The sequence below is a fragment of the Papaver somniferum genome, chromosome 8, assembly GCF_003573695.1.
Source record: "Papaver somniferum cultivar HN1 chromosome 8, ASM357369v1, whole genome shotgun sequence".
Lineage (NCBI taxonomy): Eukaryota > Viridiplantae > Streptophyta > Magnoliopsida > Ranunculales > Papaveraceae > Papaver > Papaver somniferum.
Window position 1 is genome coordinate 174156968 of NC_039365.1, and position 72089 is coordinate 174229056.

General features: G+C 35.6%; 2 protein-coding genes across 6 annotated transcripts; one reads left to right on the forward strand and one right to left on the reverse strand.

Annotated features, from left to right (window-relative positions):
* Nucleotides 1-33393: 33393 nt before the first annotated feature.
* On the reverse strand, nucleotides 33394-37083 carry LOC113305770. Of its 5 annotated transcripts, none has more exons than XM_026554773.1 (7): nucleotides 36748-37083; nucleotides 36459-36560; nucleotides 36249-36346; nucleotides 35877-35971; nucleotides 35641-35781; nucleotides 34484-34756; nucleotides 33394-34302 (listed from the first exon to the last, which is right to left on the reverse strand). In XM_026554773.1, exons 4-7 carry the CDS (start codon nucleotides 35964-35966, stop codon nucleotides 34036-34038), a joined length of 771 nt encoding a protein of 256 aa, XP_026410558.1. In that variant the 5' UTR covers nucleotides 35967-35971; nucleotides 36249-36346; nucleotides 36459-36560; nucleotides 36748-37083; the 3' UTR covers nucleotides 33394-34035. The 5 variants fall into 5 exon arrangements, with proteins under 5 accessions (XP_026410558.1, XP_026410561.1, XP_026410559.1 ...); XM_026554776.1 differs by having other exon boundaries at nucleotides 35877-35949; nucleotides 36249-36337; nucleotides 36459-36564; XM_026554774.1 differs by having other exon boundaries at nucleotides 36249-36337; nucleotides 36459-36564.
* A 4769-nt stretch (nucleotides 37084-41852) lies between these two features.
* LOC113304799 (ethylene-responsive transcription factor TINY-like) lies at nucleotides 41853-43183 on the forward strand. The gene has a single exon (XM_026553939.1). The coding sequence runs from the start codon at nucleotides 42077-42079 to the stop codon at nucleotides 42926-42928; it is 852 nt and encodes a 283-aa protein (XP_026409724.1). The 5' UTR covers nucleotides 41853-42076; the 3' UTR covers nucleotides 42929-43183.
* Nucleotides 43184-72089: the final 28906 nt, after the last annotated feature.

Sequence of the window (72089 nt, forward strand, 5' to 3'; positions counted from 1 at the left end):
TTATTTAACACTAAAAGTCATGATTTGTCTGATCGGGTATTATTTAGGTGATCCAGCGGTATATGATGATATTGCCTTATAAGATCTGGTATCATCCACGAAATATTTGGTTTTTTCCCTTACCAATCGTGCGAAAAAATAGCTAACTGTATCTTTCACAATATAATGTTTTGCGTTTGTAAGGACACAAAAATATTATTTTTCACTATTATTCATCAACACCCACAACCATTAAAAACAGCCATCGACACTATTTCTTCCACCACCAGGGACAGACCAACACCCACCATAATATTTTTGTGTCTTTAATATATCTACCACCCACTTCTTCATCCAATACCACCATTAATATTTATTAATATAATTTTTAATAAAATTATTATTTATTAATAAAAACATGTATTTATTAGATCAATTAAGGGGAGATTTATGATGAAAAATTACTTAATAATTTATTATGAAAAACTAATGAGATACTATTTAATAAAACATTTATAATAGTTTGGTTGAGCAAACCAAGACCGTGAATTTATCTTACAAATTTTGGCCACTACTTACATAACTTTTAGTTTTGCGTAGATTTATCTAGCGCTTAACCCGTGCTGAAACGGCATGGGTATAATTTTTATCTGGATATTAAATTTAATATTTTTTAATTATCGAGTTTACTCTCCTTATCATTACAAAAATGAAGACAAAACCAATATATATTTTTACTCTCTAGTCCACAAATCTTTTATCATGTACTCATATATGATTCCTTTCCAGTATGTTTGATATTTTGACATTCTCCCAAATAATGTTTATTCTTGCCCTCTTTCACAACAAAACCAACGATATTTGATATGTTTTATAGTTTGTAAAGACAAAAACATATTATCGATCATTTGAAATGGTATTTCCCTTCAACATCTCCCTTATTTTAGTGACGGCGCAAAACCAAAACATCGAACTATGTAGAATAAATCAAAATTACATCACTCAAACTCATTCTTCCTATAAATAATTGTGTCCCATAAGCTCAAAATCCTTGTTTATTTTTTCCCATTCTAAAATGGTCCAAAAAGATTAAAACTCTGTATGGACTCTACAGTACATATAACATCGTATATTCTTATATTTGAATAACACAAATAAATACTAATTCATTTATCTAAGCCACTATATCATAAAACGTTGAGACATTTCAGATGGAAACGCATTCGACCCAGAAAAGATATATCTCCAACTCTTGAAAATTCTCAGACAGTCTACGACATTGATTTTCTAAATGTGAGCCATTTCAGATGGCAACCCACCACCAAAACCACTAATTACCACTACCTTTTCCACCACCATGACTATCGTCACCGGCTCCATGCATCTCCAATCTCAAACACCACCTTGGGCATCCCTAATTTCTATGTATGTGATTATTAATAAATCAAGGTTATTACATACATGAAAATTATAAACATACCAACCAAAAGTATGTAATTTTCTTCTATGAATCAAGGTTATTATAATTTTTAATAAAAATATATTTAGAAAAATTTAATGGGTTGAAAAGAATTTTAACAGTTATTATGATTCTTTATTAAAAAAATTATTATTTATCTAATTAAAGTATATTTATTAAGATAATTATAAGACTATTTAATAAAAATATATTTAGAAAAACGTAATGGGTTGAAATTTTTTTTAAAAGTTATTATGATTCTTTATTAACAAATTTATTACTTATCTAATGAAAGTATATTTATTAAGATAATTATAAGACATTTATGATAAGAGATTAATAAAGTATTTGTTATAAGAAATTAATGATTCAATAGTGATGTGAACAACCAGAGCCATGGATTTAGCTTTGCCAAGAATGAAACTTGGCCGCTCTTTATCTTGCCTAAGTTTTCCAAACTATGCTTTATAAGGGAGATTGTTTATGGTATTGACGTTGTGCTATTACTTGTAGGTTCCATGTGATCCAATTGAACCAATGGAAAACCAACCTTCCCTAGTTGGTATTTTGTACGATGACACATCCCATCACTACATGAATGACTTGGTATTCACAAATCCGGAAGATGCAAAGAGTTGGGCTAGACAACATGCACAAAAAGACATGTGTGTATTAGTATTGAATGGGAGAGAAAGCAAAACTCGCTTTGAAACGGTTTGTGAGAGAAGCGGTGATCCCGAGAAAAGCCACAAGATGAAGGGTTATGTTTATAAAGGAAAGAAAAATAGGAAGAACAAAACTTTTTCAAAGAAGATTAATTGCCCATTCAAGCTTGCATTTAATTTAAACGAAGATAAGGGTGGATGGGTTCTCTACAGGGTTATGCAAGATTGTTATAATCATCCTCGTCCGGAGCATCTTGAAGGACATTTCATGGCGGCAAAGCTAACTCCTAAAGAGATGGACAAGGTAGCTAAAATGAGGAAAATGGGTATTTCACCGGTTCAAATGATCCAAATACTAAAGGAGGATAACAAGGATAACCACTAATCTTTGTCCACAATTTACAATGCAATTGAGACAATTAGAAGGAAGGAATGGAGAGATAGACAAGTAATGCAACAATTGTTTTTTTTTTGGCCCAAGATAAAAACTACGCGGTTCAAAAGGATGTGGATTCATAAGGAGAGATAACACAACTCTTTATTGCACATCCGACGAGTGTTCAATTGGCTCAATGTTTTCATAAAGTTCTAATAATGGATTGCACTTATAAGACGAACAAGTACGAGATGCCATTAATGAATATTGTTGGGCGTAATTCGACGAAGTCACCGTTTATCGTGGCGTTTTGTTTCTTAATAGATGAGCAAGAACCTAATTACATTTGGGCACTAAAACAAGTTACGAAAATCTTTTGAGGTGATGATATTTCCGAGGTTATAGTGACGGATAATGATGTCGCATTGATTAATGCAATAGAGGAAGTGTTACCACTAGCACATAATATGCTTTGTACGTTCAATATATGGTGTAATTTGAAGAATAGGTGCAAGACACTAATTTTTCCACCCAAGAAAATAGAATATGAAGAAATTAAGATGCTACCGGAAAAAGAAACGAGCGGATGCAAAAGAGAAAGTTGAAAAACAATACGATATAAATTACGCAAAATGGGTTGCATTCAACGGTGAATGTGAATCATTGTGTTGGTCCCTTACCGAGGAAAAGTATTATCTAAATCTTGCGGAGTTTATCGCCCATTGGGATACTCCCGATTACCCCGATGTTGTATCATATGTTCTTCGCCAATGGTTGGAACCACAAAGAGAGGTTTTTTTATGCCTGTACCAACCAATATAAACACTTGGGAAATCAAGAAACAAGTTTAGTAGAGTCGGCTCACCACCGGTTGAAGAAGAATCTCTTTGGATGTGTTGATAAAATCGTAACCGTGTGGAATGCTATGGAAAATTATTTCAAGCGTGACATTGATAGAATTAAAGAGAAGTTCCAAAAAAGCCGTATATTCAAAATAAACGGAAAATATGCCGACCACCCATTGTGCAAGGGGATCCATTAAAACGTATCTCGGCAATGTATGAAGTTGTTGATTATAGAAGTCGGGTTGATTGATAAGTGGGAAACCAAGGCGGATGAGGTGTGCGTATGTAACATGAAGAAGTGTATGGGACTCCCTTGTCGCCATATGATAATCAACTACGATCATGGCGTAATCCCTTTAAGCGACATTGATCCATTTTGGAAGAATCTAAGTTTCATCCCTCCTCCAAAGGGAGAAGAATCCGAAGAAGAGTTTAGTGATAATGAGATCGGTAGAACCGTACTAGAGATGTATCGTGGCATGAAAAATCTCAAAAAAAAAATCTTTTGGGATGACATGAGGAAAATTATATATCCAGAAACACAAGAGAATGTCTATGGACCGGCAAAAGGAAAACCGAAAGGTAGACCAAGCAAAAAAAAAATTAAAAAGCAACTACGAGAATATGCAAAGGTGTTAGTAAGAAGAAAAGTGAGCAAAACGCATATACTAGAGATCCTTGTGGCCATGAATATACCGCGGAAATGTACTTGGAGGAATCCAAGAAACGGGGTAGGAGTATTGAGGAGAAAGGAGAAACAAGCGAGCGAGATTTGAAGAAAAATGGTCCGATAAGTCCATCACAACCAAGCCAACCATCTTCTGGCGACGTGAAGCTTAAGTCTCCAATGTGCCCCATCCAACCATCTTCCATAGACGTCAAGCTTGAGGCTTCAAATAAAGACTATTTGAATGAGCTACCTTTATACATTAGAGAATACGTTATATCCACCGACGACGTTCCTCCGGATGGTAATTGTGGTTTTCATGTTGTCAATCAACAACTTGTGCCTTTCATCGAAGGTTCCAAGCGATATAATGGGTGTGCAATCACTCATATAAGGGAAAGTTTGTTGTCCAAACAACAGGAGAATCCGTCCTTTTACAATACAATGTTGTGCGATGGGGAGGGTAGTATCAATGAGCAATTTGTTAGGTATCAACTTCGACTTCATGGGGGCCATCCGATCACAATGGATTATTGGATGAGCATGCCGATATGTGGACACTTAATCGCCGAGGCATTCAATTGTGTGGTTCATTATTTCTCAAAATATGCTAGTTTCACCTTTACCCCGAAAACAACCATATGTGTCGAGCAACTTAAACGAAGGAGATGTGTGATGGAATTGATCAACACCAACCACTTTATAGGCCTCCGGTTAAAACCCGATTGTCCATTGCCTCCAATATGTGGAACCTCTTATTGGCCTGCATTTAATCCGGATAGAATGTTGGGTTGGTGTATCATGTATGAGCCTAACATGGAGATGTGTAATGCTTTGAAGAATTCAGAAGAAATTGTACATGAAGGTCAAATTTCACTTGCGGATGATTAAATGACACATGTAATGGAACTAAGTATGCTTATCAATGGAATACTATGTTTTTTGAAAAGTGGTATTAATTTTTGAGTAAATGTTAGTATTTTATGTAGTTGTCGGATAATAGTTCGGTTGGAAGATTTAAATAAAGAGATTGCAGAACTTCTTGTTCGGTTAGCTGCCCAAATATTGCAGATAGCCGAACTGTAGTTCAGAAGCCTAACATTTTAACTGCTGAATTTGACATTGAAGTTCGGTTAGGAATTGAAATTACAGGACAATACCGAACTGTACGAGACAGAAGTTCGGTTAGGAAATAAAATTACAGGACAATGCCGAACTCTACGAGACAGAAGTTCGGTTAGGATATGAAATTACAAGACAATGCCGAACTTTTATAGGACTTTCCAAAATAAAATTACGTACCATCTAATATCCGAAACGCGTTATGAAAAAGTCTTTAAGGATGCGGAAATGATATTCATATTTGAAATCTTTTCTCTTCCATCTTCGCCATTCGTTTTTTGATGTTAAAATGATTTCGTCGAATCCTTCACCCCTAAGTCGATACCGCCTTACAATACGAAATAAAGCCATAAATTCCACAACTCTATCTCTAATCTTTCCAAATCGAATGAACAAAGCTATATGATCACGGTTATAAGGGTTTGTTGTATCGGAGATGAATTTCTCATGAATTTTCCCCCGATAACTTTGACTCATAATATCATTCGTTCTTCGTTCTTCACCCCTTTTTGGATAGTATAATATGTAGTTTCTGCAGAGAGAAAGATCTTCTTCTAGAGTAAATTTAGGAGTAGTAGACGCCATTTTTAGGAAATTTTGTAACAAAATGTTAACTATGAAACACCATATATATACCACTTGGGTGTATAACGGCTATAAAATTAGCCGTTACTTGATATTACATTCTAATTTTAAAATTATGTACTATATTTGTGTAAGCTAAAGGAAATTTAAATTTCAAAGTTACAAGTTCGGTTAGGAGATAAAAATTTGCGATCCAACCGAACGCCAAGTTCGGTTATATGATAAATACAAGAGATAACCGAACCTTTAGTTTAAGGCTCACAGCCAAACTGAACACATATATGATACAAAAAACACTCGAAAACAAACCTAAGAGCTATTTTATGTGATTTCTACTTCAAGAGAATGCCTTTTCCAACATGTGCAATACCAAAAATTTGAGTCTCCAGAGAAGATTTCGGTGACCTAAGGAATAATTTTCTGCTAACCGAACTTTAAATTCGGTTGCATGATAAATGCATGAGCTTACCGAACTTTCTGTTGAAGGCTCACAACCAAATTGAATACATATATGATACAAAAAACACTCCAAAACAAACCTAAGAGCTGTTTTCTGTGATTTCTACTTCAAGAGAATGCCTTTTCCAACATGTGCAATACCAAAAATTTGAGTCTCCAGAGAAGATTTCGGTGACCTAAGGAATAATTTTATGCTAACCGAACTTTAAGTTCGGTTACATGATAAATGCGTGGGCTTACCGAACTTTCTGTTGAAGACTCACAGCAAAACTGAACACATATATGATACAAAAAACACTCCAAAACAAACCTAAGAGCTGGTTTCTGTGATTTCTGCTTCAACATAATGCCTTTTCCAACATGTGCAATACCAAAAATTTGAGTCTCCAGAGAAGATTTCGGTGACCTAAGAAATAATGATCTTCTAACCGAACTAATATCTTATGGATGAAAGCTTACTGCTTCAGTCTACAGACAAGTTCGGTAACCAGTAAAAATGTTGCGAGGTAACCGAACTAGGACTCCATCAACCTGGTAGACTTTTACCAGGTCACCGAACTTGTAGTTCGGTGAACAAGAATTTATTACAGGTTACCGAACTACAAGTTCAGTTACAAGTTTAAAAATTGTTGGTCACCGAAAACCATACTGTATTTCAACATTTAAGTCTTATAACATTGAAAACACAAACCCAATAAAAATTGAAAACACAAATAAGGTTCTAAAAAAAATATAAAAGTGTTATACATACCAAACTACGAAATCCTTAAGTAATTGTTTAAAAAACACAAACACACCAAATTAAACCATACGAAATCCATAACTAAGATGTTTTTTGAAACTAAAATCATACGAAATCACTAACGATCAATTTTACGACCCCTCTTGCCACCTCCTTGTTTACCACGAGTTTTAGGACGAACTTACTCATCACTTGTGGTATCGTCTCCTCGACCGGTTTCCTCCACAACGCGACTTGAACCTTCTCCTTGTTTTCGATCCCTCTTACCACCTCCTTGTATACCACGAGTTTTAGATTGAACTTCCTCATCACTTGGGATTTCGTCTCCTCCACCGGTTTCGTCCACAACGCGACTTGAACCTTGTCCTTGTTGTCGACCCCTCTTACCACCTCCTTGTTTACCACGAATTTTAGGACGAAGTTCCTCATCACTCGGGGTTTCATATCCTCCGTCGGTTTCATCCATAATGCGACTTGAACCTTCACCTTGTTGTCGACCCCTCTTTAATTGCTTAGACCTACTTGGATCCACCATTCTTTTAGTTTTGAGACCCTCCCACTACTTGTAGTAGTCGGTTTGTTCCTTGGTCAACATCGGCTCTCCACTTTTGATTTTAGCCATCCATTTCTTCAACAATTTCGTACCCTTCGACACCTAATTCCAATTTTAAGCACAAGTAAATATATTTTCAATACTTTGAAGCAATCGAAAAGTATAAGAGAAAGAAATTTTCTTACCACATTATCCCATAACCTTTTAGTTTCTTCTCCACAAATAAACATCTCCTTCTGAGCTCTCTTAGCCTCCCTCTCCTTTGCCTTCGCCTTCGCCGCATCACTCTTAGCTTGTTGTTCTTTATTTATCACAAAAGGATGACTAATTTCTTCATAAAACTCTATATAATCTTCCTCACATGCATTTACGTCTCCCTCACAAGGTACAAGATCACCTCTTGATATTTGGTAGGTAGTAAGTGCATTCCAATGTGCTACCGCAGGAGTTAGTTCAGGTTTTGGATCAAAATACTTCTCGGTGTTCTTTGTTCCTTCAACCAGCAAAGTGAAATTTTCATTCTCCACATCGGGATCCATTTGGACGCAACAAAGTTGTCTTAGTACTCTCCTTGGATTATATATTGCGTAGCCGTTAGGATACCAAACTGGTCCATAGTAAGGCGAGACGGTAGAAAAACCATTCAAGTCGTCTTCATCTACATGGACATCATCTGGTGCGGCGTATGGGTGAAATACCACATCGTTGACCGTAAGTGCATCCAATTTCTCCCTCAACGAAGTCAACTGCTATTCTTTAGACTTCTTTTATGCATCCAAAAACAACCATTTTCCTGCTGTAGGTTGGTCATAGGGATAAGGGTCTTTTTCCCTAGCCAATCCCAATTTAGGGAAATGGTCGTAAATCCAAACCTATGCGAAAATATGAAAATATCCACGTACATGAAAATTGAATTGGAAGCAAAAAAAATTAGCGAATAATTTGTTAATTAACAATGTAGAAAAACTCACCTTAACAAGAGTTAAGTAATCTCAAATTTGATTACACTTAATACTCGACCCTTTGCTCATCTCTTTTAAAACAAAATCAAGCACACCAGTGCCCCAGAGTATTTGTTCATCTCATCGAGATTCTCCAAAAGATGTAGATAATGTGCATCCACCCTATTTCCAGAAGCGTCAGGGAAAATGACAGTTCCTAGCATATATAACCATTAAGCGATGACATGATGCCTAAGGGTCTCCCCGTCCATCGCCAACTTTCCTTTCTCCACTTTCTTTTTTGTCTCTCCAAATGCTGCCTTCAACTTTACCAACTTGAATTTCTTCAGCTTCTTCTTCAATGCTCCATTTGCCTCTCTTGGATTATACTCATCGCCACGTTTAGGGGATCTCACAGAACGTCTAAACTCACATTGAGACTTTCTTGCATCCCATCCTAGACATTTTAGAGCCAATTCTTCAAGAGCTTCATAACTCATCGAGGGGTTGTAGCCTTCTCGAAGACATTTACCTTTCACTTGTAAGCCGGTGATATTATGGCAATCATGGGGAGTAATTCCCATCTCGCCAATTGGAAGATGCATAATATATGTCTCGGGATAATGCCTCTCGAGAAATGCGGATACGACAACAGCGTCAAATTCCACATGTGCTAACTCAATAACTCTCCATAATACACATTCTTTAACCTTCGCTACAAACTCGTCACACTCCAAAGAAAGATCCCATGTGGACGCGTTTTGACGTTTAATAAGAGAACTGCATCCTTATGATCCTACGAAAAAAACATAACACTATTAATACTTGAGAAAAAACTATTAATACGAAAAGTTCATAACACTATGCACTTAAAGAATACCTTTGTCGCATAGATCTTCGCAGCCCATGAGTGTTTGTAGACGAACAATGTTGCCCCTCCATCATTTGGAGTACCATAAGTTGGGTTCACTGGTGACAATCACAAATTAGCAGAGGGAATGTGTGAGTATCTTTTGCTAGGCGGCTTCGGCTTCTTTTTCTCTTTAGCAGGAACAATTCTTGCGCTTCTTCATCATCATTCTCTTCCTCCTATTCTTCCTCCTCTTCATTCTCTTCATCCTCTTCATCCTCTTCATCCTCTCCATCCTCTTCCTCCTCTTCATCGTCTCCCTCCTCTTCCTCCTCTTGTCCTTCTCCTTCTTTTTCGGGTCCTAGTTCTTCTTCTTCTACATTTTCAACATGTTTTCTTTGTTGCTCAGCCTCTTCATTTCCTTGGTCTTCATTTCCTTGCTCTTCTTCATTATCATTCTCTTCTTCAATAACATTATCAATTATATTCTCCATCATCGCTTCATTGACATCTTGGATTACATCACGAACATTCTCTTGGTTGACTTCCGGTAACGAGCCCCCTCCATGTTTAGCATTTGTGGCACCACGTTTTCGCAAATCTAAATGTTTTGCTCCAGAGGGGTGGGAGTTTTCAAATCCTCATCTAGTTGTAGTCTCAATCTTTTTCCTTTGTTCCTAATGAACAAGAACCAAAGTATTAGCTAAACATAAGAGAATATTGTATGATCAAATAAATAAGAGAATTAAAGAACAACATCTGGAGTTAACAGACTATAGTTTGGTTACCTGATAAAAGTTGCGAGGTAACCGAACTACATATTTCACAAAATGGGTGACCTGATAAAATTAGAGAGGTAACCGAACTACATATTTCAAAAGTTCGGGTAGCCAAAAAATTTATCGACAAAACGGAACCCATTCTTTCAAAGGAAAAATGGAGTTCGGTTGCAAAAGGTTTTTTTGCGAGCACACCGAACTACTTAACCGAAATGTTCTTATTTTTGGAAGTTCGCTTAAAAAATCTAGGGTTTGACAAAAAATCTCCTAACCTAAATCTACACTGTAACTACCATTTTCAATGAAGTTTCACGATTTCTAATCGATTTCTTCAACAAATAACGAATTAAAAAGAATGGGTATGAAGGAAATTACCCACGGATTTGCATTTCGCTTGAATCAGACTTCTTGGTTGCTGGTGGATGATTGATTTTTCCTCTGAACGGTGGTTCAAGTTGTTTTTGAATTAGCAATTGTTTTGGGAGATTCATTATATGTGGGAGTCCCGGACTCAATCCTGGAAGTCTGGGTGTCTGCTTGGCACGCGTGCTTATAAAGATTAATTAATTGACGATGAATTTTTTTCGAATCGACGATTAACGTCGATGTCTACGAAGAAGAAGAGGAGGAAGAAGAAGAAGAAGAAAAGAAAAGAATCAGTTTTGAAACTGATTTTAGGTTTTAAATTAGGTTTTAATTAGTGGGTAGTGGGTTATATTAGTGAGTTATTAGGATTAGTTATAACTAGAATAAGGGCAGATTAGTCTTCCCTAATCTTTTAGGACACCCCTTATAAAGTAGGGTGGACATTTCTATCACAAAGTAGTCCCCCTCCTTTTTTGAGTAGTCCCCAAAAAATCGTTCATATATACTGCACCTAGTTACCATTTAAGTGACTATTTTTTGGTGTTTTCACATGAACACCCACCACTTTGTATAACTACAGATAAGAAGGATGTTTTTAGGCATACACAAGAATTTTTGGGCATACAAAATTATTTTCCCATCTAGGATGACCTTATAAGAGGTAACCAATGGTAGTGCAATTACTTATATACCCTCAAATAATTTAAATTACTAATATATATTTACCCTTAAAAAAAAAACTAAAATCAAAATCAATAAAATCAAATTCAGTTTCCTATCGTATACATCTCTTCTTCTTCCTTATTCCTTTTGCTCAACCCTCGTGAACCCTTGATAAAAAAAAATTCCATCGCTACAATTAATCGTCGATTGGTATAAATTGATCATGGATTAAATTCAACTATATAATGACTTGCACAATGCAAAAGGTTGGAAGTCGGCATTCTGAATCCTTTTCTAATCCATCAACCGAAGAACAAATAAAAGTTGAATGTGCAGAATCTGAAATTGAACCAAAAATTCAACTGATTGAAAAACAACTCCTAAAATGGAATTAGAAGGTATTTATCACAAACCCATCTCTTGTTTTATTGTTTATGATTGATTGAATAGGTTTAATTCGGAAGAAAATTAATTTTTAACGATCACAGATTGATGTTCGACTGATAATTTGTCTCCGATATCAGCCGAACTGTTCATTATTTTCACCCTAAAAGTGTTTATGAGCAGTTCGGCTTATAAATCAATATCAATTATCTGCCGAAAACGGTTACATTTATAGCGAAGTAAAAGTTCAGCTTATTGGATTGTATGAAATTTCAGCCGAATATTACTTGTGTATTTGAAGTTACGAAGTTCGGCTTATATTAATTTTTCACCTATCAGCCGAACTATTCCCTGTTTCATCAACACAATGAAAGTTATCTTAGTTCGGCACATATTTTATATTTCGGGACAGCCGAACATTTTTATATTTGGTTTGTGTACTGTTGACGTGTGTATCTATGTTGCACCTTGCTTCAATTAATTAATTTGAGATGGTTATGATGTTTGTACGTGGAAGATGGAACATAAAAACGTCTTATTAAAGTCAACATGAGCACTTGGACTTGCATACTATAAGTGGCTTTTTCCCTACACCATAATGCTTAATTTCGGAAACTACAGACGTCGTATTTTGAATAGAGGATCCCTCTTTGTGTCATTCTAACTTGCACCAGAAACGACACATCTATTTTCAAAAATAAAGATACTACTTTTTGATTCCATAAATCCAAATGTTTTTATGCAAAATCTTAAGCCACAAATGTATATTTTGATATTTTGATATCTTATTTCTTAAAATCAATCATTCAAATACAAATAATTAGTGAGAAAAACTTCGGAATATTCCGACAACATCGGTAAAGGTCCATCAAGCACAATCTACAAAAAATATCACAAGATTAGATACTACAAAGAAAAATTAATGGTTAGGTTCGGCTTGTACGATAATCATAATATGTGCCGAAACTAGTGCATTTATAAGGTTCGGCTACTACGATAATCACAATATGGGCCGAATCATTAACAAATTATGAATCCAAAAATTATTAATGGTATGCTTGGCATGTATACTACTTAGGTAACAAGCCGAACCAAATATTTCAAACAGGTTCGGCACATACGATATTCATAATAAGCCGAACTAGTAACATATTTTCTTCCAAAACTCTCAGGAATAGGTTCGTCTTGTTATTAGACTTTAATATAAGTCGAACTAGGATCTTGCAAATAGGTTGGAAGTTGGAAAATGAAGGTTCGGCGTACTACGTTAACAAATTCAACTCTCCGAAATGTTCATCAATTTAGTGGGTTCGGCTTATATTTTTAAGCCGGAGACAGTCCTGGTTCGCCGAACCATGATGAAAAATACAATTTTTTGATGATTTCAAGCTACAAAAGTGAGATTAAACATAAAATAGAAGTGTACCTGTGTGTTAGAAGCATTGGGTTCCTCATCTATGTATTCATCATCTGGATTTGGCTCATAAAAATCATCATCTTGAGTTTGAGTTTGAGTTTGAGTTTGTGTAAAATCATTCTCATATTCTAAGAAATCAGCCATTTCTGGATCGTTGTTGTAGTTGATATGTATTTTCTTAGGTTTTTTAGATGAAGAATGACCCTCCTCATCCTCCATTGAATCAAGAATTTTTTTTTTCTCACTTTCTCCTTTCCCTTCTCTCCCTCTCAATAAAAACTTGATTTTTTTCCCCAAATTTTTTCATCTACCCAAAATTTTATAATTCTGAAAAATGATCTTAATCACTAAACAAAAGTTTTAATCACTAATCTAGATTACTAACACTAATACATAAAGGACGGATTTGTCATTATAAAAAATTTTGGTTAAGGGGATTTCTGATTTTGTTATTTGACATCCTTTTTTTGTCTTTATGCAGTACGTCTAGAAAGATTTAAGTATGCCTAAAAACAGCCTTCCTAATTTTGGTGGGTTTTGGGTTCCACATCCTAAATTTCATTTTCTTGGTTGTTCTTGAGCCCATAAACAATTTGTACTTGGCAAGGATGTAAACCCACAGGTATCAAGCACCATGATCAACTTACGTATATGCTTAGCATGAGTTTCATTATCTATGCTTCAAAAGTAGAAGAAAAAGAAAAAGAAAAAAGAAAGAGCTCCATCTATATTAAAAAAAAATTGACTCAAAAAAGAAAATATATTGAAAAAAGTTCAACTTACCACCAAGACCGTGATATGTTGAAACTTAAAATAGAAAAATACACCTAGCTCATTTATAGTAGAGCTACAAAGTAAAAATGAAAAAAACAAAATTACAATTTTTGCATCATCTCATGATTGCCTCCCAATTATTTAAAATTGCATCTAAAAAATATCCCGCAAAAATATCAGTTCCATCACACCAGTTATACGCTAATACCTTTACGCTATTAATGAGTGAATTAGACTTATATTTCCCATTGAAAAGTCTCGCATTTCGTTCGGTGCAAACACTCCACCAAATAGCAAAAGGATAAATGTCCCAAATCCGTTTCCTAATGAAATTTACAGATGGGCTCTTTTTCTTTCTCCATTCCCATATAGTACATCTTACAGAATTATGAAAGACCCATTTAAATTATAAAAGTTCAAAAAGTAATGCCAAACTGACCTTATAGTTTCGCTACGCAGAAAAATGTGTTGGTTTGTCTCCGCAGCTTTTTTACATAACAAACATCCACTCACCGTTATGGTATTCCTATACGAATCCAATGTAGGAGCGGCATCATAACAAAGAGTCCATACAAAAACGATTACCTTCTACGATATTCTTGGATTCCACACACACTTGTATGGGAACAAAAGTAAACCACCATCCTCTAAACTCTTGTAACATTCAGCTATTGAAAAGCCTTTATTCCCACCTTGCCAAACTCTTAAATCAGACCAAGCATTCTTGTCAATTGTCGGTACTAGGTTCAAAAGATGTGCAACATCTTCAACTTCTTCATCTTTCAGTAATCTACTGAATGCGAAATTCAACTGTTACTATCATTCAACTCTAACATTTCTTGAATAGTTGCATCTTTTTTCCTACTGATTTTGTAAAGTGCTGGAAACATAGATTTTGGGGACTACCCTTTTAACCACCTATCTTTCCAAAACAAATTTCTGTTACCACTATTCACCCGCAATGCTGAATTCTGCTCCACAGTAGCATTACTTGTTAATATACCTTTCAATAAGCTCTTACCTACCGATTTGGTATTATCCTGTGGAAAGAAAGCTTTAGGGTTGCCATCAAATTTATGATTTACAACCTTTCTCCACAAAGCGTTTTCTTCATATCCATACTTCCATACCCACTTTGTGTGCAGCGCCTTGTTCATTAACCGTAACTTCCTGATGCCGACTCCTCCTCTTTCTTTAGGTAACTTAAGAAAGAGAGGCTAGCTCAGTTGGTTAGGATCGAACTCTCAAGTTGTTAGGTCAGAAATTCGAATTCCGTCGTGTCAGAAAAAAAAGAAAAAAAACTTAAGCTTTTTCCAGCCTACCAGCTTTTCTTAGTTTTGTTCCAAGTACAACCCCATAAGAATTGTCGCATTATTAAATTTATATTAATTCTTTTCACTCATTTATCATTCAATCCAATGCAACTGTATAAAAATATTCCATTTTCTTTTTATAATTGAAGCAAGCACCATGATCAACTTAAGTCGTTAAATATAACCAATAGAAATCCCAGTTTTCATTTTTTACATTGAAATCTGGATTTTAGATGGATAGAATCATCCAAACTTTTGAATTGAATTTGAAATGGTAGAGAACGTACCATCAAACACAATATCATGGGATGATGCTGGCCTAATCAATTACCATAGAAGAAAGTAAAATATGGAGCATGATAGAATGTGGGTTGGCAAAACGAGAATTACGAACAATAAGTTGTAAGAACATTGTACATATATGTACACGGGTGACTCTGCACAAGGTTAAGTGATAAGAGGATACTGGAGGCCTGGGTCTCCATGGTGCTTGGTCATTTTAGCAATGCCATTATGCCAAGATCTGTCATGACTTGTCATGGTCATAATAAGGTAGATGCACACATTTTTGTTTTTCATCACCTTAAAAAGACAACAAATAGTGAAAAGAAAAAGTACTCCGATAGCTGAGCTATGTATGATTTGATCAAAGCATACACATGCACCAATCCTTAAATGTTACCCACTAGCTTGTAAAACTTGGAGCCCACTTTAATGGTGTCTAGAGAAAACAGCATATATCGTGAGTAAATAAATGGTTCTCTTTAAACTGAAAGAAATACCTAGCTAAAAAAGTAATGGCCGCAAAGCCATGGATATGTCTGTCCAAGGTGGGTTTTGCATTGATCTATCAAATCTACAACATGTGTGTATGAATGCTCCATTTAAGGATAGTGGGGTAATATTTTATCATGGGTCTTATGATGTATCATTATCAGTAACTAGTATTTCTCCAATTTGCAACAGTGAAAATTAGCGTCAATAATGATCATAAAATGAATGATCATTCGGTTTTAGGACCTTATTTCTCCAACAAAATAGTGGAGCAGCGCAAACTTTATTTGTTTCATATTCAAAAAGAGAAAAAAACAGAATTATTGAATAGTTCCGATTGCAACGCAACATAGGATGATTTGTTTGTGACCCCATGGAAAAGGTTGTGGATATCATTCACCAAATTATTTGATGTTTCACTAACAGCAAGTTCTTGTGAAAATCCCAAAATATTCAATCTACTCACGAGCAAACCTCATGGCAGGTTTGGAATCCGTCCAACATGTAAGACATGGCAGATCAGTTTTGGAGGGTATTTTGGAAGGGTGACTCTAGTCTTGTGCATTGGCTTCGCACTTCATTGTTGAGCGCGGTAAGTCCCTACTGTCCATTCTCTTGTCTTGGCTGGAAAAGTAAAATAACCAACGTCGGGTTTAGTCAATTTAGGGTTGTCAAAAAAAACAAAAAAAAGGAAGACTGAAGAATGAGAATTATAAAGCTTGGGGAAACATATATAGGTGGTATTGTCTTTATTAAAATCGATAAATCACTGTCATTCGTACGATTACATCTAAATATGGCAATCAATTCATCATTTATATAGGATGGCCTACGTATCAATGTTCAACGTTATCAAGTGTACGAATTATCTGCAAATGCAGGCATTACTGATTCACACGAGGGCCTATTGTTTACCTCGACGTTGAATGCTTAACAAACTGTCAACACCAACAACGATTCACGCACTAATTTCGAGCTTGATTCTTTTTAATCCAATCGCAGTTGATCATTTTAAAGGATGATTGTCAAAAAACAAAATACACAACAAGGCAATAAACCATGTATCAGCGTATTCAGATTCATAAGGAGGTGTTATTACCCATGCAACAGTTCGTTGACGTACGGTGTAGCAGTGATTAGTCATCTCATGATTCTCTTTTCGGCCATTTTGGAGGATTACAGTGCCCAATGAAGACAAAGACTCACAGATTCATAGTCCCAGTGTTCTTGGCAATCTTTTCAGCTCCAATAACACACCTTTATCCTGTTTATGTGTTTAGAAGAAAAAAAACGCTCCCATCTAACTAATAAATCTACGATGGTACGTACTCAGCAAGTGGTATACTAAATTAATGGTTCTCATCTTCTGCTTTCTTTCAAAAGAGAATTTGCTACTTTAATCGTAGTGGTAACTTTTATCCAGTAGAATATGAGCCTATGTGTACTGTTTCAGTGTTTAGATAGCGCTTTAGACATTAAAAAGCCTTTATCCTTGTTAGTGGTCCAAAAATTTTAAAAACGATGGAACCACCGGCAGTGGGAGGGAACTCCGCTCTCAGGTCTCTGTTGTTTGCAAAGACTGACCATGCGCATTGATGGCTTGATATCGACTGTCGGCATTACCATCACATGACACGGTTTTACTTCTTCAGTCGCACAAAACAATTTCTTTGTGCCACTTGCAAATTAGTTGCAATAAGATTTTCCCTAAAGAAGTTTATTCGACTAATTAAAAAACGGAAAATGGATCATTTGTCCAAATATTTTTAAAACATGGTTCAAATAGATGGGTAAAAAATTAATATGGGTGAAATGGATATTAAAAAAATAGCAAGGATGAAACTAGATTCATCCTGACTTAAACTTAAAAAGTAATAAGGATGAAACTGGATGCATTTCGATGTAAATTAAAAATAAGAAAAAATATTTAAAAATGAGTAGGATAATACTCTTACATCCTAACTATTTTTACATTTTTGTTCATTTAAACAGTCAAAATGTAAATGTCTTTTTCACCCACGAACCGGTGATTTGATTTTTTTAACCAATTTTGTGATTAAAAAACCAATATAATGGGAAATCAAAATTTTATTCAGATGATTAACACCATGCATGTCAGTTTCTTAAGATTACATTTGGACATTGTCGAGGAAGGTACGTACGCGGTCAGGTCAGCCTATCGATACAACAATCTCGTACGATTAGTTATTCAAGAAAGAGTTCAGGGAATTTATAACTTCAACACCAATTTAATGGTGTAAATATAAGCTGCAAGCTAGAGAAGGAACTGGTGGTTGCAGTTGTGGCACTAAAATGCCTGATGACATCGACAGAATACCCCTAAGGCCCTAGTGTAGTTGGGGATTCAGTTATTTTATGGGTTGGTCAATGTCATAGAAATCCCTTCATGATCTTGTCGAACATGTTTGATCTACTTCAAGTTGGTATATGTATAAGTCCGTCCTTTGATGGGGAAGCCCATCATCAAAATGAAGACTTAATGATGGCTGATTTTCACCAAAATTCACAATTTACTAGTGAATTTCTAAATTTCTAAGCAAATTGAATTTTGGTAAATATCTTCGGCCCAATATCAATGATACAGTTTCGCTTCCTTATTCACTATTCACTATGTTCGCATAGAGGGGCATCAACAGAAAATCAAATATTGCAGTTAATTGTATATTGGATACATTTACACCCAAAAGCGAAAGAAAATTTACTTCTGCACACTCATTTAATGTTGTTTGTCGAACACAACACCGTCAACAGACTCAACACATAGTCGCAGTCTAATCAATGGTCCCTTGTAATCTCCATTAAATTTCCGATCATCCAGTATATGTATGTTTGTTGACGCGTACCATCCATCCAATGTTGGCATAACGAACCTCTCTCTCCAGTTTACAGTTTCTTGTTCATTTTTTCTCTACTTGTATTACCTGGGCATTACCATCCCAAGGTAAAACCTAAAGTTCGCATAGACACACACCTCTGGGCCTGAGGTTCTCAAACTACCAAATTCTGTGAGTACTATTGAGTAATGGTATATGTATCCTCTGAAGAAAAAACACCTAAATAACACTGAGTTAACTAACGTTGGCAGTGAGATTTACTAAGTTGTTCACCCCAGGATGTTTACATTCACCTCAAAGGTTTTACTACTCTCCTAGATAATAATAACAGCCGAGATTATTGTCAAAGAAAACCATACAGTTTTCGATCAGCGTGTCTTTACACTTAAGTTTCAGCTCGACACTACTAGTAGTTATGAATTCATAGAGTAGTACCAGACTACCAGTATGATTTCATTTGGTCTTCATTTAAACTTCTTTAAGTTTATATGAATCATTATACTCAACTCCCGGACAGCAAAATGGTAATTAACCCACCAACCAAACCGGCAAACCCTAACTATAAAAATAAGAAATTCCCAGTAGAGTGAAAATAATGGTTTTTATATGACCACTTGTACCTCTTTGGGGAAGTGGATCCATCTTACATGTGTCTAATTTGTAGCAATTCACTTTCTTTTACAAACAAGACAATTTATGTATAAAATTAGTAACCCACTTAGGGCTAATATCATCATGAAAATCTGAGTATAATATCGTATTTCTGATGAATAATCCTTTTTCAACAGAGAACAACTTGGAATAATTTGATCTTTGATAGATTTGAGACCGTATGTTTATAGTAAAAAAAAGTATCAAGACCCATTTTATATGATTTAAGTCAAGTAGAAGATATGCTATTATTAGAAACCCTAAAAGTGAAATACACAAGTGAATTCAGGAAAAAAAAAACCCAGGGAATGAAGACAAGTATTGGTCATGCTTGGAATAATAACAATATGCGCATGAGATTCAATTATTGAGTCACCTAAATTGATTATGCAATTCTATATGATTGTACATAATTTAATTGGTATACTTACTAAAACCTGTTGGAAATTAGAATGGTCATTACAAGGTTGACCAGCAATGAGTCTAAACGTGTCGAAACACTGGCGAAGCTAGGGAAGAAAAAAAAAAAGATAAAAATAAAAACTTGTTTATTTGATTAAGGACATGCAGTTCACCTGAAGAAAAAAAGAAAATTAAGGATGAATGTGGTCAATAAATAACAATTTCCACAGCAGTTTTCTCTTTACATTTTTATATGATTGCAACATTTCAATTTCTCATAGTTGAACTCCAAAATCTGGTCATGTTAAGAGAGGCCAAAAAATTCAGATATTTGAATATTTTACTTATTGTTCATCATCATCACCACATCAAATCAAAGGAAAACGTAAAGACCAACAGAGTCAGACACTAACTCATGATAAGTAATAACCATGAAATCCAGATATCGATTTTCTTTTGATGACTTCTCATTAGGATACAAGAAAACTAATATATTAAATTTGGACTTATATATATGGAACTCCAAATAAAGTAAATGAATATTATACCGATTTATCTTTTGGTCGACATGAAAAACAAATATTTCTTTTAAAGGGTACAACCACATAGCTAGGGTGTGAGGGCAATTATAGTAAGCTAGCCAGCTAAATGAATGAAGTAAAAGGTTCAAAATTTCCAAATGTAGTTCTTTGTTTGTGATTTATTAGCGGAGCTGCTATTCTACACACTTATTGTAGCACTATTTAGCACTCAACCACATCCAGACCCTAGATTTGGGGATTTTGATGAAAAAGTGGGTCACAGCTTAACAATCTTGACCAATAATACTGGGACACATGGATTTGAGCTGTAAATAGTGCTGTGATTAGAGCACTGAATAGCATTTCCGATTTATTAGTAAAGGTGGAGCTACTTTTATTACCACTTGGGTTCATTAGTGGATGAAACTATTCGAAAATTGGGATTAAGAGAAAAAAAACATTACCTTTAGAAAAATACTGACTCAAATGTTGCTCTTCCAAGGCTAATTCTGAAGACTCCGTTCTTCAATGCATGAATATTCGACTTTATCCCAATTGTTTGTTTTATTACAAAAGGAACAGGAAAGAAGACTTGAATTTCTAATAAAATAAGACTAAGTGATGATTATATAGCTTATGCAAGTATAGATATTTTGTTTAACGAAACTTTTTACATTCCCTCAATTCACAGCTGCACTTGTCGCTTAAAGGCCAGCTACAGTAGTCAAACAACAACCAATCCTAAGAAGGAAACCCCATCATACAGAAACCAAACAACAAGCAAACAAAACCAAAAGCGAAAGAAAACAAATCCTATATACTCATGCAGGCCATGGCAGGCTCTACCAGCAGAGTAAAAGTCCTACGTACCAAGCTCATGGTGACACCACTCTCGCTGTTAACAGTTCTTATGCTGAACTTTTCATGTGTAAAACCCACTCAATAATATTAACCTTAATTAATCCCCAAGTAGACGATAGATTGTGACCCCTCTGGATTGTGTAGATCCTATAAGAGGAAAATATGTTGTATTTTTCCTATACTAAATCAAGGATATTTTGTGAACTTTACTTTAATCGTTTCTATTGTGTTACAAGTTTTTCTTGCTTGAGGACGAAATGATGTGATGTTTACAAAGAACAAAGTTTAATTTATAGAAGGAGACTAAAATGTTCTTGAGTATTAGTGTATTACTTAATTAATTATCACTTTCGCTAAAAACCTACCAACTCACTTCTCATTTTCTTGATATAACCTCTGCTTTCGAAGAAAACTCACTTCTCATTTAAATTTTTATACAGTTTTCACAGGAATGCAAGAACTCTCTGATAAAGAATTACGGGTAGAAATTTCCACAGTTCTCTGTATTGCGAACAATTTTTCAATGTATTGGTGGAATATAATTCATATTTGAATCTAGTTGTTAGCTCAGTGTTTAGAAAGAAATGTTAATGAAACATCGACAATTAATTAGTGGATACCACTATTCATGTGTATCCATTATCATCTCAAATATAGATTAAAGTTAAGGAAAGTACTATATACATAGTCATAGGTAGCACTCGATTATACTTATTCCAACAGGAGCATTAGTGTTTAGCTCCACCAGAAATGCAGTTTAAACTTTAAAGTGACGAATAAGCTAGTCATTAGACTCATTACTATTTTGACGCCTAATGGTCGTATAAAATGTTGTCAATGCAATACTAATTGTGTTTAATAATATCTTTACCTAGAGCTTTTCCTTTATACTCCACTTGTTACAGAAATTATACATATGTATATACAATTATAGATATTATATATATTTTCGTAACTTCAACGTCCCATTTTGGCAAAGAGTAGCTTTCCTAAATAAGTATCAATAATTAGTTGGTATCATAATCTTTAGTAAAAAGACCTTTAAATAATTGTTTCTAATCCCACTCAATAATCTTAACTGAGTATGGTTTGTCATCTAAATTAGCTCAAGGTTTTGTAATGATTCGATCAGAACTAATGGGATTATTGGGATAGTAGTAGGCTTGCTGTTCTTATAGATCGTAGTAGGCTTGTTCTTATAGAAAAGAGATTCAACTTTAATATCCTTGACATTAGAGACTTCTTTTTTTTTTAGAGAAAGAAATATTTTTGCCACTGTTTTTTTTCTTCCTGTTAACCTATAAAATCGTAGAATTTGTTTTCCAGGTGACGGATGGACTTACAAATCATGCCTTAGAAGGAAATCAAGTAGGACCGCATCCGAAAGTTATACGGGGCCATATCGTACCTTCTTTTTAAACCAAAATGTTGACAAAGACTCAAGAGCCTAATAAAAAATCACCAAATAATTCGTGAATTATTTTGGAACGTTAGTTCACGTATTTCTAAGCATCGAATCTCCGACTAATCGTTTGCCAGATTATTGCGTTAACCACTGAACTCACTATTCCTTGCCGTGTGCATTGGCATAACATATAGTATTTCATTTGAATCCTAAACACCATTAGGGGTTAGCCTAGTTGGTCAAGAGCCTGACTCTTAAATACGAAGTCAACGGATCAAATCTTCACTCAAGAGTTTGGAGAAGATCACAAAATTGGTTAAAAGATCAAAATCAACAATTTCTGGGTGAAAAAGACGTGTAAAATTTGATATTGTTTAAATGGACGAGAATGTAAAAATAGTCAGGATGTAAACAGTTTCATCTTATCCATTTTCAAATACTTTTTCTTATTTTTAATTTATATCAGGATGCATCCAGTTTTATTCTCGCTATTTTTTAAGTTTAAGCCAGGATGAATCTACTCCCTCCGTTACTTTTTAATAGGCCAGTTTGTATAAATAAAAATTTCAAAAAAATAGGCCAGTTTCTAAATTGGGAAAGTCAAATGTTACTTTAATTTTTTGGGACCACTTGCAGTTCACTTCTTTTGATGACAAGTGTCATGGGGGACCATTCCACTTCACTTCTTTTATTGACAAGTGTCATGAGGACCACTTCACTTCTTTTATTGACAAGTGTCGTGAGGACCACTTTCAATGATTACTTCACTTAATTTCCTTAATTTTCTCTAAAAACCAAATCAGCCTATTAAAAAGTAACGGAGGGAGTAGTTTCATTCTTGCTACTTTTTTGTTGTTCATTTCACCCATATTAATATTTACTTATACATTAAAACCACGTTTTAAAAGTATTTGGACAAATGACTCATTTTCAAAAGGAGATCTCATCAAATACTCCTCTTATGTAAATTAAAGTTTAAATTCTTAATGTATCTTCTTTCTTATTAAAAATGAAAAATCCTAAAAATATAAAATATACAATATACATCCAAGATTATAAAACTAGAATGCCTTTCGTTATAATCTAATATGTAAGGAACCAAAAAATAAATAAATAGCTAAACAGAGTCATATACGTGTTTGCGCATCTCCATATTTTTACCGAATTACCCATAATAAACCGATTTGTTATGAATTTTTCGTTTTATTTAGCCGGATGAAACGCCCATTTTTGGCTATCCGAGTTGTTATCTGTCGACATATTGCTAACTAGGCTCAAGAGGTATTACGTAGCCTGGTGTAATTCCTCCTCTCTAGTTAATAAAATCATTTTCTTCTCTTTAGTCTCTCTACACGACCACACGTATAAAAAGGTCAAGCGGGTAAGTCGGTGTATTTTTGGCCAATGTCCTACGTAGATTTACTGGATCGATCTATCCAAAATTCCTTGTCGGCCTCCCTTGTAACGCCACATGTCATGGACTCCTCTATGTTGAAACTGACGTTTACATAGTGTTCCCGTACGGGTGAAAAGAAAATAAGACCAAAAAGTGTGCAGTGGTCCGACGGACCAGTTGATATTGCGGCGTCAACAAAATCAAGTGAAGAGATTCTTCTTTCGAACTTTTTTTCGCTGACTTTGACATAATTTCACCGACCGTCTCACGTGCATACTAGCAGTAAGGTCACCTGCCAACTAATTGCTTTTCCCACCGCCCACCACTTTTCGAATGTTATAGTGATCATAAGTATGGTTTTTAAAAGCGTACGCTTCACGCTTCGGAGCGTACGCTTCGCATTTCAACGTTCCGTTCCGAAGCGGTCATATTTCATGAAGCGTATGCTTCACGCTTCAGAGCATACGTTTCGCTTTAAATTTCAGCATTTCGTTCCGAAACGGTCATGTGAAGCGCATCTTTCATGAAGCTTTAAAAATTTCGCCTAATTTTTAAATCTTTTAAAAGAAAAGTATGAATTTTTAAGAGAGAATTGAATGCCCCACCTCCCACTCATCTGGAGTAGGTTGAACTGGTGTACACAACGCTTTGTTTTTAATAAAAATTACTTATATAAAATTTATATAGATATTATCTTCCTAATAAATTTATAATTACTAGTTACAACTAATTTATTTATAAGAAAACATCCGCTTCAAACATCAACCATGAAGCGACGCTTCACGCTTCGACATACGCATTGCTTCAAAAACGCTTCACGCTCCGCTTCGCGCTTTCAATACCTTGATCATAAGAGAAGAATATTTTCGAAGGTTATAGTGATCATAAGAGAAGAATAAAATGTACATAATTGTATCAGGGTAAAAATGTAAAATGGATTGTGTCACCACCCTCATAACTAAAGCACAACATGATACATCACGTGACCTGGCACAATATTGCACCTCATGCTATCTTCATGTGGTGTGTTCGGCTTGACTAATCGGCATGATAACAAAACACAACATGCAGCATCGATAAGCACGAAGTACAACACATCACGTTAAAAAAGCATGTCAATATAATTTTCATTAGATCCACTGAATTGATGACTTCTAAATGAAATTTAATAACCCCTTGTAACAATTTTGTAAATATGAAAGATGAAAAGAATGTTATTTGTTTGATTTGAGAAAAAATTATGATGAAAAAGGCATATATTTTTTCCTAAATTTTTATTGGTATAAATTAGAAAACAAGCAAATTTATTTAAAATCAAAAGCAAAGAAAATACAAGAAGATAGACCAAATGGTAAAACATTGTAAACCAAAGAGATAATATTAGCAAAAATTGGTAACAAGGTAGACCAGGGCGATCCATTCTCATCATATTCGGGAAATTCAAAAGTTGACCATTGGACCTGACCATGCCAAGAGGTGTGCACAATCATTCCTTTCTAAAACATGCGCATATGTATTGTGTTGATCGAGAAAATTTAAGCAGTTCATATATCCATTTCCTACGAAGCCACCAAAGTGGTTGAGTTAGCCATTGGCAGCTCACTGTTGTGGTACATCATATTCTATCCATAACATTTAAAAAGAACACTTATCGTGAAATCTGGTTTTACACGTAAATTTTATGTTTTAAAAGCATTTGAATAAAATTGTTTACCTAAAAAAAGGTTGTAGCGAGATAATAATGTTGTTGGAAAGTTTGATGTTACAGTGTAGCTATAGCGACACAACACTAGGTTCAAATTGTGTGGATCTTATTATGCTGGAGAGAAATGATAAAAATTCAGACACAACAAAAGATGCATTCATGATAATGTACTAGAAAACTTGTGTGCGAGAGTTCAGAGTTTTCAGACCTCACGAAAAGATGATTAAACTCTATGATATATTGTAAGCATTAAGCACTATAGGTTGTACTATAAAACTATCTTACCATCTTAAACCATATAAAAGAGTAGTTGTACATCCATCCAAAGAAAATCCATAATTTCCCTCGTTGAATTCTTTTGGAGATATGGCGCGGTCTTAAAAGTGAATATCATAAATCGTTAGAACCCCATATTTTCAAATCAGTTATAATCTATTCAATGCTATCTCTAAGTGGGTTAAGGTAAATGGGGATTGGATAAAAATAAAATAAGGAAAGTTTCTACCTGAATTGTACGATTAACATGGAAGTAGTCAAATCAGAATTCTATATTCTTTCATAGATTTTTAATTTGAGCGACCTATAGATTCTTTGAATATCCAGAGATTTATAGCGATTTTAAGAGAGTATAATATAGAGTCTTTGTGACTTATAGATACAAATTTAACGGAATTTAGAGAGCTTTTATGATTTATAAAGACGAAAAATATATAATATATAATAAAAAATTCAAAATATCTACCAACTTTTTTATTATGCAAGTTACAATGTTAACAAAAGTACCATCAATAAATTATAAGATAAGTGTTGATCGTCATGCGGCACAAATGAAAGATAACGAGTGTATAGTGAATGTCAAACAACCAGAGTCTAGTTGCTTGACCATTGTAAAATAAATAAAAAGAAGACTTGTATGTGAATTTGATGCTTATTAGAAAATAACCCAAATTTCATATGTAGTCTCCAAAAATCTCACCTATTTAGGATAGATCTTTGCCATGCCTAATTTCTTAAGAAATTTCTCCAAAGTCTCTAAAATCTACAAATTCATGACTTATAATATAAATCCAATAACAAGGGTGTTTGAGTGATTCTTAAGAAATCTCAATTCAATAACATAGAGTTTTAAAGAATTAGAAAGACTTAAAAAGAAAAGAAAAAAGTCTTTATCCACTAACGAGATTAATTAGAAGACTCTCTTAAAATCTCTATTGACTAAAAATAGATTTGAGAACTCTCCAAGAGACCTTCAAACTCCGATTTGACTACCTCTATATAAGGTACTTATAAATGGTAGATAAATATGAACGATCGTGTACCTAAATCACTTATATGTAGTAAATGGTGTCCTTCTTTTTCAGGAAGTTTTTTACTTGGTCTTGCACCATTTTGAAAAGGGATACAAATGTTGTTGCGCATATCATGACTAAGAAATACCGACTCAGTGGTAGAGATGTATGGTTATCAGAGCCTGAAAAGAGATTTTCCCTTGTAATATTCAGTATTCATCTAATAAAATCTCCCTTTTCTAAAAAATAAAAAATCACGGATATGTAAGCGCCTACAATCTTCTTGGCGTATCTTGATTAGACCCGATCATGTTTGACGGAAATGTTGTAATTGCGAGAATAGTCCAGCATTCCAAATGTTTCAGGACATGCATTATTTCTTCTTGGATATTCGTGTTCCGTATTAGAAATGCACCTTTATCATGGTACATAAGATTCAGAGATGTAAGTGACGAATCAGGACATGACATAGAAAACACCCAGAAAGCAGAGATACAAATAAAAAAAGACCCCAACCTTATCACAACCCAATGAAATACATTTACATTTACAATTAGGAACTTACCGTAAGCTAAATAGTTAATCCAACAAAAAAAGTATGTTTTATCATAGTGGATCTTGCAGCTTGATTCATAGTCATACCTTTCCGGTTCTTAAGTCTAGAATCAAAAGAATGTATTATAGTTTTGAAAGATTTAGTTTTGGTTCTACCAAGAAGCAGACCAAAATCTAGATATTTATCTATGTCATTCATTTCATTCATGTTAAGTTTTTTTGCAAGATTATGCTTAACACAAGGACCAAATTATGACTGAAATAAAATTGGACTTACCAAAATGCAACATTTGACCAGAGACCTTTCCAAATTGGTTCTAAAGATTCATGATACCAGCTACATTATGCTATCATCTATAGTAAAAATGAGGATGTCATCAGCAAACATGAGATGGGTGATACCTGGAGCATTTCTAGCTTCCTTAACACCAAAAATCATGTGATTAGTTTCAGCATTTAAAATAAGCCTAGAAAGATATTCTATATAAAGGATAAAAAGATAAGAGGAAAGGGGATCCCCTTTCCTAATACCTCCAATAGGATAGAAACTGTTATTAGAAGAGTCATTCATAAAAATGGAAATCTGAGTGGTAGAAATGCATTGTTCAATATATCTGCCAAATTTATTATCAAAACAAATTTCCGAACATACCCAATAAAAAAGAAAGATTAATTGGGGGATATGGAAAGTAATTGTGGGATATTTTAGTGTTCATGCCGGCATTCCTCATAAAAAAAGCACTATAGTCTATCAAAATCCTTTGAGAGACCAAGTTTTGTAGCCATAGTACCGCTTTACCCCTCTTTATGCTTCATGGTGTGGATCATCTCAAGAACAACTATAATGTTACCATGAATGGATCTTCCTGGTACAAAAGCAGCTTGATAAGGTGAAACCAAGCGTTTCGGATTGGGCTTTATTCTATCAACTAGGATATTAGATATCACTTTAAAAATTGTGTTACATAAACCAATTGATATAAAATCAGCAAGACTTTTGGAATTATCAGTCTTAGGAATCAAAGACAAATAGTTTTTATTGAACTCAGTAGGCATATACCTAATAAAAAATAAACTTTGAACACCTTCTACCATATCCTTACCTACAATATCCTAATTGCATTGGTAAAGCCCTGTTCTGAATCCATCTAGGCATGGAGATCTCCAAGCAGACATATGCTTGATGGTAAGATGTATTTCATTACTAGTGGGAATTCTAGAAAGATTGTGATTATCCTGGACAATCATAATAGTGGGTATAATGTCAAAGGTATCATAGAAATGCAAGGATTAGTAGTATTACTCACAGAGCTAAAATGAGAAACAAGTGTATTAAACCTGGCTAAATTGGGGCCTATGCCACTTAATTAGGGCCTATAGCTACATGAAAAAATAGGGTCACTAACTAGTAATTTCTAGAAACCCCTTAACAACTATTTATGTTAATACCTAATATACCCTTATTAAATTAGTGATGATTAATTAAGTTGGTATTAGTTAAATTAATTAGTGTTTGAGTTTGATTATAGTGTTAGGATTAGAGTAGAAATTCATTTCCTCTTTTAAGATTTGGAGGGAAAGACGAAGTAGAGGGAAAAAAGAAAAAACTAGGGTTTGTGATTTTGTTAGCAAAAATCAAACTTTATAGTGATGATGAAGACTCTAGTAGTGATGATGAAGTGGGTGCATCAGATTATCATGATTTCGATCCTACCGAATTGGATAATTTGTTGAATGAAGAAGAGAATGTCAACCAAATAATGCTTGAGGATATTATTCAAGCACAAACACAATTTCGTCGGGAAGAAGAAGGTGATAATGCTCTTAATAAACATGTATGATTTGTAACGATCTACAAACATGTATTTGCATGTCCCAATCGCCCAAAAAGGGAAATATTTTCAAAAATTTAACCCAGAATCGGTTTATTCGATAGAACGACATAAACCGATTCTGGGTAAAACCCCCATATTGGGTACGACAATCGGTCTTTGTTCATAACCACATAAACCGATTGTAGTAAGATTTTTGCCATGATGGATACGTGACGAAAATCGGTTTTTGTTGGTGATGTGCATAATCCGATTTCTTCACTTGAATAATCATGTAGAATATACGAAGTTGATAATCGGTTTATTTTCGTGTATATGTAATCCGATTTTGGAGAAAAAATTTCCAGGAGAAATGTGAACAAAAATCGGATTACATGATACGAGACGTGGACCGATTGTGAACTTCGAATTTTTTTGACAATTCGTTAATCGGTCTTTAAAGTTGCACATATAAACCGATTCCTAATAATCCGTTTAATCGACTGTAACGTATAAACTGATTTTGAATCATCAACTTGTTGATATTTGTTGTAGATTGTTGTGGAGTTTGAAGAAGATCAGCTCAAACTCGTATCTCTGCTGGGTCATGATACCTCTACCCACTGTTTCACCGATTTGGAATGGGAAGATAGAAACGATGCAAAGCAATGGTTTATAGACAAGGGAATAGAGATCAAATGCGCGTTAGTTTTAGGTCGTCATCCAAGTGAAGATCGTTTGAAACTTGTTTGTGAGAGAGGTGGAAAGAAAGAAAGTCACAGGGAAAAGGACCGAATGTACGTGAAGAAGATGACAAGGGAATACATTACTAAATAAAGATGTATGGTTGCCCGTTTAATATTATCATTAATAGACCCAAGAGACCCGATGGTAGTAAGGTATACAAGCTCTCTAAAGTGCTGAATGGTTGTCATAATCATAATGATCCGGAATCTCTTATTGGACACGCGGACGTTTGTGGGTTAAAATCACATCAATTGGAAACGGTGAGGTCGATGAAAGTTTGTAAACCAAGTGACATCCTTAGGAAGATTAAGGAGGATTATAAGAATAACTTGTCCACTTTGAGGCAAATTTACACGGCAAGAGAAGCCTTTAGGAGGAGGTAATGAGATAGTAGAGCGGTTATGGAACAATCTCAGTGGTTAGCCGATAAACACGGATACACAATGAGGAAGCAAGTATTGGAATGCAAAGTGACTCGTATTTTCTTGGCGCATCCGGATATGATCAAGTTGGCACAATGCTTCTATCAAGTTTTGTTAATAGATTGTACATACAATACCAACAAGTACAACATGCCGTCGTTAAACATTACTTGTCATACTTCCAACAAGCAAACTTTCTCGGTAGCATTGGGGTTTATGGATCGGGAGAATGATGTGAGTTTTACTTGGAATCTAGAGACCCTGAAGGTGATATACCGTGGTGATCAAACTCCTAGGATCATAGTAACGGATAAGGACCAAGCACTAATGAATGCCATTGGAGTGGTTTCTCCGGATGCTAAGAATTTTCTTTGCACATGCACATACAATGCAATATTAGAAGTAATTGTAGGGGTCATATCCAAAAGCCAAAGCCACAAAAAGGTACCGCTCGTGAAAAGGCCTAAGATGAGCGTCTTCAAAAACTAACTCCGGAACAAAGATAGGAGGACAAGAAGAAAAGGAAATCGGAGTATGAAGCGAATGGGTTATTATGGAAGGATTTTCAACATCATTGGGATTTAGTGGTGCACTCAATGTCTGTGTCCGAGTTCGAATACTACTTGGAGACTTTTATTGGACTATGGAAGAAAGATTATGAGAAATGTGTGGTTTATTGCTTGAAGGAATTGTTGGATCCGTACAAGGAAAAATTTGTGTATGCTTACACCTACCAACACATGCATTACAAGAATGAGGCGACAAGTATCGCGGAAGGATCTCATGGACGTTTGAAAAGCTTGCTCCCAGGGAGCCAAAACACCATGGTTACGGTACAAGAATCCATCCATGAATACACCAAGGCCGATATCATTAAGATGACCGCTCAAATGGAAGAGAGTAGGATGAAATCATCACAAGCTACAAAGATTACCATTGGTTGATTAGACGTTTAAACTATAGGTGTCTCGTTGGGCTATCATTTATATGATGAAGGATTACAAATATTATGTGGAAAAGAAGATGTGGAGAAGAAGAATTGTATGTTAATGTATGACAATGGCGGCCTTTGGATCGTGTCGTCACATGATCGCGAAGTACCAACAAAGAATTCCTTTTGAAATCATTGATCCGTTTTGGAAGCAACTTGCTTTCAAACCACCCCCAACCGAAGAACCACTCGAATCCTTTGTGGACACGGATATTGGAAGAGAACTCATCGAGAAATTCGCAAAAAAGGATGGTTTGGGACGAAAGGTTTTGATGTACGACTTAAAACTACCCGCGAACCCCCACATGGTACCAGTCGGAGAACCAACGGCGCTACCGCCGACGGGTACCAACATGGATAGGAAGGAGGAAAGGAACGAGTTTAAGGTTGCAATGCGTACCGGAAAAAACCCGTTATTGATTCATAAAATAATCTTTTCTCGACATGAGAATGAAGATGCTAAATATGAAGAGGTGAAGGTTCCAAAGAAAATGGGTCGACCGAAGAAGGGTGAAAGCGGGACAAGTAGCGCACAAGCCAAGACAAATATTTCAAACATTCCTTCACAAATTTAGAGTGAAGAGTCTCCGACTAAGAGGAAAAGGGGTCGACTGAAGAAGGGGGAAAGCGATACAAGTAGCACACAATCCAAGCCAAATGTTTCAAACGTTCCTTCACAAATTGAGAATGAAGAGGCACCGGTTAAGAGGAAAAAGGGTCGACCAAAGAAGGGAGAAAACGGAACAAGTATTTCACATATGGTCCTTTCAACTGATCCAATCGCTCCTTCGCAACATGAGGATCCAATCGATCCTTCTCAAGAAAGTCAAGCGCCAAACAATCTCTTCATATTGTAATTCTTTTTTTCACTATTATTGTTCCTTCTCAAAAGAGTCAAGCGAGTACAACACGAGTATCAAGGATACGTGCATGGAAGGGACAAGCAAGACAAAAAGATTTTATGATGACTATAAGGGATGCTCTTGGTGATGGAAGCACGCCTAGGGATGAACGCGGTAGACCCCATCAAACGTGTTACACCATATTCAAGGAGTATTACTCGAAACTTCCTGGAATTGTTAACCCCTATGTGTTACCTACTGACGACGTGGATGCGAATGGGAATTGTGGTTATCACGTTGCGTCGTAACAAATAGGCCATATAAGTTTGGCGGACGATGAGGATCTAAACCAATGTCAATACTTTAGAAAGATGATGTTCTTGTGCTTACAAGAAGACAAGGAATTTTACATTTCGATGATGAAGGAAGGAAAAACAAGACAAGACAAAGAATTGATTTTTGAAAAAAATGGTTGCTAGAGTACAAGGTCCAAAGGGGAATAAACCAATTACCCGATAGTATTGGATGCATATGCCTCTATGTGGTCATCTCTTGGAGGAAACGTGGAGTTGCATTGTTCATCTATTTGGTAAGGGATCATGCTACACATACGCATCAAAATACACCATTTGAGATGAATCGCTTAAGGATCGGAGAATTGTTTTATTCAACAATAACAACATGCATTATATCAGTCTTAGATTACGTGATGATTGTCCATTACCACCGGTAGATGGGTTTCATGAGGTCTCGGAGGTCACCAAGGAGTGGATAAAACGGGTTGTAACGGATCGTGCCTGTTTCAAAAGTGGGTGTTACATTTTTTTTGGAATGGCAATGCGGCCGTTACGTATTCTTGGTCGTAACGGCGTCAGTTGCAGCTCAGGGCCGTTACGAAATGACACGTGGTAACAGCTGAGGGCCTTTACGATTTTCTTGTAACAGCATGGTCGAACATCCTCAAGCCGTTACTACGTGGCACATTAGTAACGTTCTTTAGCCGTTACTACGTGGCATGTTGAAAAAGCTTCTGGCCGTTACGAATTTTTTCGTAACAGTAAAAGGGTTACTGCCAGTCAATATTGACCTGGTCAAAATTAGTCAATACTGACCAATTTTGGTCAAGTCAATATGACTGGCAGTTCACTTTCTGCCCAAATTCCAAAATATCCTGCATACACCCGTTCATCATCCACATTCAACAATAGCATCTTCAATCAATTCACATAAACATTCATATCGATACTCATTCAATACTTATCAAAAAGGAAAACAAATTCTTGAAGTACCAAAAAAATTCTAAGGGAATATGTAGAAACTTTCTAAGTTCAGTTCATTCTCACTTATATCAAGTTCATTCCTATGTCCTAAGGGAGTACAAGTTCTTTGTAGTACAAAGATCATGGACACTTGATTCTGCAGCAAACATACCTGGTATGTGTGGTAGAACACTTGGTTCTCCAGCTGGCATCTTTGATGAATCCTTCCCATCTCTGCAGAAAATCTTCACTCAGTTCTGCACCAGGCACAGTTTCCATATCCGAGATGATCTTTAATAAACAGGTAACACATGTGAGTAACATATCATCATTGAACTTGATGACATTTCTAGACGCCATATGCCCATACTTATCATAAATCTTCTTATACAAAGTATTGTACTCTTCTGGAATCTTTAAGTAGTCCACAAATTCAAATTCTTCCACTCTCCCTTGAGCGTAAGTGCTTGTAGACCCTGCAGGGGAAGGAGTCACATCTACAGAAGTCAAAGTTAATAATAAGGTGGAATCAGGAGCTTGGCATTTGGAATAGGATATGTTCATTGTAGCGTCCACGGGTTCCTCAACAAGCTCACCCACTTCAAGCGATTCAACTCCAGTAGTGTGCGCTTCCGAACAAGACAAAAAAACTCTCTATGTGTACATCATTTCCATGCAAGTCATTCACAGTGGTCTGGAGAACGTCAGTCTCATTCTCTCTTGCCCCGGATTCCTGGGTTGGGAGGATGGGGATGGAAGGCATCATAGGTTCTGACAAAGGAAGATTTTCAGATTCAGCATTACAAATTCCTTTTCCATCGGGAGGGTGTGATTCTTTCCTACTTATCTTTCTCTTTTTGGACAGATAGACATGAGCCTGTAATTTTTGGAAATACAATCAAATGTCTAATACTAGGAAGGGTATAAACTAAAAAAACTAAAGAGGGCAAGAAAATGCGAGAGAAAGGAGAAACGACTACACATTATCTATAGTGTGTGAAGGACTAGCGATATATCAGACAAAAATTCCCAAGGAAGATATCTGAAGTGTATGTTACCAGATCCTCCAAACGGCGAGAAGCATTTCTGTCTGGAGACAACTCCCAAGCTTCATCACCCTCTCCATCTGAATCTATGTCTAGATAAAACTCCCAATCTTCATCACTCTCTCCATCCAAATCACTATCTGGAGACAAGTCCAAATCTTCATCTCTATCTCCATCCCTGACCCTCTTCTCCAGTATCCTATCTAAAGTTGTTTGACGTATTTCAATTGGTGTCATCAGGCTCTGTTCATCTTCATCAAAAGGATCGATGAATGATCCAGTAAGCTGTAAACGGAACAAACAAACTTTAAAATCAAACAACGATCATTATACTCTGTCAGGTTACCACTATGCTTAGAAATAAGGTATCTGCGGAAATCTCTCATCTTTCAACACACAAAGAATTATGCAAGCCAAAAATTACCAGTACAAAGTCAACACTTAGCAAACCTGCTTAGTTTTATGTTTACAGTAAACGTATTGACTGCATCTGCTATGCGCCTACCACTAGCACCTAGTAATTCGGGTCCGGCATTCCAAAACTGCCATGTAACTATTTTTAAGGCTTCTTGATTATTCCTAATCGAAACATGGAGGAAGGTTTGGCAGAAGATAAGAGTGAATGGATCATTGTGCTACATGTAAATATAATAAAAATCCATGAGGATATCTCTGTTACAACTAACAACAATCCATGAGGATCACTCTGGAACTACTTACGTATATCGTGTGACTATAAAGACTTGAGTGAATGCGAACGCCAAGTTGTCTAATATGTACAAGTACACATAATTAAAAACATATGTATTGTCAACAATTGTCATCATGAATTGTGATCCCACGAAATTCTCAACAAGAAAATTCTTACCAACAAGACAACTAATCCAGCACCTGACTAGCCAAAGTTGAACCATGACAGAACTCTAGCATTCTTAATCCACATATAGTCATTGAATCAAGTGTTAAACATTTCAAACCGAATTTATCAAAAAGCAGTAGCAGTTGGGTAAGTAACATGTGAATTTGTTGAAACTCAAATAATCATATTCCTGAAATTTGTTGCATCCAAAAAGAGAACCATGTGCATTGTCTCTCTCACATCATTAGCTAGCATCAAAACTTCAGTCTCTAAGTAAGCAACTCCAGTCCATGATGTAACATTTACTTACATCTTGTTTCAGAGAGGTCATGCCGTCGTTCATTATCTTTTCAGCCAGCTTCCTAGTATTCCATCTCGCAAAACGAGGTTTGCATTTGCCTAGTTCACCTTCATTTTTGCTGATGGAGTGTGTAACTTCAGCAAACCAAAACTGAGAAAACAATAATAGAAGAAAAGTCAGTTGTGAGTCATTATTTGGTTTCCCCTCATAAACATTCAGCACAACAGATATTCAAAATTACTTACCAATATGTATACGATACAACCCTTTACTGAATTGTAGGGTTTCTCGGCTTCTTTTAAAGATTCCAGCAGCAGTCTGGTTAGCAACAACATTAAATCTGTTGTTAGATAGAAAGCATGGATCAATATTAAATCTGGTTTCCCCTCATTAGATAGAAAACATGGATCAAATACATTGTTAGTAGTCTGTTGAGCAACAACATTAAATCTTAAAGGGGTTAATGCATATATACATGCCCTAACAGCAGAGTATATCAAGATGGTACTCTTACTTGCACAGGATACATAAAATGAACTATATAAGAACTTTCTGGCTTTCTAAAAGCTTTTAAAACTTTTACTTTCATGAGGGATAACAGAGCTAAAGTTGAGTACCTTCCCCCAATCACCTAGAGAAGGTGTAGCACTAGCATTCCAAGCTCAATCCTCCCTTCAATCATATGTGAACCCTAAAGAGATAGTCCCTGTACCAGCTTTTAAAAAGTTCATATAATCAGCACCATAGAAAGAGAATTCACCACGTTCTACAAATTTACAAGTATTTGAGGTTCAAATACTCAAAATTGATACCAAGTCAGAAATTACCTTTGTTATACTTTCTTTCCTTACTAACCCATGTCTTAGAACTGCAAAAAATTGTTGTGCAGGCGTTTCTACCCCTGATTTGTGTTCTTAACAACCTCAAATCTGACTTAAAAACATTAAAAATCCACAATACATCATACAATTCTAACTTAACTACTAACAATTGAAAACCGTATAAATCCATTTCAACTACAAAAAATTGAAAAAACTCCATAAATCCAATAAAGAAATATTCAGAATCCAAAACATAAGATAAAAGAAAAGTAAAAGGATGGAGATTGAAGTAGACCTGTTTGTTGCTTTCAACACCAATAGTACTCCATGGTAGAACTTACGAGGCATACACTTAAGAATATCAAGGATTTTTTTGAATCACAGCTCTGTCAATGAATGTTCTTCTAGATCTAGTGATATTAATAGGGTTTTCTGAATTGATTCAGAGAAACATATGAAAAAACGAATCTAGGGTTTTCAGTTGAGAAAATCAAACGAGTATCTATTGGGAAAATCAATAACAGATCTGTGAAATTGAAACTGAAACCGAAATCGAAACCAAAACTGATAATGAAAATCTAAGTATCTTGGGTGAAGAAAAAGAAAGGAAGAGAGGCGGAGGAGAAAACAGAAAGAGAAAAAGAAAATGAGTAATGAAAAATCGATTCAAGGATGGAGGAGAAAACCCTAATGCAGGGGAGGAAATATCCTTTGCTATTTACTCTTCTTGGGTGGAAAAAGAATAGCAAGCATGTGAATGGCACACGCACAAACTACAAATGTTACGACCCAAGTGTGACCAAGCGTGTGAGTGGCACGCCTATAAAAAATTTCGTAACGGCCAGACCATATTACGAAATTTTTGTAACGGACATTTGTAACAGGAAATTTGTAACGGCCCAATATCTGTTACGAATTCTTGTTACTAATCCGGGAATTTGGTGTAGTGGAATGTGGGATGGTTCATAATTATAGCGTGGTTTTTTGCCCGTCAGTTTAATGAAAGGACCCCAGCCAACTTCAATCCAAAATATAGTATGATCTTTAGGATCTTTAGAATTTAAAAGTTTCTAATCCATTCGGTTTCTTCAACAACATCCTTCATTCTTTCCCTTATTTGGAATTGCTCTTGACCTTTTTTCTTTGCCTTGAGTTTCTCTTCATATTTTTCGCAGCCGATGACGATGATATGGTTTCTTCTGTAGTTATTTGTTTGCTTAACACTTCATCCATTACATTAACATATTTGTTTGTAGTTGTTTGTTCGCTTCTTTTGCGTATCTCTTCTTCCATTGCCGCAATTGAAAAAAATGAAAAAATTAGCCATGGTGGACTTGCTGTTTATTGGGATAACTCCACTAAGTTAGATATTATTCATCAAGATGATAACCAAATTGATTGTCTGATTTGGATTGAAAGTTCTAAGTCTGAATGGCTCCTCACTGGCATGTATGGATCTCATCATCAACAAAAAAAAGATCTTAGTTGGTCCCTAGTCCAGAAAATGTCTCCCATTGTCACATCTCCTTGGATTATTGTAGGAGATTTAAACATGATCCTCTCTTCCTCTGAAAAAAGGAGTGGCAATACCCCAAACAAAAACTTCATTACTACTTTCCAATCTATTTTCAACTTCCTAGGAATGAATGATATAGGTTTTGTAGGATTTCCCTTCACTTGGTCTAATCAACAAACTGGTAGACATCACATAGAAGAAAGACTTGATAAAGGTATGGCCAATGGCAAATGGTCCATCCTTTTCCCTAATGCTAAACTCCATCATCTCCTCCACATAGGCTCTGACCACTCTCATATTTTCTTAAACACTGATGCTCAGCCTCATCCTGGTCATAAACCATTCAAATTTTTTGGTCTCTTCTTAGAAGAAGAGAGTTGCAGGAATGTCATCAAAAAGAGCTGGAATTCTGAAATTCCAGGGTCTCATGCTTTCCGCGTTGTTAATAATCTTCTCAATGTCAAAACTGAAGTTCAAAAATGGAACAGACATCATCTTGGTGAATTCAATCTAATATTAAATCTCTATCCATCACTCTCAAGGAATTCCTTGCCAATCCTCTTAATAGATTAGATGATCCTCTTTTAATCAGTACTACAGCTAGTCTCAAAAAGGTTTTTGATTACGAGGAAGAAATGCTAAAAATTAAAGGTAAAGAAAAATTCATAGCCCTAGGCGATAAGAATACTAAATTCTTTCATCAAAATATGGTCATTAGAAGTAGGAGAAACAACATTGATGGGCTCTACTCTTCTAACAATATTTGGATGGAGGGAAGAACTAAGATTGGTATTTGTCTTAACTCTCACTTCCAAGAACTTCTCAGCACTTCTTCTCCTGTTAATGACTATGACATTGTCAATCTTGTCCAAACTGTCATTACGGATGATGACAACATAATTCTTATGTCGCCGCCTACTGAAGATGAGATTAACAAGCCCTCTTCGGTTCGCCTCCCAATACCAGCACGGGCCCGGATGGCTTTCCAGCTTGCTTCTTTCAAAAAAATTGGAATCTCGTCAATTCTGACATTACGAAAACTGTGCAGGCTTTCTTTGTTAGTGGTCACATGCTAAAATAACTAAATCAGACTTTTATCTCTCTTATTCCTAAATTGCACCATCCCACTACTCCAAGTGATTATAGGCCTATCAGTCTCTGCAACATTATTTACAAAATTATCTCCAAAGTCATAGCCAATAGATTAAAACCCCACTTGGATATATTAATCTCACCGTACCAAAGTTCTTTTGTTCAGCAAAGACAAATCTCGGATAATGTCCTCGTGGCTCATGAAATTATCCATTCCATGAGAAAAAGGGAGGGGGGAAGGCTTCATGGGGCTTAAGATTGATATGACCAAGGCCTTCGATAGGGTTGAATGGCCCTTTCTTATGGATATCTTAAAGCGCATGGGGTTCTCTTCTGCCTGGTGCAACCTGATATTCCAATGTGTTAGCACTAGTACCTCCAGAATTCTAATTAATGGTATTCCTAGCACCTCTTTCAAATCCACTAGGGGTTTACGGCAAGGGGATCCTCTCTCTCCCTATCTGTTCATCCTCTATATGGAATCTTTCTTTAGAACTCTTTCTAATGCTGAAGCTGTAGAAACTATCTCTGGTTTCAAAATATCTCCAAAAAGCATGCCTATTAGTCACCTTCTTTTTGCGGATGACTGCCTGATTTTTGGAAAAGCCACCACCAAGCATAGCAAAGGTCTCTCTCTTGGGAAAAAATCATCAACATCTTAAAAGTTAAAAAAATATCCTTAGACGACAAATACCTAGGCACTCCTTTGTTTACTAACAAATCCAAGATTGTCTGTTTTGAAAATGTGGTCGGAAAAATGGAAGTTAGACTAAAAGGCTGGGTAAGCAGAAAGGTGTCGCCAGCTGGTAGGAATGTCCTAGCTAAAACGACCCTCGAATCTATTCCTGTCTACTCCATGTCCTCTTTCCTCCTTCCCAAAACCATAAGAGAGTTGAAGGTGTTGTTCGCGATTTCTGGTGAGGAAAAGATACTAGGAAAAGAGGTTTCTACCCTAAAGCCTGGAAAGGCCTATGCAAATCCAAGGATAAGGGTGGTACTGGGGTTAAAGACATGGGAAAAATGAACCTTTCTCTGATTGCCAAAAACGTCTAGAGGTTGTTTACTCAGCCTAACTCTCCGTGGGATAAAAACATGAAAACCAGATATTTCCCATTCTCTAATCCCTTTCATTCTTCTTGCAATTCCAGATCCTCTTGGGCCTGAAAAGGTGTCCATAAAGGCCTTATGATTCTCAAATAGCATTGCTTTCGTGAAGTTGGAGGTGGCCTTAGCATTAACATCAGAAAAGACATTTGGTTACCTGATCAACTAGAACCTTTTGATCCTTCAAGTTTAGATGTTGCAACCCAAGGAGTTTATTTAGTTGCTCATCTTCTTATTAGTGAATCTTGGAATATCCCCCTCATTTGTTCTCTATTATCTCCCTCCTAAGTTCAGAGTATTCTTGCCATAAAACCCAACCCCAGTCAGCCTGACATTCTAAGATGAAATCATTCCGATGATGGTATCTTCACTACTAAATCTCTTTACAACATTATAGATAAAGTTGATGCCAAGATTGTCAACAAAACTTCTTCTAAAATCTGGAGACTCAGTGCTCTTCCTACGATCCAAATGTTCGCTTGGAAGCTCTACTCTAATATTCTTCCTTTTCGTGGCAATCTGTCCAAGTACATGCAACACATAGATCCTACTTGCACCCTGTGTAGTAATGCTATTGAAACCGCTGCACATGTTTTCCTGCACTACCCCTTCACTAGAGCTGTTTGGGGTAGCTGTAATCTTAGCCTAGATAATACTACTTCCCGAACAAAGTTGCTTCAACTGGTGCAAAGCCTGGTTTTCTTTTACTCCTTCCAGTACCCCCCTTGGTAATTGGCCTGAACTCTGTGCTACAATCACCTGGTTTACTTGGAAAGCCAGATGTGACTGGGTGTACAAAGGCGTTACTCCCAACCCTCTTTTTACTGGTACTCAAATTATCAACCACCTGAACTCCATCTCTAAATTACATCAGCCATCCAATTTTCCTTTACCCAGTAACAACAGCCCATCTAGACACACCTTAAACACCAGTTGGCCTACTTTTGCTTTTAACACCCACTATGACAACATAACTGAACTCACTAGGATCAGCTCTATTATTTATGATGCAACATGGAGAACCATTGGAAAAAGAACCAACACTGTCTGTTTTGAATCTTTTTAATAGTTTTAGTAACATTTTGTGTAAGGATCTACGATCCAAAAAACATGTAGACTTATCTTATTTGGCGATGAGAGGGAGACCAATCCATGATCCGCTTGTCTGGATCCAGAATGGTTTCTTCACTCTCTAATTGTGTCTGACTTTTTATCTCTATCAAAAAAAAAAAAAAAAAAAAAAAAAAAAAAAAACAGTTAAGCAGGGGTACCATTAATATCAACCATCCAAGTAATGTCAAGTTGGTTTTTAAATGGAAAATGCCCCTTCCACATGGAAAAATTTAAAAAGTCTCCAACTATTTCTAGTAATTATTTTAGTAACAAGCAATATATGACATAGATTAAAACCGTCTTCACTTGAATGAAAAAGTTTGGATTGAGTGAAAAACCTCTTCCAATCCAGATTCGATGGAGCCATATCCGATCACCTAGAGGTGCACAATGTCTTCATTTTACACTTGGATGGGTACTGTAACCGTTTAAGTAGTGACCTTTTGGGAACAGAGGCCCCCAAAAAAAAAAAGATTGCTTAGAGGCAAACAGTACTCAGGGCCGGCCCTGCACTGTCTGCCGCTGCATTATATATACCTGCCTTACACAATAGGCAAACATATACATCTCCCTTTTCCAAACTGTTTTCTGATCGGCCTCTCTCTCTCTCCCAAAGTTTATAAAACCCCGACTCAAGTTTCTTATTTGTTTATGTTTCACTCAGTCCATCTTCAAACTTTTCAATTGGCTTCTTTCTTTCTCCAAATAACATCAAAGCAATCCATTCTTCTTGACATCTCTCTCTCTACTTGGTGACTCCGTTTTGAGAAATTGATCAAAGATCAAACAGCACTAATTCATGGATTATAAAATGGCAATTCATCATCAAACACCAAGCAATTTAGAAGGAGAAAGTAGTACAGCTAGTAACTTATCTCATGAACTGTCATATTCATCGTCCCAATCTGATCAACAACTACAGACTAAAAAAATTGCTATCTCAAATCAAGAAGAATCTGAGGAACCCACAACAGGAAAAAGAATGAGAGATGGTGGAAACCATCCAACATACAGAGGAGTGCGAATGCGTAATTGGGGTAAATGGGTATCAGAAATTAGAGAACCAAGAAAGAAATCAAGGATCTGGCTTGGTACATTTCCGACACCGGAAATGGCAGCACGAGCACATGATGTTGCTGCTTTAAGTATCAAAGGTAAAACTGCCGTTCTTAATTTCCCTGAACTCGCTTCTTCACTACCTCGTCCAGCTTCTACATCACCTCGTGATATCCAAGCTGCTGCTACTAAAGCTGCATTAATGGAAAACTTAAATAATTCAGTATCATCGCCGTCTCAGTCATCAACAGCATCATCACCCTCATTATCACCATCAACGTCCTTTTCATCTCTATGTTCTGCTATTCCAACAGCTACATCCTCTTCTTCGGATACTTCGGTATATACTACTACAACTGATGAAGATGAATTAACTGAAATTGTTGAATTACCTCAACTTAGTTCTTATTTCGACGAATCACAAGAATCACAGCAAAACGACTACATCTTTATCAATGATTCTTCTATTGATAGTAATTGGTTTTATCCGACTCCATGGCTACAAAGTCCTACAGATGATTGTGGGTTCTTATCTGATCTTCTTCCTGAATCTTCATTTTCTACCACATTTAACTCTTTGTTGTGGGATTACTAATTTAGTCATGTTTTATTCTTCGATTTTTATTTTTTTATTTTTATTTTATCTCTATTATATAGTGACATCGGCGGTTTTATTATGCGATGTTGCCGAAAGAGGATTGATTGCTATGGCATTTATAATACCAATTAAATTTCTCACGACTTACGAATAATCTACGCCTGATATGTGTTGATTGTCTGGTAAATGAAAACTACAACCCACCATTGGGGTGATTTTGTTCATTCAATCATTATTTAGACCCTCGGATTAATGAGCTCAGTTCGCGAACAGTCTTTTTTCTGACACTTCAACCTATGGTACATATACACCCACGAGATCAGACAAAGTTTGGAATACAGGAAATAGGATTGGACTATTTTTATTTACCTGCTTAGTCATGATTGAACTTCAATCACATCGTGCCACTTGCACGCAGCTTGTTCCCATGTTAGTCCGGACCTGACGTTTTGACGCTGAAGCCCTAGATTCTGAGGACGCATAACCCGTTGGGAAAAAAGAAGAAGTAAAGATGGCATGAACAAGATTTTACTACATCCAAAATGTTGGGTATTTTCCATCATTTTCAGTTTAATTTCAACTGTATGTATATGTTAAGGATCGAGCAAGAGAGAGGAGAGCATAAACGCGGAAGCATAAAAGACTACATTGATAATAATCTTGGTGTGCCTTTCTCATTAATTTTCTAGCTATTTATACAATCACAAGACTTGGCTCTCAAGGCACAAGACTTGGTTCTCAAGATATTCTATTCCTAATATAACTCACACAACTCTCCTAAATATAGTCTTTCCTATATTATTTCCTAATACCCTCCCTCAAGATGGAGCATGTAGATCACGAATGCCCATCTTGGACCAAAGAAATTTAACTTCGGTTTTCTTTCTTTCTTTTTTTTTTTCTTTTTTTTTTTTTTTTTTTCTTTTTTTTACCCTAAAACGAAAAACAATAGAACTTCTCTAACTCTTTCTTCTTCTCCTCTCTCTTCCTCTCACCTCGCTCTGACACCATGTTAAGGATCGAGCAAGAGAGAGGAGAGCATAAACGCGGAAGCATAAAAGACTACATTGATAATAATCTTGGTGTGTCTTTCTCATTAATTTTCTAGCTATTTATACAATCACAAGACTTGGCTCTCAAGGCACAAGACTTGGTTCTCAAGATATTCTATTCCTAATATAACTCACACAACTCTCCTAAATATAGTCTTTCCTATATTATTTCCTAATAGTATATTTGATTTTGTACAAGAAAAGTAAAACTCCCTTGTATGGCACTTGAATTTTGCACACAGATTAAGTAACAGTGAAGTTTCTTTTTTCTTTTATATCTATGCCGACAGTTTTCTATGAATGTTCGCTGATTTTCAATGTGTGTAGAATTCAACATGATAAAGAGTTTGTTTGAAATTTTGGTGAAAACATATGAAGATCTTTTACATAAAAGATAAAACCCTGTCTAAAATTTTACTTAAATCGGTAGTAAAAGTGCCACTTGCCTTCCCCACTCGTAGATTGACTAAAAATAATTTTGAAACCGGATTATGCTTTTTTACACCCTTAAATGAGATTTACCTTTGCATCCTTTTGCTTGACTCCACAAAATAGATTCTTCTTTATAACCCCTGTTCCCTGGAATCTTGACTCCGCCAGAAATTCAATTCATCTCACTCGAGAGTACATGAAAGATCACTTACAGCTTTTGAGTTGGTTAACAACGAAGCTGAGATTATATAAAAAGATAGGTAGCGATGTGGGTTTTAGACATGGAGCTTGGCTATTTTAGCCATGCCACAGGTCTGCTATGACCGGTCATGGTCATGACATGGTGGGTTTTTGGCTTTCCATTGATTTGTCAAATCTATGAATGCATGTATGATGGTGGTGGGGTACGTAATATTGATCATGGGTCTTATGATATTTCATCATCAGTAACGGGTGTTTCTGCCCCTTCAAACCACAAATCATGGATTTTCATCATGTATCCTTGTCAATAACGACCATAGAATATACATGGCCTGCCGAAGAAAATTGATGAGAGGAACAAATTTATTGAAGAATATCAAAATAAACCGGATAAATGCAACTGGGTTATATTCTAGCGCTCAGTCGAAGAATGTTTTACTTAAAACATCTGTACTCGAGACTGATCTTCTCGTCATGATTTCATCCAGAAGCTCCTAGTTTGGAGAGGACGTGCCAGCACCTTAATGCACGACATGCTATGTTAAGATTCGAGCACAACACTACTGTCACTACACAAAACACGCAAAATGACATAATACGATAAATTTATTTGTTGTGTTGTGCATGAGTAACCAGGGCACTGTCACAGCATAATATACTACACAGACAAGCACGACACACTGCATGCTTACCACTCTCCAATATATTCCATTTCGTGTTCTGCTGGCACGATTTACTTTCGTAAGTGGGGATAATTGGCCCGAACAACCCAATATCATTTTAGATATTTACTGTCGAAAGTTCAGCAGATTTCGCCTAGCTTTTCAAACCGTGAAAATTAGCATCAATAATGATGATAGAAAGTGAATGACAAAAAATTTAGGACATAAATTCACCGGCAAAGTGTAGTGCAGCCTGCAAACTTTAATTGTTTCCTGTACCAAAAAGAGAAAAATTAGAAATTATGGAACAGTGTTCTAATCGCAATGCAACATAGGATGATTTGTTTGTAAACAGTAAACCTATTGCAAAAAGTCGTGGATACCACTAACCTAAATTATCTGTTCTTAACGATAAGAAAAGAATAAGAGGATTTTACTTCCTTTTTTCCTTGTAAAAGATGAAGATTAATGATTTTTACAAGGTAAGTAAGATCAATACCTTAAAGTCTTCGAAGGCCAAAAAAAAAATAAAAAATAAATAAAAATTGTTGTTCGGAAAGACCAAGCAGTACAATGGATGATCTGCTATGGAGTGCGGAAGTAATCTTGCTTTATATTTTTTTTCCTTCCAAGTTTCCAATAATAGTACTGAGTGTTCTCACGTGTGTATGAGTGTGTGAGAAATGCCTCTGATTGACTGAGTGTAGCTGTTTACAGCCTGTCCTGTTCTAACATATCTTGTCTGAGTTAGGACATGTTTAAATACAGGTTGTCTTGCTTTTAGTGTGTAAGAAGATTGAATTCAGTTCTTGATTTAATCAATTAGCAAAATGCTACTATGGTATCAGATGAAGCTTCCGCACTCGCCATTAATGGCATTCAACCATCAATCAATTTTCAGATCCAATTTATTTAATTCAATCAACATTTTAAATCAACTATCATACTTCAATTCAATCTTTCAATCTGCTTTCATTACTTTTATACACAATTTTCTTGTTTGTTCTTTCAATGGCAGTATATGAATCAAGAATTTCTCAAGTTCCTCTTAATCAAATCTCACAAATTCTTAGTTACAAACTCAAGGATGATAATTTCCTCACTTGGAAATCACTTCTTCTACCACTTCTGCGTCGATACAGGGTCAATGGTTTTCTTGATGGATCTTTACCATGTCCACCTTATCTGCTCAATAATGGCGTGAATCCTGGTTATACAGCTTGGCATGATGATGATATTGCTCTTGTACTATGGATTCAGATGTCTATTTCTGAATCTGTAATTCCTTATGTTGTTGGAGCTTCTAGCTATGCAAGAAGCTCTTCTACACATTCAATTCAACTTCGCCTCAAACTTCAATCCACAAAACTTGGGTCAGGTACTGTTTCTACCTTCCTAAGTGAAATCAAGAAAATAACAGATGAATTGTTTGCTGCTGGTTCACAAATTCATGATGATGAATTGGTAGTTACTATACTCAATGGGTTAGGCCAAGATTATAGTTCTTTTTGTACATCTAATCGTATTCGCAATCCACCAATCTCATCAAAAGAACTTCATAATCTACTACTTACTGAAGAAATAGTTGTTACAAATAAGCAAAAGAACTTACTTACTGAAGCCAATTCAAAAGCTTTTGCTGCTACAAGACCTTTTGTTCCAAATTATAGAGGTAGTAGTAGAGGTTATAATTCCTCCTCAAGACATGCAGCTCCTTACTATGGATACATCAGACCACCCTCATCTTTTTATCCAAGAGGTTATTCTCAATTTCAGATGCATTCTGCTTCCTCATCAACATCATCACCTCATTTCAATTCAAGACCTCACTATAATTCAGCTCCTTCTTCTTCTGCTCCACCGCCAATATCTGACAAGATTTGTCAGATCTGCAACAAAACTGGTCATCTTGCTTTGGAATGCAGACACAGATTGAATTTTGCCTATCAGAACAACTATACTCCTCACAATCTATGTGCCATGCTTGATACTGCCAATATCATGGGTGAAAATCCTTGGTATGCTGACTCTGGAGCAAATAGTCATATCACCAATGATGAATCTGAATTACCTGAAGCAACATCTTTTGAAGGGGCATATGAGATTCTAGCTGCTAATGGAGAAGGTATGCCAATTACTCATATTGGTCATGTGTCTAAAACAGCTTCCTCTCATTCTTTTAATCTAAACAATGTACTTCTTGTTCCAAAATCATCTCAAAACTTATTATCAGTGCATAAATTCACTAGTGATAACAACTGCTCTATCACCTTTGATTCTATTGGTTTTATTGTTAAGGATTACTCAACAGGGAGGATCATTTTACAAGGACCACATAAAGGGGGATTATATCCAGTACATTTTGCCAAGTCTACCAAGAATACAGCTCTCTTTAGCAACACCAATTCAGCTTCAGTTTGGCATCAAAGGTTGGCTCATCCTTCTTTTCAAGTACTTCAAAAAGTGTGCAGAGATATGTAACTGTCTAGTTTAGTCAAAACACCACTATTTTGTAATGACTGTCATCTAGGGAAAAGTCATAAATTGCCTTTTACTCTATCTTCACATAGGGCTCAATCTCCACTAGAACTAGTGCATGTGGACTTATGGGTCCTAGTCCTGTAAACTCTTCAAGTGGTTTCAGATATTATGTCAATCTCATAGATGACTACTCAAGATTTTGTTGGATATTTCCTTTGTCTGAAAAGTCTGAATTCAAAGATATTTTTCTACACTTCAAATCTATGACTGAAAAGTTACTGCATACTTCAATTGTTAAAATCAGAACTGATGGGGGAGGAGAATTCTTAAATAATGCAGTACATGAATTTCTTAGTCTACATGGAATTATTCATGAGGTTTCTTGCCCTCATACTCAAGAACAAAATGGACTGGCTGAGTCCAAACATAGACATCTTGTAGACACAGGGAGAACTTTTTTAATTCAATCAGGTCTCTCAGAAAAATTTTGGGTTGATTCTTTTCATACAGCCAATTATGTTATTAATAGACTACCTGTTAGAAGTTTGGATTACTTATCTCCTTTTGAAAAGTTGTTTGGTCAGAAACCAGATTATTCCTTCTTCAGATCCTTTGGTTCATCCTGCTTTCCATGGATAAGGCCTTACACTACACATAAACTCCAACCAAGAAGTGTACATTGTGTTTTTATTGGTTACAGTTCTATGCACAAAGGATACAAATGTTTAGATATTAAAACAGGAAAAGTATATATCTCCAGACATGTAGTATTCAATGAGACTTTTTTCCCATTGAGATCTTCAGATACATTACTTCCTGGCATTGCAAAATCTACAACACCAACTGATATAGCTACTAAAGCTCCATCTGTCAAGATTTCTGCACCACCACCTGCAACATCAACCTCACCAGCTGCACCCATTGATACTTTATCTACTGATTCCACAAAGATTGTTAAGTCATCTGATGCATCCACTTCAACTATTTCTGAACATACTTCAGTTTCAGGGATTCCTTCACTGGCTAATTCACACTCCATGGTCACAAGGGGTAAAAGAGGTATTTTTAAACCCAAAGTTTTTAATACAAAGTATGCTCTATCATCCAATATTACTTCTGATATTCTACCACCCACACCTACTTGTTATTCTAAGGCAATTAAAATACCTCAATGGAAACACTCTATGGAAGAAGAACATACAGCCCTTAAGGATGCAGGCACATATACACTTGTTGCACCAGATCCATCTTATAATGTTGTAGGCTGTAAGTGGGTGTTTAGAATCAAATATAAGGCTGATGGTTCTTTAGATAAATGTAAATCTAGACTGGTTGCCAAAGGGTTTCATCAACAAGAAGGAATTGAATACACAGAAACCTTTAGTCCTGTAGCCAAACCAACAACCATTAGACTAATCATTTCATTGGCAGTTCACTTCAACTGGGTAATGAAACAATTAGATGTTAGTAATGCTTTTTTACATGGGGATTTAGCTGAAGATGTCTATATGCAACAACCTCCAGGCTTTGTTGATCAAACCAAGCCTCATTATGTCTGTAAACTTCATAAATCCATATATGGTCTGAAGCAAGCTCCCAGAGCTTGGTATGATAAATTGTTACAAATTCTTCTCACTCATGATTTCAAACCCTCCTTAGCAGATGCTTCTCTATTTGTTCAAAAGTTTGGCTCAAGGATTACAGTTCTTCTGGTTTATGTAGATGACATTATTATCACTGGAAATTCAACTGAGTATATTTCTCAGTTTATCAATCACCTTAAGACATACTTTCCCATCAAAGACTTGGGCTCTCTTCATTATTTTCTTGGTCTTCAGGTGAAGAGAAATTCAGACAATCTTTTTCTCAGTCAAACTAAGTATGCCTTGGATTTATTGGAGAAATTCAATATGACTGGTGCTAAACCCTGTAGTACACCAGTCTCCCTCTCTACTTCCCTCACTGCATCAGCTGGTACTCCATTAGCAGATCCAAGTGAATACAGATCATTAGTGGGTGCTCTACAATATCTTACTTGGACAAGGCCTGAAATTGGTTTTGCAGTGAATCAGGTATGTCTTTATATGCAAGCTCCTACTGATCAACACTTTATTGCAGCCAAGAGAATTCTCAGATACATCAAAGGCACCTTAGATTATGGTATACTGTTTTCCAAAGGTCTTCTTACACTTCATGGCTTTAGTGATGCTGACTGGGCAGGATCAATTGATACAAGAAGATCTACAGGAGGCTTTTGTATATTTTTTTGGTCCTAATCCAATTTCATGGTCTAGCAAAAGACAAGGTAGTGTTTCAAGAAGTTCAACTGAATCAGAATACAGGTCTCTAGCCAATACCACATATGAAATTGTTTGGGTTTGTCAGCTCCTAAAAGATCTTCATCTCTTGCTTCCTGCTCCACCATTGATATCTTGTGACAATCAAAGTGCAGTTTCTCTGTCATCTAATCCAGTATTTCATAGTAAAATGAAACACCTGGCCATTGATTATCATTTTGTCAGAGAACTTGTTCAAAACAAAAACATTCAGGTCACATACATTTCAACTTGGGATAAAATTGCTGATATTCTCACCAAGGGACTGGCAGGACCAAGATTTTCTGCACTCAGAGACAAGCTGAAGGTAATCTCTAGTAACAACCTCCAGCTTGAGGGGGGCTAATAGTACTGAGTGTTCTCACGTGTGTATGAGTGTGTGAGAAATGCCTCTGATTGGCTGAGTGTAACTGTTTACAGCTTGTCCTGTTCTAACATATCTTGTCTGAGTTAGGACATGTTTAAATACGGTTGTCTTGCTTTTAGTGTGTAAAAAGATTGAATTCAGTTCTTGTTTTAATCAATTAGCAAAATGCTACCATCCAACAGTTCTAACCTTTTATCTCAGTGGGAGAAAAAAAATCCACCCGCATTACAAAATGATCCACTGCTATATGTTTCATACTCGGGGCTCAAATTTTGAAACGATAAGCCTCAGCCGTGGCCAGTGGGGACTGGGGAGAGAATACCGCATTTAGTGTTTTCCAGTGGCAATTTTTCAAGCAAAAACGGATCTGACAAATGGCAGTCAACACTGACAGATAGCATGATATGGACTGTCGGCACTGCCATTACATGACACGTTTTTAGTTCTTTCATATAACACAAAAGAATGCGACCACTTGTAAGCTGTTAGAAATGTCGGAAAATCGTCACGGCTACGGGTAGCAAATATGTAAGGGTTACCGATCGGATCAATAAGTCTAAGTAGGTCAAATTGCTTTATTCTATAAATTGTTTTATTTTATATGGAACAGTAAACCTCCAAGTAGTCTAGTACCCCAGTAGGCAGTAGTAGTGTTGAAGGTCTACTATAATGAGAAATGAAAAAGAGATTAAGCGTCAATTTTCGTATGTCAATTTCACTACATCTGGAGTCTGGATATTGACAAACCCGTACGAGTATTTATCAAGAAAATTTCGCAAGAGATTTAGATTTATGTGTTATTTACCGGGAGTGGCAAACTAAAAACAAATATTGCATTTAATGGCGTGGAGCCGTTCATGCATTTGCACACAGAAGCAAAGAAATCTTCAACTTCTGCAGACCAATTTGATGATGTTTGTGGAACACATATTGTCAAATGGCTCGAGAAGGTTCCTTGTTCACCATATAGTCCACCTCCTGTAATCCAAAGTTTTCTGATCATCTGATATATATATGTTTGGTGACATATTACCATCCATCCGATGTTGACACGACAGAGCTCTCTCTCTAATTTTCCAGGTTTCAGTTGACCTTCCAGTACTTGTCAGTTGGTTCTCTACTTGTATTACGGGGCATTACTATTCAAGGTAAAAGCTTAGAGTTGAATATGCTATAGCATTCACATTCGGTGCAGGAGTTACTTTATTTTTAGTTTCAAAGCGCCAAACTACTCATGGCTCCTAATAGGGTATTAATTTGTACGGGGATGTACCATTGTAAAAGTGAATGATATTATTATTATTTTTTTTTTTTTGATAGTATTATTACAAGAAACTAATTGAAAGCCCAACAAGCTAAGCTCCAAACAGCCTACTACTACATTAGTTGAACATGTTGTCATGTTAGTCTACATTATTTTTATTATTATTATTATTTATTTTTTTGATAAACAAGGAACCTTCTCATTAATGGAAATTCAAGGTTAGAATGAGTTTACGATCTAAAATAAAAGAATACAAAGTAACAAGAACATACCATAAGAGTATAATACCTAGAAATCTGATAGGAGAAAGAGAAGGATTACCGGAGTAAGACAAATACAAATATGAATAAGATCCGATAAAATCGGAGGAAAAATTGTATTTCTCGGAAGTAAACCCCAACTAGTTTGTTTTTATTCTTTAAAAAGATATGCTCCCAAAATAGGAGTGATTTGCTCAAATTTCTTGTAACTAGTCATGAAGCTTCCGTCGTCAAAGAAATCACCGATGAAGATGAAGATTTCGTCGTAGGTGAGCATCACTATCGAACTTAGAACCCAACCCAATATTCAAGAACCGCCATTAAAGCGAAGATAAACTTTAAAAGAGTATATAAAACCACCATAATGTTGTAGATAAGTACATAACATAATAAAAATTAAACCAAAACTACTAACCAACCTAAAAAACAAGAGATAGTGAAGAAATCTGCTCCGAATCGATAAAAAAATGAACCAGATCTGAGCGGAGAAAAATTGTTCTTGATGGTTTTGTTGAAGAAGAAGAAGAAGAAGGAATGGGAGAGGAGGAGAAGGAATCCCCTGTTGTTAGTATGAATGATATTTTATATTATATGACATTTGGAACATTCCCGAAAAAATTGGTACCTATATTAGTAATCTTGAAAATCTTTTTGAGCGATAATGAAGATTTTATAGATCAAAAAGAGGAGTACAAAAGAATTAGAAAGAAAAAAAAAGAATAGAAAGAGAAAAAAAGGATCCCGATCAAAGCAGGAAAGAAAAAAAAACGAAACATAACTAGGGGATCAAAGCACACTGCAGACCGATTCTCTATAACAGTTTCTAAGGAGATACCTTCAAAATCTTTAAAACACAAAGACATTAAAATAAGGCATACTTGGTCATTTCGAATAGCATGAAGTATGAACTGTGTTATGAGTGTTTGCTATTAAGATATGAGCGTTGTTTTCTACTAGTTGCTTAATAGATCAGAATTCAGATGTCATCCCTTCGATATCAATATATTTTTATGTAAAAATCTTTTTTTTAGGAGGAAGGATCTCCTCACATGTTTATTATCACATTATCTCACATTTTAGACGTCTTTTTTGTGAATAAAAATCAAATCATAGCGGATTTGAAGCTAATATTTTGGCGATATGTTCCTCTTGCAAAGCTCTATATTACTACAAAAAATGAGCTTATTCCGAAATACTAAACCTCACCATCTACTGATCTCAATTTCAATGGTTGTAAATCCGTTGATTATCAACGGCTCACCTTCAAAGTAGTAAATGGTGGTGTTGTACGTATCGGAACGAACTCATTTTTAGTAGGTATGTAAAGCTTTGCAAGAAGACCATATTCCTAATATATTAGTTTCGAATCCGATATCATTTATATTTTTTTCGCAAAAAAGACCTAAAGTGTGAGATAGAACAAGTGATGTGTGCTTTTGTTTCTTAATGTGTTTATCTTAGTTGTATTTGATCCAAGTGACATTAATAAATTTGCTCTTTCAATAAAAAGAACAAAAAAGGAAATATATAACAACTTAGAAAATTATACGGTTTTTACCCAGTGTGTCCTCAAATTATTATGTCCCCAAATTAATATTACCAGTTAGAATGTACTCGATTGTACTCCCTCTGTCCCCATTATATAGGCGGAGAAGTGAGTTTTTCTTAAAATAAGAAATTTTTTTGATTTCCTACATTTCCATCCTCTTTCCTGTTTTATCCTTTGTACAATTTCCAACACTAGAAACATTAATTTAACTGTGGTGATAACTACCTATAATAAATAAGAGAAATATATGGAAAAACCCATCTTGGAATTGAAAGTCTGCATATCTAATGGGACTACAAATTTTTACAACTCCGCCTTTATTATAGGGACGGAGGAAGTATATCCATAAATTTTTATTTATTTTTTATTTTAAATAAACTTCAAAGTATATGAATTCTAATACACACAACTCACGATCATGCTTCAACACAAAAAAAAAAAAAAAAAACTCATAAAAAAACTCACAACTATCAAAAGAGTAACCCACCAACCAAACCCTAATTGAGAAATTCCAAGTAGCGTGAAAAGAATGGTTTGTATAAAAATGGTCATCTTAGATGTGTCTAATTTTCAACAATTCACTTTCTTTAACAAAAGAAAATTATGTATAACAATCAGTGACCCACTTAGTGCTAATGTCATCATGAAAATCTGATTATATAATGGTATATTTGGTAAATAATCCTTATCACCAAGACCAACTTGGAATAAAGTTGTAAGACATTGATCTTTGATAGATTTGAGACCTTATATTTATAGTAAAAAGAGTACGAAGACCCATTATATATGATTTGAGCCAAGTAGAAGATATGCTATTATCAGTAACCCTAAAAGACGTATTAAACAATGTATATTAGTTTAAAATAAAACATTAAATACGTAATTAAATACATAATTGAATACGATTATAAATGGGGTTTAATAGTGTATTATTCTTGATGCTTGGAGTGATAGCATACCTAAGCTTGTAGATAAATGTAGTAAAGTTGAAATTATGAATATGTGGATGAGAAGATGAGCAATTCAATTTTCAGTGACCTTAGTTGATTATTTCACGCTTCATTACAATTTTTAAAAAATATAAATGAAAACTTATAAAAAAAACAATGAACCCAATTAATACACGTACAACAGAAATTTACAAATAGCTTGAAACCTACTGTTTGTTGCCCATGTATATACCAAGATTTAGCCAACCCAAGATACGGTCATCTTTTAAACAAGTGTTTATCTTCAAATGTCTTTTTGCTGGGTTCACAGGTTTAGTTCAAAGAACCCACGCGACAGTTGCAGGTATAAACTGCCTCACTTTTCTTGGCATCCAACGGCCACATTCAGACCAGCATTTAACAAGTTGGTTCACTCGTTTCGCAGAATATACCACGACACTCTCGAGGCCACTTTAGAGTGCAACTAGGGTATGATTTGCTTTGCTTGCAAAAAAACATTCCCTTGGAAAGGGCAAGAGCAGTGTCAAAACAATGGGTGAATGCTTGCGACGTCCTCGTTCTTTCTAGTTTATTCCAATTTGTTTGGCACTAATAGCGCGTTTCGATACAATTCTACTTCTGATTTCTGCTTCTTTAAAAGCAAAAATCAGAAGCAAAAGTCAGAAGTCTAGATATTTTGCTTCATAAAAAGTCGATTTTTCTGCTTCTAAAAGTCGTTCTGAAATTCTACACCCAAACTTACTTCTTGTTTTTGATTTATAGAAGTCAAAAAGCTATTGTTAAATGTGTATCCAAACACGCTATAAAGGTTTAAACGAACAAAAGGACTCCCAGTAGGCTCTTTTTGTCAATGTTTCTCATACTCAAGTCCAAAAGTTGGTCATGTTAATAAAAATTCAGATATTATACTCATGATCACCACACAAAATCTTAAAGAAATTTCGAAAATACCAAATCCAGGAAAAGGAAAACAAGATCACCGCACCCTAACAATCATCTCCATGATAACCATAAAACCCAAAGTATCTTTAGGTTTCCTACATCTTTCTACTGCCCATTAGGATGCAAGAACACTGGAATATTGAATTTGGATTTATATATGGAACTCCAGAAACAGTAGAAGAATATTATATTATGTCGACAAGCAACACAAATAGTTCTCTTAAAGATACAATATAGGAGTAGACCTCACAGTAAGCTAGCCAGCTAGAATGGGTTAAGGTAAAGTTCCAAACATTCCAAATCAAATTTCTTGTTATGATTTGTTAGTAAAAGGCAAAGCTAGCAAACAACCATTTTTATTACAACATGGATTAATTAGTGGATGAAACTATTTGCAATATCATGAAAATATATGTTTTATCTTTTGAAAAATATCGGAGAAAAAATATTGACTCAAAATATGTTGCTCTTCCAAGGATAATTGTGGAGACTTCAATGCATGAATGACTTTATCCGGTCCCTATTGATTGTATTAAGAAAAACTAAAACTCTTCATTCTCTATGAAAAGTTAGAATTAATTTTATGATATTTTCGTTAAGAAATTGCATACTTTCATGATTTTTTAATGAACCTTGTTACATTCCCCTCTCCTCAATTCACACTGCACTTGTCGCCTAAAGGCCAGTTACAGTATTCAACGGACAACCAATCAAAAGATGGGAACCCCATCCTATAGAAACAAAAGAACAAGCAATCAGAAACAAAAGTTAAAGAGAACAAATCCTAAATACTCATGCAGCCATGGCAGGCTCTAGCAGTAGCATAGACTAGAATAAAAGTCCTACTAAGCTCACCGCAGTGACATGCTTATACAATGATAACAGTTCTTGAGCTGCACTTTTCATGTTTGCATGTTTTTAATCCCACTCAATATATTCACCTTAATTAATCTCCAAGTAGACGATCGATTGTGACCTCTATTGATTCTTTTACCTGTGTAGACCCTGTAAGGGGAAATTCACAAAGATATAGTGTATCTTTTTATGTTTTCTTGCTTGAGGACAAAATGATGTGATGTTTATAAAGAATAAAAGATTAGTTTAGGAATAGAGACTAAAATATTTTGGATTATTATATAATGTTACTTAATTAATCAACACTTTTCCAAAAAACACCAAGTCACTAAAACCCTACCAAAGGCATCTTCAATATATAACCATAATAACGAACTTGTCTCACTTCTCGTAATTTTGTTGTTCCCACAAGGATGCAACAACTCTAAAATAATAAACTTTGGATTGAACTTTGAACTTAAAATATCAAAGATATTGACAAACAGAATGCATACTTTTCTTCATGTCGGCAGTATAGTGTTTAAAAATTGAAATGTATAAGAAATTATACGCGATGAGAACAAACTTGGTGGAAATTTAATCCAAATATTTCTTGATATTTGAAAAACAAGTATAACTTAAACATGAACAATTAGTGGATACAACTATTCATGACAGTGTGTTTATATCTTTTGCAATCTTAAGAACTAATTAAATTAGAGAAAATTAATATAGGATTTAACATAGCACTTGATTAGATATTTTCAATTAAGCAGTATTAGTATATAGCTCCACTTGTTGGAATCATACAATTTTGAGTGGACAAATAAGTCGGTACTATTTTGGCGCTTAATGGTCGGATAAAATGGTGTCAATGCAACACTTATCGTGTTTAATATATCTTTTTCGAGTGCTTTTCTTTCTTTACGAAACAAGAGTATTTAATATTTCCATATTACGAAAAAACTAGGGCAACCCACTTACCAATCATATACAATTATTATACATACTGCTTTAGCGTCCCATTTTAGTAATGAGAATCTTTTCCAATCGAGAAAATAAAAATAAAAATAACGGAAAATGAGTCATTTATCCAAATATTTTTAAAATACGGTTCTAATGGACAAGTAAAAATTAGTATGGATGAAACATACATAAAAAAATAGGAAGGATGAAACTGGATTCATCCTGGCTTAAACTTAAAAAATAACAAGAAAGAAACTGAATGCGTCCTGTGTAAATTAAAAATAAGAAACATTTGAAAATAGGCAGGATGAAACCGTTTACATCCTGGCTATTTTTACATTTTGTCCATTTAAACAGTATCAAAATCTAGATGTCTTTTTCACCCAAAAATTGTTGATTTTAGTCTTTTTAACCAATTTTGTGTAAAAATAAAAATAAAATCAAGATAATGCTAATAGTTAGCCAACAAAGCTTTAAATGAAAAAACCCGCTTCTTTCCTGATCCTACATATGCTGATAAGCGTGCTTTTAATCTCACTGAGTACTGATTATAACGGTTTCTAACTAAACCAGAGACGGAGCTGCGTGGAGGTGAAGGATGGCTCCGACCTCCCCAAAATGTTTTGTAGTCTTCTAATCATCCTATATGTTAACCACTAAGTATACAACAAAAAAAACTGACTATTAGCCTGCCTTGCTCTATCTAGATGAAACTGGATATAGATAAACAAGGACAATTGCCTACGTTTGCCAAATCACTCTCACATATTGCAGTTGTTATGTTACAGTTTTTTTGTAATTTTATTTTTATTTTCAATTTGGATTTTTGGTATAATAGTAAGTCCCCTTGTTTATAATCTCTCTGCTCATCAAAATAAATGAAAAAAATTAGAAGAAAAGGTGAAATGAGTGAGTGGTGCATGATTTTGTGGAAAATAAGTACATGCCGACTCGCCAAACATCGCATATAGATTTAGCAAATCAATGCAGATATATATGTCGGCCCTTCCTATAATGCCACGTGTCATTAACCCCTCTTTTCGAAGCTGGCTGTACATGCGTTCCCGTACAGAGGTGAGAACAAAAATAAGTCCGAGAACAGTGCGTGGTCCGGGGGACCAGTTCAAATTGCGGCGTCAACCAAAATCAAATGAATAAATTATTCTCTTTTTGTGAATAAAATAGTTTCAACTACCATTTCAGGTGCGTACTACTGTTAAAGTCACTTTCCGACTAATAGCTTCTCCGGTAGTCCTCCACTTTTGAAGGTCACAGCGACTATAAGAGAAGAAGAAGACCAAAATAAAGTTGATTATGAAAGAAAATCAAAGAATTATGCATTCATATATGATGGGATTATGCATGCATTATACATCTGTTTCGCACACATACATCATTTTTGGATAGCCTTAGAAACTTGAAAATCGTTTACAACAAGTAAAAACTGGTTGTTGCGTGTAGCTAGTAGTTGTTGTTGGTGAAAAGTTTGATGTTACTAGAAAGCTTAAGGGAGGCCACACACTGGCTGTTGCGGATAGTTTGAGTAGACCTAATGATGCTAGAGCGACTTGACCTTAATTAGAGAAAGAAAAAGGGTACATTCATGATAATGTACTAGAAAACTTGCTCTAGACAGATGAGACCCCGCGAAAAGATGATAAAACATTGATCGATGCTGTTCACATCAGATTATGTACCGTAACTATTTTTTTTTTTTGTTTCGATACAATTTACCATAACAATTTAAGGAACTTAAAGCATAAAAAAACGGATTATTATGGGTGTTATAAAATGCAAGGGATATGCATGGATATGGTGGCTATCCACTTAGCATCGTTGTTATACCAAGCTCCTTGCATAAGCACCTTGCATGAGCAACTTGTATAAGCTACTCAACTCCCTGTTTCTGTTCGGGGACATGCTATTTCGCATGTTGCTGCATTGGTACGTTATCGACCATATGAAAATAATCAATGTTCTCCTTAGCAACATGTGTTAGGTCATCAACCTTACATTTCTCATCTGCGTGTTTTTAGTTGTGATGTTTATGTTACTATATCACCACCACAACGCACCAAGTTTTCCCAACAACACCGACTTGGGATTTATGTTAGTTTTGATTCACCATCTATTATTAGATATCTTGAACCATAAACAGGGGATGTCTTTACTGCAAGATTTTCAGATTTTCATTTTGATGGGCTAGTTTTCCCACCGTTAGGGGGAGAAAAACTACAGTTTGAAAAACAACGTGATTTATCTTGGTATACACCAGATTTATCTCATCTTGACATTCGCACCAAGCAATGTGAAGCAGATGTGCAGAAGATTTTACATCTTCAAAACATTGCTAACCAAATGCCCCATGCATTTGCAGAAAAAACAAAAATAATGAATTAAAATGTACCAGCTAAAAATGCTCTGGTACGTGTTATTGTCCCTACAGGACAAGCCATGGATGTGGTAGCAAGGGAGTCGTCTAAAGCACGCCTTAAGCGTGGGCGACCAGTTGGTTCAAAAGATTCTACTCCTCGAAAGACGAAAATCCAATCACAATAATTGAAAGATAGTGCTCCTAAAGATGCTATTAAAGATACGTCTGAATTCTCTGAGCATAATCTCCTGACAAGGAAAGTGTTTTTACGGAAACTGTGGAACCTCAAAACGAGGAAATTTCCATAAATTATGTTTCGAACAGAGAAGTTTGGGATCGTAATACAATGATTGTTGACGACATATTTTCATTCACAGTAGCTACTGACATTGCCTTAGATAATGATGGTTTTGAACCACACTCTATAGAGGAATGTCGTCAAAGGAATGATTGGCCAAAATGAAAAATGGCAATCCAAGCAGAATTACAATCTCTCGCTAAACGCAAAGTTTTTGGAACTGCGGTTCGAACACCATGCAATATCAGCTACGTTGGTTGTAAATGGGTGTTTGTGCGTAAGCGAAATGAGAAAGGTGAAGTCGTTCGCTATAAAGCGAGACTAGTGGAACAAGGTTTTTCACAAAAACCTGGGATTGACTATGAAAAAATATATTCTCATGTTATGGATGCAATTACCTTTCGGTATTTGATTAGTCTGGTAGTACTTGAAGGGCTCGACATGCATCTAATGGATGTGGTTACTGCCTATTTGTATGGAAAGTTAGACACTGATATTTACATGAAATTCCCTGAAGGTTTTCATTTATCAGTAGATAAACCATGTCATATGTATTCACTAAAACTTAATCGAGCCTTGTATGGCTTGAAACAATCTGGACGAATGTGGTACAATCGTCTCAGTGAATACTCAACAACTCAGGGATATGTGAACAATCCTATATGCCCATGTATATTCATTCAAAAGGAAAACTCTGGATTTGCTATAATTGCTATATAGGTTGATGATATTAACTTGATTGGAACTCCCTGTGAGATCCAAAAGCCTATCGAATGCCTTGAGAAATAATTCGAGATGAAGGATCTCGGAAAAACGAGATATTGTCTCGGTTTGCAGATTGAACATTCTGCTAGAGGAACTTTTGTCCATAAAATGACGTATACTGAGAATATTCTCAAACGTTTTGATATGGATAAAGCATATCCGCTCAGTACTCCTATGGTTGTAAGGACACTTGATATTCATAGTGATCCATTTCGTCCTAAAGAAGAGGATGAAAAACTTCTTGGTCCAGAAGCACCATATTTGAGTGAAATTGGTGCATTAATGTACTTAGCTCATTGTACGAGACCTGACATTTCTTTTGCAGTAAACTTACTATCCAGGTTTAGTTACTCCCCAACAAAAAGACATTGGAAAGGAGTGAAGCATATCTTTCGTTATCTTCGTGGAACAACTGACTTAGGCTTGTTTTACTCAAGAAATCCATCAGAAGGTTCTCAAATAAAGGGATATACATATGTTGGTTTTCTATATGATCCATACAAAGCCGTTTCTCAAACAAGGTATCTTTTCACTACTGGAGGAACAACATTCTCATGGAGATTTTACAAACAGAGTTTACCAGCTACTTCATCAAATCATTCAGAAATTATTTCTCTGCACGAAACAAGCAGGGAATATGTATGGTTAAGATCGTTAATAGGGCATATCAGAAGTTCTTGCGATTTGCCTTCAGTCACTAATGCACCAACGATTATCTATGAAGATAATGAGGCATGTATATCACAATTCAAAGATGGTTACATTAAAATTGATAGAATAAAGCACATTTCACCAAAGTTTTTCTATTCTCACCATCCTAAGAAGAATAACGAGATTGATATTCTGAAGATACAATTATGTGAAAATTTATCCAATCTATTCACCAAGGCGCCGCCAACAATAGTTTTTCGAAAACTTGTTCATGGTATCAGAATGCGATATCTTTATCAACAAAAGGATTGATGTCAGAATCAGCAGGAGTATTTCGAAGATACATAATTCATATAATATCAAACTCATTAATGTTATCGTTGTTGTAGTTTACTATTTATACTGATTTTGCAGGTTTCCTTGTGGTTTTTGTTTGCCAGTGCATATCTTGTCCGGTGCAGTCCTAGGAATATGATTGCATCTCATTGTCGTGCTTTATTGTAGGCTTTTGTGAAGTTTGTCTAACCGATAGAAGTGGCATTTGCTTGATTCAGTTAGTGTTTTTATCACCTTGCTTGGTGCTGACTTCATGAGAATGAAATCTTTCGGCAAAGTTGAAGAGCTTGCGGAGAATCTGGTAAGTAGTAGTGAGTTTTTGCTTTAATTGAAGTTTCCTCGTTCGTTTGATATTGAACTTTTGCTATTCTTATTTGAGAAGTCGAAATCTATTTAATGAACAGGTTAGTGAACTAGATAGAAGTTGGCAAAAGGGAATCTGCAAGACTTACCGCATGCAAAATTCTCAAACGTTATTAATCCATACATGTACTTTATTTGTTTCTATGTAAAATGCTCCCTTTTATTATTCTTATCTTCAGTGATGGGAACTTGATGTTGATTTGTTTCACTTTTTGTCTTAGTAGGTAGAAGATAACGGAGAAGAACATGAAGAGCATGGAACTCAAGAAGAAGAGGCTGTTGATGTCGATGTTGATTCTACAGATGACGCTATTCTTGTAAACAATAATGAAGTTGAAGAAGAGTCGGATACAACTAATGAAGGAACCTTATCATCCTAAAAGCAATTGGTTTGGCTAAATAGGTATGTGCGTTTCTGAAACTACGTACTCTGAAAGATGCAAACAAATAATTTGCGCTAGCTTTCATTTGAGTTAACCTTTTTCATTTATATTAAACTTAGATATATGGAAAAAAAAACAGTAGTCCCTGAGTTCTGAAATCACTTAGAAAGTGGGAAAAAATTTCTTTACCACTAATCTTTTTTAGCTAACCTTTTTTAGTTTAAGTGTCAATGAAAACTGTTACAATTTGTTTCGCTGTATTATTGTTATAATTCTTTTTGACAATGGCTACTCTCATGGTGTACATGGGTTTTGCAGGTCGCAGATATGAGCAGTAAGTGCGACTATTTACAAGGCTGATTATGAAGCAACAAGAAGCTATACTTGTTTGAGCATGTAGGTAATGAATGTTGAGCTTGTCTCCAGTCTTATTCCTTTAATATTGTATCTATTACACTTCATATTACAACTACAATTACAAAATTTCTATTTTCTAAAAACTTAGGAAACGTTTACATACTTGTCATTTTTTTTATACTACGCACGGAATTTGTATGTCCTTGGAACTTAAGAAATATTTCTTGCTACAGATTGGAACTTAAGAAATTTATATGTATTGCCTAAGTAGTTATTTTCAGATATATACAGAATAAGTCTTTAGTTTATGATTTCATGAGTTTCCTAAGTTCAATGATAGTTGGTGTTTATAGTTCAATGCATGAAATGACTATGTATCGCCAAAGTTATGTCTCTTAGAAACTTATGGGTATATCCTTTGAATGTTTTTGCCTAAGAGCTGAAGAATTTCTCTGTAATTTTTCCTGAAATTGTTGTAGGGGAATGATTTCCAAATGAACAGGGGAACTGAAGAATTAAAACCTGATTAAAATGTAAATAAATAGTGGTTTTGACCGGTCCAAAACCTGATTTTGACTTGATTTGACCAGGTCAAAACCAGGGTTTGACCAGTCAAAACTACTATTTTATTGAAGTTGCAAAAATTTCGCAACTGTGATGAACTGTTGCGAATTCCAGTTCCGCAACTGTTTAAAGCTGTTGCGACCATCTAATTTCGCAACTGTTTCAAACTGTTGCGATAAACTCACGTTGCAACAGTTAAAACTGTTGCAACCCAAAATTCACAACTGCTTATGGGCCGTTGCAAACAAATGCAACATCGACTTTCGTAACATATTCTAACTGTTGCAACCCCTCGTTGCAACTGAAGCAACCTGCACTACGGGAAAAATATACATCTACAACTGGAGATTTACAACTCTTCGCTAAACATCGTAGAAAGTCATATGTTTTACAACTGGTTTCAAAGGAAGAGTTGTCGTATATCATCACTGCCAACCCTTAGGAAACAAGGGGTTGCGCTAAGAAAACAAACGACAACTCCTTAAGCAAAAACGTTGTGACGACATTTAGCTATAACAACTCTGTTCCATAAAGGTAGTGACTAAGCCTATCACAATTTTCACAAGAGTTCTTAAAGAACACCAAAATATGATGATGAAAAATAGTGTTAGAGGGGAGATTCGAACATGAACCTACTGCTTGGAAGTCTGGCTCATCAACCATCCTTACAGTTCACAAGTTTGGTTTTTTTTTTCTTTTTTTTTAATAAAAACGTATAACAACACTTATAAGTGTTGTTGAAGTAAAAATATAGAATGTTGGAAAAAATGAGACTAGAAGGGAGATTCGAACATGAATCTACTGCATGGAAGTCTAGCTCATCAACCATCCTTACCGTTCACAAGTTTTGGTTGTTTTTTTTTCTTAATAAAAATGCATAAAAACACTTATAAGTGTTGTTGAAGTAAAAATATAGAACGTTGGCAGAAATGAGAATGGGGGGATTTGATCCTTAGCCTCTTGCATGAAAGTCTACACCACTAACCATTCCTACACCATCACAAGTTCTGTCAAGTTTGTGGTTCTTTAATATACTAATTTTAAGACAACCCTTTATAAGAGTTGTGAAACAAAATATAATGTACAAAAAAAATGCTCAGGTGATTAAGCCGCAAAATATTCTGAAGGAATCTTACTTGTAAATGGATGGATTCATCGTTCTTACCAAGTTTCCGACTTAGAGTAGTCCACTCACGGCCAGGTTTCGATCTCGGAGCCTGGTTTGCATACAATATGGAGAAATAGGGTTTGTTTAAGGTTTCGTAGAATATTCCGAAGGAATTTTATTTGTAAATGGATGGATTCGTCGTTCTTACCAAGTTTATGAATCAAAGTAGTCAACTCGCGGCTAGGTTTCCATCTCGGAGCCTGGTTGGCATACAATATGAAGAAATAGGGTTTCTTTAAGGTTTCGTAGAATATTCCGAAAGAGTCTTACCTGTAAATTGAGGGATTTGTCGTTCTTACTAAGTTTCTGACTTAGAGTAGTCCACTCCCTGCGAGGTTTTGATCTCGGATCCTAGTATGCATACAATATGCATAAATAGGGTTTGTTTAAGGTTTTGTAGAATATTCCGAAGGAATCTTACCTGTAAATGGATGGATTCGTCGTTCTTACCAAGTTTCTGGCTTATAGTAGTCAACTCGCGGCCAGGTTTCGATCTCGGAGCCTGATATGCATACAATATGCAAAAATATGGGTTGTTTAAGGTTCCGTAGAATATTCCGAAGCAATCTTAATGTAAATGGATGGATTCGTCGTTCTTACCAAGTTTCTGACTTAGAGTAGTCAACTCGCGGCCAGGTTTCGACCTCGGAGCCTGGAATGCATACAATATGCTGAAATATGGTTTGTTGAAGGTTTCGTAGAATATTCCGAAGGAATCTTACATGTAAATAGATGGATTCGTCGTTCTTACCAAGTTTCTGACTCAGAGTAGTCAACTCGCGGCTAGGTTTCAATATCGGAGTCTGGTTTGCATATAATATGAAGAAATAGGGTTTCTTTAAGGTTTCGTAGAATATTCCGAAGGAATCTTACCTGTAAATGGATGGATTCGTCATTCTTACTAAGTTTCTGACTTATAGTAGTCCACTCGCGGCCAGCTTTCGATCTCGGAGCCTGGTATGGATACAATATGCAGAAATATGGTTTGTTTAAGGTTTATAGAATAATCCGAAGGAATCTTACATGTAAATGGATGAATTCGTCGTTCTTACCAAGTTTCTGACTTAGAGTAGTCAACTTGCGGCCAGGTTTCGATATCGGAGCCTGGTTTGCAAACAATATGAAGAAATAGGGTTTCTTTAAAGTTTCGTATAATATTCCGAAGGAATCTTACCTGTAAATAGATGGATTCGTCGTTCTTAATAAGTTTCTGACTTAGAGTAGTCCACTCCCGGCCAGGTTTCGATCTCGGAGCCTGGTATGCATACAATATGCACAAATAGGGTTTGTTTAAGGTTTCGTAGAATATTCTGAAGAAATCTTACCTGTAAATGGATGGATTCGTCGTTCTTACAAGGTTTCTGACTTAAAGGGTTTGTTTAGGGATTCATAGGTTGTTTGTCGTTATACCGAATTTGAAGTTTGAATCGCACCGAGCTTCATATTTATCGATTTCGATGATGTATCATGCTAAGTTTGATGTCAGAACCCTCCTGAAGCTTCATGATTCATAGTTTGTTTGTCGTCATACAAAATTTGAAGTTCGAATCAACACTGAGCTTCATATTTATCGATTTCGATGATATATCATGCTTGGTTTGAAGTGTGAACTGAAGTTATTTCATGACGTGTATGACTAGTCAAAATTACTTCATGACTTATGTTACTAGTTGAAATTCAAACCGGAAGCAAAAAGAGAAAGCACAAAAACACAAGGAGAAAGCACAAAGAAAACCAAAAGAAAACACAAAGAGCTTCATATTTATCGATTTCAATAGTGTATCTTGCTAACGCGAGTCTTGCAGTGTGAACTGTAACTAGTTCGTGACATATATGACTAGTCGAAATTACTTCATGACCTATGTGACTAGTCAAAATTTAACCCGAAGAACATAGAGAAATCACAAAAAAAACACAAACAAAGCACATTTTCCTTGATCCGTATGACAGTCTTAAGTTAAATCTCTACCGTCCAAAAATATCCTTAATCCGTATGACCATTTTAAATCAAATCTCGACCGTTCAAAGATAGGTATATAGAAGATCAAAAGAAAGTTCTTACAATTTCTCGACTTCCTATCTTATCTTCGTCTCTAACCTCTCAAAACTTCCTCCTCCCTTAGGAAAAAAAACCCTAATACAAGAAATCGACTCCACCTTCATCCATTACTTTTGATGCATTTATGAGTAGATCTGGTCCGATTTTCGTCGTTTGTGGTTAGGGTTGAAGTAGATTGGAAATTTGTGAATTGGTTAGATTTTTTCGATTTCGAAGTTTTGGGGTAAACTGTATTCTCGGTAACAATCAACAGCAGCAACTTCTCCGTCTCGGATTAAGAAAACCCGTACCTATTATCTCACCATCTCAAACCCTAACCCAAGTTTCCTAAGCTTCAATTGCTTCAAATCTTCATAACATAACTCAATTCTTCCATCTCTATAATTCGAACTCAAACGCAAAACCCTAGACTGTTGACAACTCAGATTTCTGTGTTTGATCTAAGAGATGGAATTTAGGGTTTAATTACTGAGAATCGAGAGATGATTAAGAAGTATTAGGTGATGGGTTTCTGTGGCTATTCTTCAAGGGTGAGAAGACTAAGAACTGGTGCTGTTTTGATAGGGTTGAACTCGATTTCAAAGACAAAGAGCAGGGATTTGACGGGGGTTTGAAGCAAGAGATGTGGAGAAATTGGGTTAATTTGGTGAACATCTGCAAGAATAGAGAAGGGGAATTGGTTTCTGGTCGAGAAACAAAGAAGTTGTTGCCGTCAATTTTGGTTAGTTTAATTTCTAAATGTTGGTCGTGAATTCTAGACTGCAGTGATGGTTGTTGGTATTTGGAGAGAGTTAAGACATGGAATTGAAGATTGAAATCAATACAAAATCAGTCATATTTTGGGATTTTATAATCTCATCCAATATTTTTTTGATGTTCCTGAGAGAAGGAAGATTTTTTTGATGAGTTTGCTCTTTTGGGTTTTTGTTAAATTTGTACTGTGAAGTTCTTGTACTCGATTTATAGCTGATTGATATCAATATCAGTGAAGTTAGTGATGCTGTGTGTTGAGTGGTTGCGGATTTGAGTCCGCTGTGAAACTCAGTTGAGATGAATCTTGGGTTTGATTGGAAAAAGATGGCAGCAAAATCTTCGATATATGATGTACGTGTTTGAATGGGTGATGGTTACACAGAAATGGTCGATTAAATGGTGATGTTGCCATTGATGCATAGTATTCTATAAACAATAGCAAATGAATACTGGGTCTTTATTTAATGGTGATGGAAGCGAAATTAAATGAAGGGTTCGTTGTTGACTTGAGTTTAAGAAGTTCAGTGAAGTGAAGATGGTGATGGCAACGGCATCAACAAAGACAATAAGTTGTTCATTCTTTTCCCTCTATTTCGACCAGGAACATCAATGCATGAATGTGTTTTTGCTGAGATGGTTTCGAAATGTGATCTCGTTGGCGGATATAACTGAAGTCAGTGGTGGTTATTTCCTCGAATCTGTAATGGGATCATTCGAATTGGTTGCAAGGGTATTGAAATGAGCTATGCAGTTCAGTGGTTGTAGCCAGATCTGGTGGAGATGATTGATGGTAAGCAGTCCAAGGAGATATAAATCGCGAGAACTCAGGAAGCAACAGTAGATGGGACTTTTGCAATGGCCTGGGTGCTGGAGAGTTGAACTGAAGCTTAGTTGAGGTGCCAGTTGTTGAATTTCAGTTGGTGCTGCAGTGAATTATATTTAAGTTTGTTTCTTGAAATTCCTTTCATCTTCTAACATAAAGTTGATCCGTTGTTTGTTTTGTTGAGCAGGGTGCTCTTGTTATCAAGGTATATATCATGTTAGATTAGGATCCCAAAGGAAAAAAATGGTCAAATGACTTCATTACCTGATGTTGTTACAATCCACCAACCTAAGAATGAAGAAGACTCATTAGCAGGCCTTCAATGGTGGCTCCTACCGAAATCGAAATGCCAGCTCAAATGGTAGGTATAATAGCTTGAATTGGATGGGTTTCTAAATTGGAGTCATTTTTGAGTTCTGTAATTTCTCAGAGGAGGATTTTGAATGATATCACTTATCAAGTTTATATGCGTTTCTTTTTGTGATGATTGCAGGCTAGGCTTGTAAGCTGAGCTTGAGCTGGTGATTGACTTGATATAAAATTGGAACTGTATGAATGAATGTATTGCAGTGGTATGCATAGATGAAGTTGTAGAGCAATTGCAGATGCCGGTTGTTACAATGGCTGCGACAATGTGTTTGAGGTAAAGCTGAAATTGGTACCGACATTGAGCAATGAAGCTGAGACATTTGCTTTATTTCCGTTATTTGCCCTCATTCTGTGATAGACTTCCTCTGTAGGTTCCTTGCTAAGATGTTACTGCCAAAAGGTTCAAAGATGTACTTGTCCGACAACCTATTGCAATTACAGTGAGTAGTTTGATTTTTTAAATTGAAGGTTTTAAAATGCGTTTGTTTGACAAGAATTCTTTCAAATGAATCTGTTTTTTATTGGTTGTTCCATTTGTGTTTATCAGTTGTCCCATCTTTGTTTCTAATGTTGGTTCATTTGATAAACTTTGTGGTGCCTCTAGTCACTCATTTTTTGTTTTTGTTTATGGTGATTCAGGTATGAAGTATATATAACTTCTACAGAGCAGGCAATCATAATGATCTCTTCTTTGTTTTTGTTTTGTTCAACTGTGGAACTAGTATGATTTATGATATGATTCCATCCATGATTATTGAATTTTGTTAATTTTTTGATTTAGGGTTTTTCTGCCACTTAAATATTGTGTATCTGTGTTATCTGATTTTGGTGTTGACTAGTTTTTGTTGATTTTGTTTACAGGGAAAAGACCCATTAATGTGGGGATTTAAGGGTTTCCCTACTAGGGATGCCAGATTGATAGGTGGGTTTTTGCTGCTGAAGATATTTGCTTCAGAAAATCGATATCGTCATACTTATTCAGACTCGGTATGGACGCTTCATTCATCTTGCTATTGGTTATTTGTGCTTTGTGGGATTTAGTCTAAATTTAATTTACGGGTTCTTGTGCTTTGTGTTTGCAGTTGATTTACCGACTTGGTTTTGAAATGTTAAAGCTATATTTTTGCAGATAACCCCAGGAGTATTTTACATTGTACTGCTAAAAGATGGACCTAATTGCACCTATAAAGAGCGCCTTTTTTTTTTTTTTTTTTTTCTGTTTTACTTCTTTTGTTGTGTGCCGAGTTATATTTTCTTTATTTCTGGAAATTCCGTTCATCTTCTAACTTAAAGTTCATTGTTGTTTGTTTTGTTGAGCAAGGTGTTATTGGCATCAAGGTCAAGAACATGTTGGATTAGGATCCTAAAGGAAAGAATGGTCCAATGACTCCATTGCATGATGTTACCATCCACCAACCTAAGGTTGAAGAAGACTTCGTCAGGCCTTCAATGATGGCTCCTACCGAAATAGAAATGGCAGTTCCCCCACAAATGATAGTAACTTGAATGGGATGCGGTTTCCAGATTCATTATGATCTGGCATACAGTGTGTGATTACTGCTCATGTGGATGATGCTTATGTCTACATGCCAACTTCAGAGTTCAAGTATGTTAGTAATGTTGTCGGAAGTTTTATTACATGGCCCAAGGATCGATTAGTGTTCCCATAGACATCTTCATAATCTTTTTGGAGTGTGTTTAGAAAACTTAACTTTTGTATCACTGCCATTTTTTTGAATGTATGTGGTTAACACTAGTAGGTTAACTTGAATGAATGTAAGTGTATTGCACTGGCAGGTTAATGTGAAATACTTTCGGCAATCCAGTTTCAGCTATAATTTTTTTTTTCAAAATAGTTTTATGCACACAATTTCTAATAAAAGTTGTAGTTACACATTCATTTACAGAAAACAGAAGTTGTTACTTCAAATATTACAACTGTTAAGGGTATTGTAAAAACAAATCTTGCAACATAAGTAGGAGTTGTTCAGTATAGTTGTACAACTCTAGGAAGTGTAATGATAGTAGTATTCACAATACTAATCGATGTTGTCTTCCAGTTTTCGACTACGAAACAGTTACTTTACAACATAAGTTTGTGTTGTCCAAGATAGTTCGACAATTCATACAGTGTTGTGCAAATATTATTCATAATACTGGTAATTATTGTTGCATATGTTTCTACGATATGCTACTTATGTTTTCCACGATTGTTCTACAATACAAGCAAGAGTTGTGTTAGGTTATCAAAAAAAAATCGAAAGAGAATCACAACATTGACAAACTATTGTCGAACCATGAATCACATCACCCTTTACAACACTTGTCAACCATGGTAGAAAAACTTGGACTTTCTACAATACCCCCGTTCCACAATGCATGAAATGGAGTTGTCGTAGGGGTACTGCAACTCTTATCTTGTGTCGTCAATGATGATTTTTCCCGTAGTGCTGTTACTAAACACTAAAAATGGTGTAGTGAATATTAAGCTACTTGTTGGATGAGAGTAACACCTAAAGCTAGTGGGTGTTGAATTGCATGGTTTGCATGAAAGCTAGAGGTGCTATTATTACATAACTCTTTACATGTATTGTGACATCTAATTAGGTGTTGTATACAAGCTAACACCTTTAGAACTTGTATGAATAACTTCTTAACTAATGTATATGGCATCCCAATTTCTCTCTGCTCCCTTATTACTTCTCTTGGTATTTATTTAGAGTTTAGTAGTTAATTAATACTTACTTTAATTATTGTTAATATTACTTTGGAAACATAATATGGGATAAGTTTTTAAGGTACCTGTAAAATCATAGATGCATGCAAATGAACGTGTAGTTAAATCACTGTTAGGTACGTACGTTCTTCTTTATGTACCGCAGTACATGGATTAGTCAGTCTGACCATGTGTAAATGGAACTTTACGTTTAGGAAATATTGGCCATTTTAGTCAGCGGTCCAGCATACCATATGTTTGCGTAAATCCATTATATCTTCTTGGATATTGGTGGTTCACCATCTCCGGTATCTTAAACTCAAACTCCTCACCGACCTACCAATACCTGTAAAGTTATAGATGAATAGTGTAGTTAAATCACTGATATGTACATCCAGACATTTTTCTTTATGTACCTTGTACTTTGATCAGTCAGAATCTCATATCATGTTTGACGTCGTAAGTGAAATTATGTGGTTAGGCGATACCGGGGGTTTTAGTCTGTAGTCCAGCATACCATGTGTTCCGGTACATGCATTATTTCATCTCCGATATAGGTGGTTTATTTTAGAAACGTACCACCTCCGAATCCAAAATGGCATACCGGTTCAAAAGTGTAGGTGGTGTTAAGTGACAGAACCAGGAGATTGACATGTCCATGTGTTCTCTCTTCGATATTAAGCAAATTTGTGGCTAGGCTGGACTTCCCAACAATCTGTTGGAAGTTCTGGTGGTATGATCACTTTCCAGGACAAAGATTTTGTGGAAGTAACTGACTCTGTTGTGAGAGATTATACTTTGTCCATTTACTGAATCAACAAAGCTGACAACTTTGAATGGGTACTTATAAACTTATATGGACGAAACGAGCCTATGGAGAGAG

What these genes read in the sequence shown, in the direction of transcription:
- LOC113305770 (XM_026554773.1), bottom strand. Translation starts at nt 35,966, where the DNA reads ATGTTGTTGCTAACCAGACTGCTGCTGGAATCTTTAAAAGAAGCCGAG. An exon ending in TGACCTCTCTGAAACAAGAT is followed by an intron (nt 34,757 to 35,640) that starts GTAAGTAAATGT and finishes TTCCGTTTACAG; the next exon opens with CTTACTGGATCATTCATCGA. An exon ending in CTCGCCGTTTGGAGGATCTG is followed by an intron (nt 34,303 to 34,483) that starts GTAACATACACT and finishes CAAAAATTACAG; the next exon opens with GCTCATGTCTATCTGTCCAA.
- LOC113304799 (XM_026553939.1), top strand. Translation starts at nt 42,077, where the DNA reads ATGGATTATAAAATGGCAATTCATCATCAAACACCAAGCAATTTAGAA.